The sequence below is a fragment of the Dasypus novemcinctus genome, chromosome 22 (assembly GCF_030445035.2).
Source record: "Dasypus novemcinctus isolate mDasNov1 chromosome 22, mDasNov1.1.hap2, whole genome shotgun sequence".
Lineage (NCBI taxonomy): Eukaryota > Metazoa > Chordata > Mammalia > Cingulata > Dasypodidae > Dasypus > Dasypus novemcinctus.
This window is the reverse complement of record NC_080694.1, coordinates 23,996,298-24,068,386: the sequence shown is the minus strand read 5'-3', so window position 1 is coordinate 24,068,386 and position 72,089 is coordinate 23,996,298. Positions and strand designations below refer to the sequence as shown.

Here is a 72,089-nt window from a genome sequence, read left to right as displayed (position 1 = left end):
TCTCCTAAATAAAACAACTGAGTGCAGCAAAATCCTTCCTGATTGAGCTGTTTTGGGAACCCAAAAAGCAGGAGGCTTAAGGGCATCCATCTGCAGAGAGCATAACAAAAAGAGTGATTGTGCAATGAGTTTCTGATGCTTCAGGCAGGAGCTCTTGGACAGCTGAGCCCCTCCCTCAGGGCAGGAGCCACAGCATTCCCTGACCCTTGCCAGTCAGTCAGATAGAAGAGACAAATTCTGAGAGTGGGAGGGTTCTGGTGAAAGGTGGAGAGGGATCCCCTGAGTGTGTGTTTTATGGTCTGGACCCCCCTTTTTTTAGCTTTGAGAAGCATACCAGCTGGCCTGTGGAGAAACCAGGAAGAAGGGAGAGGTAAATCTGCTGAGGCTGTCTGATTTACCTAGCCTCCCTGGGATAGGGAAAATTGGTCTGGGGGAAGGAGGAGCCATGCAATTAACTAGTCCTGTGCAACTCATCTAAGGGAATGGGACAGTAGGAAGTGCTTAATAAGCTTCCATGAGCATATTTAGGGATCCCAGGAAGGTGTGGGTGCTCTCTTTCAAAGAGACTGAGTCATTTTTCTTTTTGCCTGTGGTGAGATAAGTCAACAGGGTCCCATTTGAATTTCAGAAGTGAACTCTCACACAGGCTTTTGCTTAATGCTGCCCTGGGAGAGAAAGTAGTTAGAAAAAAAAAGGTGGACAAGGACAGATTCCTAATTTGCAATTTATCCAATTCCAAAGAGACAATCCTTCCCCAATATTGAAGAGCTAATCAGCCCAGTAGGAAAGTTTGTCTCCATGTAGGAGTTTCAGTCTTGAATATACAAGGTCTGTATTTCAATTCCTGGCTCCTCTTAGAGTAGCGACTCAATGGGATATGAAACATCTAGCTGATAATTTAGGACAGGGAAAGCAGAGAAAGTACCCTTGTGTTAGCTTCCCTTGGGTCTCTTATTTTTCCTAAAAAAAGGTTACTTTTGTTATATAATTTAATTTAGTACACTCACTAAAACTCACTTCAAAATCTGGAGGGAGAAAACTGCAGAGTAATTGATTGATAAACACCTGTAGCCTGACAAGTTCCACAGAGGCTTAAGAGGGAAGTCTGTTTGTTCTTAGTGTTTGCTTGTGGGTTTGTCTGTTTTTTTTTTTCTTTCTTACCTTTCCTTTTTATCCCTCCCTTTTAAAATTCGATGCTGCCAGCTTGTTTCTTGATTGCTGTGTTTCCACTTCCTTGATTTTCTCATTTCTCTGTTTTGGCAATCTTATTTTGGCAATCTTATTTTGGCAATCAATGCTGTCTCTTTTCCCTCCTGCATCTTTCTAACTTCCCCCTTCTGTTGTTGTTCTTACATTCCAATTACCTTTGTTTAGTCCCCAATTTTACTGACTTTTTATTTCTAACCATTCTGTTTTCTATCCTTTATTAACTTTCTATTTTTTATCCTTTCTTTTCTCTTTCCCTCTCTCTTCATCACACTGACCTGTTAACTCACACTATATTCTTTTTGATATTCAGTTTCCCATTTCCTTGTAGGTGCACCACTTTTTTATTCCTGTATTTCTACACTGTTACATGAATTTAATATTTAATCTCTTAGGTCTTATATGATTCTTCTGCTAACATTTACTATCAATATTACTATTAAATCTTTTTTTTTTTTTTACTTCTTTTGCTTCCCCTAGATGTAAACTTTTTCATTCAAGGGAACTTAGACAACAGCAAGGAAATTGAATAAGAAGAACAAAGTGTAAAATAGAAAACTTAATACATGCACAAAAACAGCAACTAAATAAAACCTGAGACTACATGGAGGAGATAAACAACTGAAGAAACCCATCAAGATAAAATGATGAGCAGAGAGCAACAAAAACTTACAAAACATACCAATAATCAGGAAGACATGGCCCACACCAATGAACAAACTTAAAACAAGGAAGAGAAGCAGAACATTGAACACTAAACAAAGATGTCCAAACTAATATCATGGATCAGTATAAAGAAGTGAAAGAAGAGATTAATGATATTAAGAAAACACTTGCAGAGCATACTGAAGAAATTGTAAATATATGGAAAAAGATAACAGATTTGTGGGTAATGAATGGCACAATCCAAGAAATAAAAAAAATCACAAAACATTCTAAGCAAATATCAGCAGAATTGAATAGGCAGAGGAAAGAATTATTGAGGTGGAAAACAATACATCTGAAATCAAAAAAAGAGTAGAATTATTTGATAAAAAGATGGAAGAAATCCAATAGAGACTTAGGGATCTGAATGACAACACAAAATGCACAAACATCTCAGAAGGAGAAGATAAGGGAAAGGGGACAGAAGGTTTTTTGGAGGAAATAATGGCTGAAAATTTCCCAAACTTACTGAGGGAGATGGATGGTACATGTCCAGGAATCACAGCACAACCCAAACAATATAAATCCCAAAAGGCCTAGTCCAAAACATACTTGTGAAATATCCGATGCTCAAGACAAAGGGAAAATATTGAAAACAGCAAGAGAAAAGAGAACCATTCAACACAAGGGAAGCTCAATTAGATTAAGTGCTGATTTCTCATCTGAAACCATGGAGGCAAGAAGACAGTGGTATGACATAGTCAAGATACTAAAAGAAAAAAGTTTCCAGCCAAAAATACTCTATTGAGTAGAACTGGCATTCAAAATTGATGGAGAGCTGAAAATATTCACAGATAAACAGGAACAAACAGCGTATGCCAATAATAAAAGTGTTCTTCAAGAAATACTAAGGGGAATTCTGTAGCTTGAAAGAAAAAAAACAGAAGTCGGTGTTGGAGAACAGTTTAAGACCAACAAAAAAGACAAAAAAGAAATAAAAACAACATATGACACACACAAATTCAAAGAAAATATGGCTAATGAAGTAATTTCTTGTGGGTAATAACACTGAATGTTAATGGATTAAACTCACCTGTAAAGAGACACAGATTGACAGAATGGATAAGGAAATGTGACCCATCTATATGCTGTCTATATGAAATTCACCGTAGACCCAGTGATTCAAGAAGGTTGAAAGTGAATAGCTAAAAAATAATTTTACAAGTAACTAATAACCAAAAAAGGCAAAAATAGCTATAGTAATATCAGACAAAACAGACTTTAAAAACAAAACTATTGTGAGAGACAAAAATGGGCAGTACATATTAGTAAAAGTGGTAATCTATCAAGAAAGAACAATCATAAATATTTATGCACCTAATCAGAGTGCCTCAAAATACATGAGGCAAACACTGGATAAACCAAATGGAGGAATAGATGACTCCACAATTATTGTGGGAGACTTTAATATACCATTATCATCACTAGACAGAACATCTTGACAGAGAATCAATAAAGAAACAAAGATTTGAATAATATATTAGAGGATCTGAACCTAATAGATATATGCAGAACACTACAACAAAATACAGCATAAATACATTCTTCTCAAGTGCATATGGGTCATTCTCCAAGACAGACCACAGGCTAGGCCACAGAGAAAGTCTCAATTAATTCAGAAAGATTGGAATCATACAAAATAATTTCTCTGACCACAGTGGGATGAAACTGAAAGTCTGCAAGGGCTGGAGAACCAGATTAGGCACAAGGATATGGAAGTTAAGCAACACACCCTTAGACAAACAGTGGGCCCAGGAAGAAATCTCAAAAGAAATAAGCAACTACTTTGAAATAAGTGAAAATGATAACACAACATATTAAAACATGGGATGCAGCAAAAGCTGTACTGAGAGGGAAATTCATAGCCATAAATTCATATATCAAAAGAAAAAAATAGCTAAAATCAAACAAATAGCTGCACATTTAGGGGAATTATTGAAGGAACAAATAACCCCAAAGGAAGAAGAAAGAAAGAAATAACAAAGATTAGAGCAGAACTAAATGAAAAAGAAAATAAGAAAGCACTAGAAAAAATGAACAAAACAGAGCTAGTTCTTTGGGAAAACCAATAAAATTTACAAACCCTTAGCTTTTTCCCGTGTTTTTTTAAGCACAGAAAAAAGAGCAAAGATGTGAATAGACAAAATAAGAAATGAGAAAGGGGCTATCACCACTAAACCCACAGAAATAAAAAGAATCATAGGAGGATATTTTGAAAAACTATATACCAACAAGAACACATAAGCAGTTGACATTCACAAAAGAAGAAATTGATGATCTCAACAAACCAATCACAAGTAAAGAGAAAGAATCTGTCATTAAATCCTCCCAACTATGGAGAGCCCGGGGTCAGACAGCCTTACAGGTGACTTCTACCAAACATCTGGAAGGAACTAACTCCAATTCTGCTTAAACTCTTACAAAAAATTGAAATAAAAGAAACATTGTGTAACTCATTCTATGATGTCAACATTACCATAATAGCAAAGGCAAACAAAAACACCACAAGAAAGGAAATTAACAGACCAAACTCTCAAATGAACCTAGATACTAAAATCCTTAACAAAATACTTGCTAATTATATTCAGCAACACATCAAATGAATTATACACCATGACCAAGTCGGTTTCTTTCCTGGTATGCAAGGAAACCTAAAAATAAGAAAATCAATCAGAGTAATACACCATATAATCAGGTCAAATAAAAATCACATGATCATATCTATAGATGTAGGAAAAGCATTTCACAAAATACCCACCCTTTCCTAATAAAAATACTGCAAAAGATAAGAATAGAAGGAAACTTTCTGAACAGGATAAAGGATATATATGAAAAACACACAACTAACATCATATACATGCTGAAATTGTAAAATCTTTCCCTCTAAGATTAGGAACAAGACAAGAATGCCCGCTATCACCTCTCCCATTTAAAATTGTGTTAGAAGTACCTTGTAGGGCATGAGGCAAGAAAAAGATACAAAAGACATCCAAATTGGGAAAGGAAGAGGTAAAATGTCACTGTTTGCAGATGACATGATTCTCTACATAGAAAGCCATGAGAAATCTAAAACAAAGCTTCTAGAACTTATAAATGTGTTCAGTAAAGTCACAGGGTATAATATCAATGCGTAAAAATCAGTAGGATTTCTTTACAGCAATATTAAACAATCTGAGGAGGAAATCAAGAAAAAAATACCATTTGCAATACCAATTAAAAAATCAAATACCCAGGAATAAATTTAACTAAACATGTAAAGGACTTATATTACAGAAAACTACACAATATTCTTAAAAGAAATCAAAGAACACTTAAATAAATGGAAGAATACTCCACGTTCATGAATAGGAAGAATAAACATCATTAAGATGACTATCCTATCCAAACTCATCTACACAGTTAATACAAACACAATAAAAATCAACACAGCATTTTTTAATGAATTGGAAAGTCTAACTATGAAATTTATTTGGAGGGGAAAGAGGCCCCAAACAGTCAAAGACTTTTGAAAAAGAAAAATGAAATGTGAGGAACCATATTACCTAATGTTAAATCATACAATAAAGCTTCAGTGGTCAAAACAGCTTCGTATTGGCAGGATAGACACACTGACCAATGAGACTGAATTGAGAGTTCAGACATATATCCTCTCATATACTGTCATCTGATATTCAAGAAAGTACAAAGCCCACTAAACTGGGAAGAATGGCCTCTTAAACAAATGGTCCTTGGAGAACTGGATATCCATATGCAAAAGAACGAGAGGATTACCAACTCATGCCTTATACAAACATCAAATCAAATAGATCAGAGATCTAAATATAAGAACCAAGACCATAAAGACCTTGGAAGACAATGTAGGGAAGCATCTACAGGAACTTGTAATAGGAAATCGCTACATGAACTTCACACCCAAAACACAAAAGCAAAAGAAAAAATAGGGACCTCCTCAAAATAAAAACATTTTGCACCTCAAAGGAGATTATCAAGAAAGTAAAAAGACAGCTTACCCAATGGAAGAAAATATTTAGTAACCATTTATCTGATAGGATCCTAATATCCAATGAAGGATATAAATATCAAAATCCAAGAAGGACAATGCAACAGAAGAAGAGTAAATCCAAAATAGACCTACTCTGAGACACCTACTATTCAGAATGACAAACATAAGAGATAAAAAGAATTCTGAAAGCAGCAAAAGAAAAGCATCACATACAATAGAACCTCAGTAAGATTAAGTGCTGACCTCACATCTGAAACCATGGGGAGAGAAGAAAGTGGTATGAAGTACTTAATGTACTTAAAAAGAAAAACCATCAGCCAAGAATTCTGTATCTGGCAAAGCTGAACTTCAAAAATGAGGGTGAGTCCAAAGTTTTCATAGGAAAAAAAACAAACCCTAATAGAATATGTTACCAAAAGACTTACAAGAGATACAAAAGGAACTACTGCATCCTGAAAGGGAAAAAAAGAGAGACTTGGAGAATAGTGTTGAAATGAAGATTATTACAAATGGTAAAATAAATGGTAAAAAGACAGAAAATAGTATGATACTGTTGTAGAATTTGAGAGAGGTTCAATTATTTGTGTATAGAGAGGCCAGGACTCAGGAATGATTTTGAGAAGGAAAAATGGTTTATTGACGGACTACTCAGGAGCTTTCTGTTTCAATCCTGATCCCCAAACAAGATTTTTGAATCCCTTTTATACAGAGAGGAAACGTTAAATGGTCCCTTTGTTTCAGTTCTCAATAGGCTTGAATTAGCATATATCTTCCACATCCTAGGTAAGCTTTTATCATGGATTCATATATTCTAGATAAGCTTTTAGCATATTTTGTTTGCATTTCCCCTAAATGCTTAAAGTTTACAGACCTTGCATTGTTAAACTGTTTCCTGGGACTGGAGTCATTGCCATTGTTACCAAGGGCAGGACTGCAGGCTCTTACCATTTCACACCCACAAGTCAGACAGCTTAGGTTATCTCTAAAGAGACAAAGAGCCTCCCACCCATAGCCCACATCATTTCCCCCTTTTGCTAAAGTTTAACTTGCTAAGCTTTGGCATTATATTGTTGGAGCTATGAGGTGGATGCCTGTTTGTTGTTTTAATTGATTATTTATCAATCTTCAGTGTAGCATCCAGGACTGTTTTTAGGAGTTAGAAGTTTTTATTCTGGAGAGCAGAATCCTGGGGCGTGGGACCCTGTAGTCATCCTGGGGCCACCGGCCCTCACGCAGATTTCCAGTCAGGTTCCAGGTCCATCTATTAATTTTATTTTACCCTTAAAGAGTTTACAACTTTAATCTAAAATGGGTGCTGAAGGGAGATGATCTCTTTTCTGTAACTGCTTCCTGTTGGCCATGGGCTGTAGTCATTGCCTAACAAGGTGCAAAACTCTTATTTTATTTTAACTGGAGAAAGATGGATCTGGCATTCTGTATGAAGTTGGATGAAGTTTTCATATGGTTAATAAGATGTTCATTCTGAAAGAAACAAACTTAATTAAAAATTTGGAATACCCATTTTTAAAAAGGTCATTGGATTACAGAGGTAGACAAGGTTAGGTGTTTATAAAGATGGCACTCCTTTTTAAAAAACTGGTTGGAACAATATATATATATACATTTTAAAGTTATTTATCTTTAGAGAGAAATTGCAACAGACACTTAGCTTTGTCTGAAGACACATTCTAACCTGTTCAATGATTGGCACTCATTCACTCTGTCAGATGCTCCTGGTGAACTGGCACTCCCTGGGCAACTGGCTTCATTCAGGATTACAGCACCAAGTTGGAAATTCCCTTAGTTTTCAGCTGTGGGAGTGATCAGAACTACAGAATAAAGGTTTTCTACACCTTGGTTTTAATTGTACAATTTCTAGTAATTTTGACTTGTGAAATAGGTGACTCACCATCAGCAAGCAAGCCTCACTCTTGCTACACAGTAGAGTACAGTAGAATATAGTAAGTTGACTGAGCCTGGCTGAGACTGCCACCCCATTCTACAGACATGTTTATTAACTGTTTAGAAAATGAATTCACTAGGAGTTTAACATGTCCAATATACTCTCGCACTTGATCCAAAATAGAAAAGATAATGTTATAATTATTAGGCATATATTTAGTACAGGATAAGAGTACAGCACTTGATATTAATTAATGTATTATTACCTAATGCAAAGGATTTAGAGTTGCAATTAATAGTTTTAAGTTTCAGGTTTGTAATACTTTACATGTTATCTCTCCATGAGAGCAGGCCATAATTCCAATTGTGTTTAAGTTTTACTTACAGTATCCTGGTATCATGGCTCCACTTAGCATGTTCTTCATGCAGTGAGCAAGTTGCAGCATCCTTGATCTTAGAGAGATTTTCTAGTATTCTACTAGCCTGGTGCATAGTGCTCTCTGACACTATGGAACAGTGCTAGTCTGGAGGCAATATCCATTGTACACTTGGCTGTACCGAGTCATCATTGACTGCTGCAGGAGCTTGAAACTGCAACGTAGTTTCCATCGACTTCAGGAGCAGAACCAGAGGCTGATATAGCAAATATTTTTAATTGAGTGGTCAGTGACCAGCCTAGCCAATAACTCACATGGAGAGGCAACCTGTCATGTATTCAAGGCCTGGTTTGAATGCACAAAAGAGTTTGACAATGTTAATGTTTATTCCTTGTTTTTATATATATTTTAAACAATTTAATGCAACACATATCAAATGACTGTTTACTTACACAATTTTACTATGAAGATAACAATAGGTACTTTACTTCAGTGATAAAGGAAAAAAAATATTTTTCATTGTTAAAATGAAAACAGAAGATTTCCAATAGAATCAAGATAACTTTTTATTATCATTTACTTAAATATGTACCTTGCGGTGGTCTTCAGACAGATTTTATTATCACGGAGTTATTTTTGCAACCAATACCAATCTAAGTTTTTAGTTAACAATGACTTTTAGAACTAGAACAATTTAAACATTTTCAGTTTGGAAGATGTTTTACAAACTCTTTATAATTGACTATAACCACATTAACTAGCCACCTCATGTTTAAATAAACTTTTTAAATTATAATTACCAACTAAAGAAATTGACTCAATTTATTTAAGAGAGATTATCTACAATCTTTTTCCTTTAGCCTCACCAATGTGAACTTACAATTTTCATTACTCTAAAGATTTCGTTCATATAATGTTAATTTAGTTTATAAATTGACTATGGGAGATTATACTCAAGTTAAATAAAATTGAAACCATTATAGTTTATGCAAGGAATGTTCTCTTTTTCCCTTACAGGAAGCTAAAAACTTCTTTTCTTTGTTTAAGTTATGAAAATAAATAATTTAAAAGCATACTGACTACCAGGTTTTAAAACACATTACACAATTACTTAATTTGTTTAATCATAATCCAGGAAAGATCTTTCCATAGTTTTTATGGACTTTTCATTATTACTGACTGAAATTTGTTAATAGAGCCACTAATTGCCTTTTTTTTGTTGGAAAGAAATCTTCTGGAAGAAAATAAGGCTTACCAGATTGTGGAGAAGAAAAGAATTTATTCTCAATTTTGCAAGAAGGGATGCAGAACCAGATATGGCTGGTGCCCCGAACAAAGAAAAATGACATGATTTATATCCTTAAGCCTAGCACACAAGCTTTTCTTCTGTTTCTCTATAGATTGGATACTTCTAAAGTTACAGTTTATTTGAGAAGATCTAACCTTCCCGCACAAAAGTTTGTGATTTAACTGCTTCCTCTATCACATTCTAACCATTTTAGTTTTTACCTGCTCCCCTTTGTCAGATAAGGAATAGAATTTAGTGCTGAAATGGCACCGACCTAGCTCCTTTTTGGGCATCCTTCCACTGCCCATAGGACTGGCCTAAACTGGTCTCCTCCACTGCTGTCCAACCCGGGAGTGGGAGACTGAGGCAGCAGGCCACCAGGTTACACCAATCAACATTTTTTCCCCTTGTGTGAAAGCTAACCTAATCTTTGTTTTTTTTGTATTTTTTTTTTTTTTTTTTTTTTTTTTACATTTTATGGCTGATAAAAGGTTTAAACTGGAAAATGACAGGGCAAACTGATTCTTAATTCCCTAGCCTAGTAGATAGGTTTAATCTGCCTTTAAAGCTCTTGCAAAAGGAGGCCCTTTCCCAATTGTTTCTATAATCAGATTTCTATACGACTTTTTCATCCTGCTTAGTTTAATTTGGGCTTTAAGAATATTTATTTACATATATAACTGCATATTTAATTTTAACAATTTGAATAGAGCTCTTTTAAGAATTTTCATTTGTTAATTTGATATTATTATCCTGATGTATGAAGATATACACTGAGCAAATGGGCAGACACAGAGGTAGACACAGAAACACAACTCATTGATGTTATAATTTGCATTATTTTATATACTGTTTAGTTTAATTTGGGGTCCAGAAATATATATTACTTATATAACTGCATATTTAACCTCAACAATTTGAGCAAATAGGCAGACATAAATAATTTGACACAAAAACATAACTTTAGTTACCTTAAACTTCTAATCTTTACAAAACAAGTGTGATTGCAAAACATTTCAAAGACTCCTGAAACTTTTCTTAATTTGCACTATGACTGCAGTTTTACATAAGAATTTTCTTTCTTATTTAATGGATTGTAATCAAAATGTTCTCAATGCTTTAGCACCATTTTTTGATTCAGAACTTTATATTTTACTTTGAATTTAGCAGAAATTTGGATAAGCAACAAGATTAATTTTATATATATTTACTGAGGCTATTTGAAGCCTCAGGGAGACAGACTGGTTTCTCTCATGAATTGCCACTCCTAGGAAAACTGACAGTCAGGACAGGAGACTTCTCCACCTCCCCCCTGCCTTTTTTTTTAATTTTGGAGATAATAAAACTCCAGTGGTCATTTAACCTTATGCCATTAGGCAGTAATTTATTCAATTTAGACTTGAATTCATGAGAGAAAGGGTTACTAATACCAGGATAGGAGACAGTGATGTCCCAGCTCTTCTCTGGCTTGTAGGGGCAGAAGCTATTATGAAATAACCATAGGCAAAGGCAAGGGGTGAGGTTAGGCTTGAAGTAACCATAAACAAAGGAAAGGTTAGTTTAGAATTTACACTTAAATAATACTTTCAGACTGAATTCACCCAGCTTTAATTTCAGTTATCCACAGCCAGTGATTGCTAAATTCTCTTAAATATGGTCCCTCCCATGTCCCCCCATGAGATTATCTCAATTTGGGGTTTATGGCAAAAAGAGCACAAAAGGAAGATTTTTCTTTCCTGAGGCTTTATCAGCTGTCTTTCTAACCAATAGGCCTTAAAAGCAATCAGCATTATGATCAGAGTCTACCTGATGAAAATCTGTGCATACAAGGGCCTGGCTGAGTGGGGTTCCCCCAACCCACCTGCCAGCAGTCACAGCATCACCTGGGAATTTGTTAGAAATGCAAATTCTCAGACCCAGATCCAGACCTGCTGAATCAGAAACTCCAGGGATGGGGCAGGCTGTTTTATTTAACAGTTGTCCAGGAGACTCTGATTCAAGGTCATTCTTGAGACCCTGTGGCTGAGAGTCCAGGCACTAGACCAGCCCCTGTATTTTACAAAAACAAAACTGAGTTGCAGAGAGGATAAGGGACTTCTCAAAATTTTCACAGTTGGCCACTGGCTAAGGCAAGAATGGAATGGAAAATTGCCTCTTCCCTGAATTCTAAGACAGAGTAAAACCTACCCAAAGCTTCAGGCAACTGAAAACAACTCTGTGAGCTAAAAATGCAAATCAGAAACCTTGGAGTTCACTTCTGTCAAGCCAATGAACAGTGACATCTATAGGTGAGTAAAAATGCACATACTCAAAGTTCTCCTAAACCCTTAAGCTTTGTAGGAAGTATTCTTTCATTAAAAGTGCTTTAGGGGAAGCAGATGTGGCTCAAGCAGTTGGGCACCACTTGGGAAGTCCTAGCTTTGGTTCCCAGTGTCTCTTTAAGAAAACTAACAAGACAGAGAGCTGATGCAAAGTGTTGGTGCAGCAAGCTGACACAACAAAATGACACAATGAGACAACACAATGAGGAAACACTACAAAAGATGCTGCAAGCAGGGAGCAGATGTAGCTCAAGTGGCTGAACACCTCCCACCCATATGAGAGATCCTGGGTTCTGTTCCAGATGCCTCCTAAAAAAAAAAAACTAGACATAGAGAGCAGGCAGTGAGTACAAATAATGAGAGGGTGAGAAATATATAAATAAATAAAATAAATGAATGAATAAATAAATAATAAAATCTTTAGAAAACACACAAACACTTTAAGCCCACACCCTTTAAATTCCAGTATTTCAAAACATCTGTTTAGAAATTACTAGGCTTTGTCTTGAATCCTCTATATTATTCTTTTTCCAAACGCAATGTGCAATTCTTAAAGGCAGCAACCACTCCACTTCCCCTTGCTCTAGATATGTACAACAATAGAAAAATCATTTTCGAATAGTGGTGGAAATCTGATTAAGTAAAGCACATTATTTTAATCTTAGAATATGTTTCTGCTTGATATGGCTTTAATGGGCATACTTAACACATTTAAGTTGAAAATGTCTCATCTACAGAAATACATTTAATTTCCCTAGCCGTCTAACAAACATGAGAGCTTTTGAAATCTTGCCCATTTCAAACCCTGCTTATTAAAAGTAAGCACTAAAAGGTTAAAGGTCTATTTTAAACTAAATGAAAATAACTTAACTTTGAAATTAATTTATTGCTTTCACTTTCAGATGAAGGCATCTCCTACAGATGCATTGTTTTTCTTGGTAATCTAGACTGAAGAAAGAGTTATTTATAAAAATGTCTATAACCCAAAATTTACATATTTTTTATGTTATTACCAATATGATATAATGGACCCAAAGGCATTCTGAATAAAATATTGTTAATTGTTTGAAAAAAAATAAAAGGCACATATTGTGAAAAAAAGCTGGTTTCTAATTAATAAAGATATATTTAGAAGTCACTCAGCCTTGAAATTACCAGTAATTCAATGTCATGGGTCCTTTGAGAATGACCTGGTCTTCAAAACAATAAAACCAATGATTGAGGAATCAGGGTTGAAATCAACTAAATCACCTACCCATCCACTACTAAACTGGAGAATTTAATCACAAAAGATGAGGGATTATCTCTTCCAAGGGATCACTTCATTAAAAATATAGATGGTATCTTAACACTCAAACAATTTTTCAAATTCTATCCAAAGTAAACATTTCCACGTGAGGTTAAAAGCGACTGCTTAAAAAACACCCAAAGTTGATGATCATCATCACGATTGATGATCAGGCTGGTGTACCACAGGGCCACCTGTTTTATGACCAAATCTGGGAGCTCACCAAGCCCCCCACAGACTTAGTGATGGGGGCTGACTCATATTCCCCAAGACACATTCAAATCCTGGTCCCTGGTGCTGTGGGTGGGAGCTATTTGGAAGAATCTCAAAGATCCTATTAAGATAAAACCAAATTGAGCCAGGAGGGCCTTCATCCTACAGGACTGGAGACCCCACAAGGAGAGGATCTAGACAGATGAACTCCTGTGCAGAAGTGGAGACCACAGGATTCAGATGGCCATGTGATGAGCAGAGGCTGAGCCACCAGCAGGATGCCCCCCTGCAGGACTGTGTGGCTGCTAATCCCTTGATTTGGTGTCTAGCCTCCAAACCCTGAGACACTGAATTCCTGCTGCCTATGGTATATGTTACAGTTGACCAGCCACACTCAGACAGATGAGGTTAGCATCCCCCACTGTAAAGATGGGGGAATGTAGGCTCAAAGAGACCTCAGAGCTAGAAAAAGGAGGAGACAGAATTTTACCCAACCCTGGTGAATGCCAAGCCCCAGGCTTTCTTCATGACCTCAGCTGCTTCTCACTTTCAGGGTGACAACAGAAAACACTGGACACCAGGGCCATCCATCCTGCCTAGGGATTTTTGTCCTCGAGTGAACAAAATTCCATTATTAGCAGTTCAGATCATTGGGGAGAAAGTGCACTGCAGTATATCTAGAGTTCAATTGTGCTAAAAATGTAACTTTCCTGATATTTCCTCTTGAAGAAAGTAAAATGCAAGCATTGTTTTAGGTACACTAGAGATAATGTCAGGTAGTAGTGGCTTCTGTGACTGTTAGGAAAATAACTGCACACCCCTCCCCAAATACAAATGCAGAGAATCCATGAACAAAAATCCCAGTCACTTAAGGTGGGGGGATATTTTTAATGTTGTGAAGGTGCTTGCAGTCAATGAGTCACCAGCATCACGTAATCTGAAAGTCTCATGTAAAAATCCACCTGCTGGATGTACCTACATCCTAAAGGTGTGTGCCAGACTCTTGACGAAGGCCCCTTAGGAAAGCTGCTTGTCTTTCATTGTCCCCACCATAAGGCCAGATGGGGGCATCCCTGCAGTTTCTAGAAGTCAATACAACCAGGATATAAGTCCGCAGGTTCCCCACTCCCTGTGAAAGGAGCCCCTGGGACTTTGGGGCCTGGGGCGAACCTCAGACTGGAGAAAAGTGTCCAGAGCCAGGAGCCTTGATGCTGGGGATGTCGTTCTTCCTGTAGAAGTCAGCCCTCACGTGGTTGCCACAGCTGTGGTCAGGGTTCAGTGGCTTGATGGGCTGGTGGATGTGCTTCCCATAGGTGGAAGACATCAGCACATCAATGGGCCATTCATGCTCCTGTGGGGGATCATCAAGATGCTCCCATTAGCAGGGGTCTGCCACTGTAGCTGCCTGAATCCCACCAAGGGGCAGAAGTTAGGAGCTTGGGTTCATAGAAGTCAAAATGAGATGTCATTGGTTAAGCAAGCATGAGAGCATAATTCTACCAAGTTCATTTCCTAATGTCACTTAAAAATCCATCACACTTTTGGAATGAATGAATTAGTTCTGTATGTTTATGATTTTTTTCATTACATGTACTAAAATTCAAATGTAACTGATTGGGATGCTTTTCATTTCAGGTGAAGAATCATATCTGGACATATTTAGTCTATCACAACTGACACAACTGTACTTATCCTCAGTCCTAGAATATCCTTTCTATATGGTAAAAACAAAAAGTGTATGGCATTATTTCACTGAGGGCAAACAGTTTTCTTGTGCCCCTTCTGAAAACTAAGTCACTTCTCTTTTGACCTGTCTGAATAACTTTATTAAAAGGGAAAACTTTCATTTACTTGGATCTAGGTGCAACAGCTAGCCTTTTCTTTGGTAAATTGACCCCATTTCTGTCTTGTCCTATAGGACCAGTTCCTGCTGTATGAGATTTCTAAATGGTTTTAAGTGTTGAAGTGTATGAGTCTTAGAATTCCTCGATTCACTTCAAGGGTTTTAAAGGGTTTAGCATGCACAATAGCCATTTGATTAAAAAGTCTGAATCTCTGAACTCTACAAATCCTAATTATTTCTGAGTGCATTTTTAAACCAAGCCAGAAAGTTCACTCTTCTCTCGTAGACTTTGGTTTAGGTGGTGTCTGTGCTATAAAGATTCACTCTCATAAACTTCACAGCACACCTTTTTGTGTGATTGGAAATAGTCTCACCAGACTTCATCACCTTCTGCTTTGTCCTTCAAACTTGACTCAGGATCATATTCTTGGTATAAGGTAAAGAAATGGAAAGTCATTACTCTTTTCTTTTAAAAAATTTTTAACAATGCCAAGGCATATAAACACTAAAATTAGTTAACCCCAACCACCTCCCTTCCCTGAAATAGCAAATTTGACTCTGTGCTTTCTAAGCCTAACATACACAAATATATAAACCAATTTCCTTTCTCTTTATGTCCAGTATATCATACAAATTATCATTATGTCCAGTATATATAGAACTTCCTTAAGGCCAATGTGTGTGGATCAAATACGTTCTTTCTCAAAGTGGTGCAGTATTTTATGGGACTTACTAGTTCCCCAGCTTATGGTCTTTCAGGTTCTTTCCACCTTTGGCCTCTATCCGCAGTGCTGTAATAAACACCCTTGCATGTCATTCTACTGGGGCCCATGCTCCTTTAAGCTGCAGACTAGAATGTTAAGAGTGGGATCACTGGTGTAATGTCAGTAGATAGTGACTCTGAATGGTAGATGTCACACCTCCCCAGCATTGAGTGAAGGTGGCTGTGTCACCCCCACCTCCAATGCACAGTTTTTTAGTCCTGTTAGCTTCTGCCACTCAGTTCAGTGGAAAAGGATGTCTTGTCATGTATTTAAATTGAATTTGAGTGAGGAATAATGAAGTTGAGCATTTTGTCAAATGTTTATTGGCCATTTGTATTTCCTAGGAATTGCCTTCCTGCTCCCTAATCATCTTTCTACTGCTTTGTGTTTTTAAGTTTTGTGTGACTGAATCTACCTGTCTTTTAATGGTTCCTGACTCACCCATCATGCATAAGATTATTTCACCAAATATGTGTTAGTGCAAATATTTACTAATTTTTCCCCATTGGATCTTTAATCCACCTGGGATTTATTATATAGGTATACCTCAGAGATTTGGCAGGTTCAGTTCCAGACCACCATAATAAAGTGAGTTACATGCATGTTTTGGTTTCCCAGTGCACATATACTATAGTCTTTTAAGCATGCAAAAGCATTATTTTTATTTGTGAATGTATATACGTCAATTAAAATGTGACACAGATGAAGCGAGCACACGTTGTTGGAAAACTGGAACTGATAGACTTGCTTGACACAGGATTGCCACAAACCCTCAGTTTATTTAAAAAAAACACACCACAATATCTGCAAAGTGCAATAAAGCAAAACACAGTAAAAGGAGATATGCCCATAGTCTGATGTTTGGTAGGAGTTTAACTCTTCTTTACTAGATAGATAAGCAATTTTCCATCACTATTTGTTCCATTGCAATCCTTTATTTATTGAATTGAGATGTCAGTTTTATCATTTCTTCTTGGATTAAAAATTTTAGCTGAGTGTCCTTCAGGTCCTTAAAGCAATTCTGAGTGTTTCAGAGATGTTTCTTGAATTTGACAGCATTGTCATGATGTTTATTGTTCTTTTTTACAGTGACTACTTTTAAAACACATTTTAAAGATATTTTGAGCTATTAGACTTTAACTATAACAAGAATATTTTTCATTGCTGTGTTAAGAATGATATCAGTCCTAAGTCCTAGAAAAATATCATTTTTTAAAGGAATTTTGTATCAAACTTTTATACATAGGTAACTCACTACCTTCATTTTATTCTCTGGTTTTGTAGCTTATTTTTCTCTCTCATGTTTGAATATATGATTTTTAGGAGCCCAAACTCCTTCCTAAATATCAAATGAAATCATTTTTTACTCCATACCATTCCCTGGAGACTCCCGTGGATTTTCACTTTCATAAATCTGTGGTAATGTAATTGATCGACCTTTTAGGAGCAAGATGCTACTTTGCTTCCAAAATGTTAATACCCTATTGGTATATAATAGGTAAGTACCAGGGGATTTATTTACAGAACCTTAGTGGTTGTTATCTCTTTGGGAGACAGGTGGAGCTTAGTAACCACAGAATGCAAAATGGAATCTTCCCTGCCCTGCATGAGGCTCTAGAGTGTAGATGGTAGAATAGAATATACAGCCGTATTTGAATCCAGCTTGTCACAGATTAGCAGAGTGTCTTTGCACAGTGTATTTACCCTTTTTAACCTTTTTCTGTTTGCTTCCTCATCTGTAAAATGTAAGTAAGAAGAATACTGACCTCAAACACCTATGGTAAGAAGGAATAAATGAGGGAATAACACAGTAAGTGCTCATGTCTGTTTAGCTGCTCTTATAGTCTAGGCCTGCATTGTCCAGTATAGTAGCCACTAGTGCAGATGGCTACTTAAATTTAAATTAAACATAAGTAAAGTTTATAATTCATTTCCCTAATCATATATCACATTTCAAGTGCTCCAAAGCCTCTCATAGCTGGTGGGTACCACATTAGCACAGATATAAGCACACAAATCCTTCCAGAAATAGCTGCTGGACTATGCTGACTTAGAGTCCACATCCTTCCTTTCATCAATTAAAAAGTCATCTCAAAGAGAACCATCTTTGATAGGCTTCAAATGGTCACATGTACCACCTCTCCTGCTCTCATGGCCCTTTATACAGAAGGAATGGCATACACCAGAGGGCTGGGAAGGGAATTCTAGCCATGCCCCTTGGCCACATGTTGTAGTCATGGGGTGCCACGGATATGGGGTGCATTAGCTCTTAGGAGGCACTGGAAGAGATGGATGTGTTGAGCTGCTTAGTTGCCTAATTTTTCTGAACTTAGAACATTTTCTTCACTGTCTGAATTGAAAGTGTGCTGCCATTTGTAAGGAGAAGGAGAGAGTGTGTGGTTCCTACTGCTCCCCTGTTAATTTGAGGTCCTACTCCTTGCTTTAGCCCAGGAAGCCTCCCTAATTTCAGGCTGACAGGCTTGTTCCTGAAGCTGAGTGAGTGAACATCCTCACCCTCATTTGGTTGTGTTCATTACTTTGCAGCCTTCTGTCCTATTGACAAATACAGTTTGGAAGAAATAAAAATATTACAAAGAAGTAAAGGAAGATAGTGTTTGTGAGGGTATCACATGAAGATTTTTTTCTTATCTCATCAAATATTGAAATTAAATTAGATAAAGAAGGATTTGTATTACCTTTTACAGTTGATGAAGATGTACACAAATGATAAAGAAATTGTTGTAGTTTTACGTTAAAAGGCCTGTTGAGGTGACTAGGAAAGGATCATTTTCATAAAAAGGTGAGAAAAATAGATGATTCCAGAAATTAACAGTACATTTCCGGATATGTTTTTTGGAAATTCCTTGTAAGATTTTATTAACAGCATCATTAATTAAGCCAAGTACTTTTTCAGTAGACTAAAAAGTAACACATTCATGATTGATGTGAGAGTATTGGCCATTAGGAAAAGCCAAATCTTGAGTATACTTTGGCCAAAAAAATAATAAGAATATTTTGGATTGTTATAAAAAGTAAGTTTATTTCTCTTTGATTTTTTTTCAGAGTAGCACTATGCATTAATGGCCCCAAAAGAGTTGGTTTTAACAGCAAAAATTTACTAGGAAAAGAGGCTATTAAACAATGGCAACTCCATTTACTTAGTTATCAAGTTGTCCAGGTATGGTTCCATTCCCTCCACCCCCCAAAGTAATCCCTAATTCATACTTGCTTTTTCCAGGGTCCTAAGTAGTCTGCTAGCCCAGTGGACTTAGAATCTTATATCTCTAATTGAAGTACCCACTTTGTTCATTAGGCTTTTCAGTGTACTTGATATTTTTTATAAATCTTTGACTTATATTTTGAAATACAGAATTTCCTTTTTTTTTAAGATTTATCTATTTTATTTATTTCTCTTCCCTTCCCACCCCCGACCCCAGTTGTCTGTTCTCTGTGTCTATTTGCTGCCTCTTCTTTGTCCACTTCTGTTGTCAGCAGCACAGGAATCTGTGTTTCTTTTTGTTGCTTCATCTTGTGTGTCAGCTCTCTGTGTGTGCAGCGCCATTCCTGGGCAGGCTGCACTTTCTTTTGCACTGGGCGGCTCTCCTTATGGAGCACACTCCTTTCATGTGGGGCTCTCCTATGTGGGGAACAGCCCTGCGTGACAGGGCACTCCTTCTGTGCATCAGCACCACAAATGGGCCAGATCCACATGGGTCAAGGAGGCCGGAGGGTTCGAATTGCACACCTCCCATGTGGTAGACGGACACCCTAACCACTGGACCAAGTCCGCTTCCCTTGAAATACAGAAATTTCTGACCTTTAGTTTTCCAAAAGCAGAATATGCCTATATTCTTCATTATTTATGCTCAACTCTGATTTATAGTTATTAAATTATTGGAATATCTGTTTTAAGTTCCTCCTGATGTAAGTGTAAGAATAGACAAGATGACTCCCTAAAACCATTATCTTCATCACTCCCTAATACCTAAGACCTTATTGTTTCCTTTGTAAGTTACTTAATAAGGCATTATGATGATGAGTGACTAGAATGTAGATGAGTTTCCCAAGTTCTGTAAGCTTTGGTGCTAGTCTGCTCCCTGGTTTCCTCTCTGGCTTACTCTTGTCCAGTTCATATTGCACACCCCAGACTAATCTTCTGAAAACCCTCAGCATGCCAGCCTGTGATCAGAAACCTTATTTCTTTCCTACTTACAGGATACTGTAGAACCTCCTCTGCTCTGACATTTGGGACCCCTGCAGGCTGCACCTTGTTACCTGGCTCCAAGCTGGTGGTCTCTTCCCTCCCACCTAACCCACTCCATTATCTCTTGCCTTGTTCCCTTTGCCCAGGTGTCTCTTCTCCCTCCAGACAGCATCTCCCTGTGACTAAATTCTGTCTATTCAGCAGCACCCCACCCAGGTCTCTTCTTTCTCCACCACCTAAAACCCTGACCCCCTCTGAGGGCTGGAACACTGATTTTCTTCACACACTCTGCTCTGGCTTGTTGTGTACTTCTAGTATTGATTGTGTCTTTGAGGAAAGGAATCATGTTTGATAATTCTTTAAATATCCCTCTTATTTAACCAACAAATATTTATTGAGCTCTTATTATGTGCTTGGCATTGTTCTGGGCTCTGGGAGCACCTGAGTAAGATAGCTGTGACTTTGCCCTCAAGGAGCTTCGATTCTTATGTGTGTGCGACTGCTGAGAGCCTCGGTGTTGCTTTAAGACCTTCAGCTGCTGGGGTGATGGGACTCCCCTCCTTGCTGAAGGCAGTCACCCTTGTTTGTGGATGTAATCAGCCATAGCTGCAACCAACTGCCTAATGGTCTAAAGCTACCTACAGAATGCCCTCACACTGGCAGGCCAGGGCTTGCATCATTCAATGACTCAGCACCAACTGGACGGTAATTAACCATCACATGACCCTATCATGCTGTAACTTTTTAGATCTCTTTATCTTTACTTTTTAAGGTTTTTTAATCTTTAGCATAGGTTATTGAAACTCTATGAGTTCTAGAGCTCCAAGTTCACTTTTAAATTTTATGCATCTTTGCAGAGAAGGAATGAGATAAATAGAAGCAAATGAAAGATTGACCAGGAGAGAGCTGCAATCGACTCGGATGTGTTCATATACCCAAGTGAATTCCCGCTCACCTGGGGGCCAGGCCAAAAGGATTCTCACATCTCTTGGAAACCTGTGAAGTGGTCTCACAATTCTTAGAGCGGTTCATGACTTTGGGCCTGAGCCCCATTCTGGATCATACTATGTCACAGAAACCCTTCCACAGTCCCTCTTCGCTACTGAGACCAAGCCCAGTGTCACTTCTGCCTTCTGTGAGCTCTCTTGCCCCTCCCTGCCCCACCCTATACCCCCCACCCCCCTCACCCCAGTCCTCTCCCCATAACAACAACCTCCTCCATCATTATGAGACATTCACTGCATTTGGTGAATACATCTCTGTGCACCGCTGCACCTCACGGCCAATGGTCCACACCATAGCCCACACTCTCCTACAGTCCACCCAGTGGGTCATGGGAGGACATACAATATCCAGTAACTGTCCCTGCAGCAACACCCAGGACAACTCCAAGTCTCAAAAATGCCCCCACATTTACATCTGTTCCTCCCACTCCCACCCCCAGCAGCCACCATGGCCACTTTCTCCACACCAATGCCACATTTTCTTTGATTACTAATCACAATAGTTCATGAATAGTGTATCAGTAAGTCCAGTCCAATCCATACTCTATTCCTCCATCCTGTGGGCCTTAGAATGGTTGTGTCCCTGTGTAAGGAGGTGTAGGAGGAGCACAGACTGGCTTGTGGGGTCATACTTCTAGGAATGCCATAATTCTAGGGTTCCCTACTGCTAGGTGTGTGCTGTACTTCTAGGGGTGTCATACTTCTAGGGTGCTCTACTTCTAGGGGTGCCACTGTAAACGTGTGGTTATTGTTTTTGTTAATTAACATCAAGGACATGGTACTGAAAAATCTCTAAAACCTCTGCCTGAATCAAGGACCTGCAGGCAAGAAGCCCCCTGAGAGGGGTGCTCATTGGTCCCGGCCTGAGAGCAACCCCTCCCCTGCCTGCCTGTCCACCTGCACTCCCTGCTGCCTTCCCCTTCTGAAAGTTGCACCACCCTTGTCCTCCCTTTCTGCTGCCTGCACATCAATGGGCTCGGCCTCAGGGTCACCACAGATGCTCTTCCCTCTGCCTGGAATGACCAACTGTTCCCCAGATTTCACCAGTCTGGCTCCTCATTATCATTTATGTTTCAAGCCAGCCTTCCTAGAACCGCCCTGGTTAAAGTATTCCCAAGGCCAGTTTTGTTCCCCTTTTCCTTTTTACTGATACACACACACACATCCCAGGCTTTAGAATTAAGTGGATTTTCGACAAAAGGAACGCACCTCTTGAACCAGCATTTGACTCAAGAAACAGCAGAGCGCTGCGGAACAGCTCAGTTTTCCCAGATACCACTTGGCTGGATTCGATTCGTGCCGCTGCACACCAGCACCTGCCAGTACCCTGAGCGGTGGCCCCTCGTGGTGACCGAGGCGCTGAAAATCGACTCGTTGCACGATGACCCGATGCTGCTGAGGATACACTGAGTTAATTTACGATGGCAACGTATTCCACCCGAGTCAGTCTTCCACTACTGTTCCGCGGCTCCTGGAGGGTTTCAGATGCTGCGCTGGGGTGGCCTGCACTTCTCTCAGACAGCCGGCTTGGATCCCTCCGCGAGCACAAGGGCAAGGGCAAGGGCAAGCAGGCGGAGGCCCCCAGTCCAGCGGACGCGGCTCCTCGCGTCCCAAGTGGGCGCTCCAGGGACCCGCAAGGAGACGGGAGGGCACGGTCCCATCCCCAGCCCGGCTGCGCCCTCCGCCCTGCGCCCCTGGCCCTGCGCCCCTGGCCCTGCGCCCCAGCCCTGTGCCCCCCGCCCAGCTTTGTGACGCGAGGCTGCGGTTTCCCGGCAACTGCCTAACGCGGGCGCCGGGCAGCCAGGCAGGCGGACTCGGGCGGGTTCCCCGGCCGGGTGGGACCGACATGACCTCGGCGGAGAAGGTGGACGCGGGCGGCCTGGGGGACGAGGAGATGGCCTCCGCCACGCTGCGGTGCAAGCCCCGGCCGCCGCCCATCTCGGCGCTGTCCGCCTTCAGCTACGTCCCGCCGCGGCGCCTGGACCCCAAGGAGCGCAGTTACTTCTCCCGCCAGGCCCGGGTGAGGCGGGACGGACGGCACCGCGCGGCGGGGGTGAGGCGGGGCTAGGGGCAGGGGTCCCCTGCCAGGGAGGGGCTGGGGCGGGGCTGTGCCACCCGGAGCGGGGGCTGGAGACCCAGCGGCACCGCGCGGAAGGGGTCTGGGAACCAAGCAGGGCGTGGGGGCGGGCCCGGGTGGGGGATGCTTCTGTGGGGGTGGGAGCAGGACATCATAGTGGGAAAGGGCTACCGCTACCGGGAAGGTCGAGTGGGGGGGGGGGGAGCGGGGGGAGAGGGAGTGCTCACCAGGGAGGAAGACTCCAGGGAGCGCACAGCAGCGCACGGGGCTGGAGGGGGCAGAGGGCAGAGGCTGCTCTCCTGGTTCTGTGGGACGGTCACCTGGACCCCGAAAGAGCAGAGCTTCTAGTACTGAGAGACACAGAAGCACCCGTCCCCGCTGGAACTGGAGGGGCCTCGCGGCCGCGGACAATCTAGAAAGGGTGCCCGGAGGCTATCCAGTGTGCAGGGTGCAGCCCCCTAGCAGTATGTGAGGTGGTTCCCGGGGCCGTGAATAAGCAGACAGGTGGACGTTCCTGGGCCCCGGGAACCTTCAGGCCGCCTTCCTTCTCACCAGGGAGAACCAGGAATAGGTCTGCATCGTCTGGGCCGGCCCCTCTGGGAAGATGTGCTTGGTGGGAAGAGCGCGAGGGTCTGAGCAGCTGAAGCCCCCAAGAGAGGGCGGAAGGAAGGAAGAGAAGGGTGTTCAGAGTTGTCCAGGTCACACATTCCTTTCTTTTCAACATGGTTTCTGTCCGTCCCCAGGGCGTTCCTCAGGGTATCTGATTAGATTAAAGCCTTGGTTGGGGACCCTCAGCCTGGAGGACAGCTGGGCACCTGGGCTATCCCTCAGCCCTCTTGGAGGGATGATAGTGCCAGAAGAGGGACACCTCACTTTTCTCAGGCTGCTGTCACAAGTGCCATGAACTGGGTGGCTAAAAACACCAGGAACCGCTCTCTCAGCCCTGCAGGCTGAAGCCGCAAATGCGTGGGCCCTGCTGGTGGGTCAGTCCTGGCCGCTGGGGCGCCTGTCCCTTGGCCAGCAAGCCTTGGGTTTTCCGTGTCTCCTCAGGCACCCTATGGCCTGCTCTGTCTCTCTTCCCATGGCACCCCCCTCTTCTGTCTGTGCCCACACCCCCCTTTCTAAAGACACAAGCCATCCTGGACGAAGGGTCCACCCACTGCAGTCAGCCTCATTCAATTTAAATGATTCTGCTTGCAATAACGCTTTTGCAAAAAGTTCGTGTTCCCAGGTACCCAGGAATAGGACTTCAAGGTATCTTTTTGGGGTACACAGCTCAACCCATAACGTGGAACACAGATTCCCTTGGAAAGGAAGTTAATGATGTATAAAATAATCCCACAAAATGCCTCCTTCCTCTTTTCCTAGCCACCCACAATTAGTGGTGCCCAGGTAAGTCCCCAGTTCTGGTCAACTCTCACTGGAGTACTAGTGGGAGGCCTCTTGAGTCTCATGAGTTTCACTTCACACACAGAAGCGTAGTTTCCAGTTGAAGCAACCATGGCCCTCAGCCTGCCCCCCGGGATGTCTCTTGAATCTGAGGTACCCCTCTGCCTGGCTTCTAGTGTGTGGAAGGACTGGATGGAGGAAGGGGACTTCCGGGGCCATCTGACAAGGTACCTGTCTCTGCTGGCCATTAAAACAGGAGGGAGGTGGAACGGAAGGGATCCCGACCTTCTCCCAACACACACCTCATCTGTTTTCTTCCTGTGAGCAATAGCTTTTGAACAAATGGAAATAGTTTCACTTATTAAGTGGAGTTTACATTTTGAGTCTACGGTACCTATGATACTGCCAGTGACTTGATGGCCATCTTGAGATAATAGTAAAAAAGCCAGGACTCTTTGTGTGTGAAGTTGTTCAATGCTTCTTTATTGAGAGAATATAAAATTCATCTGGATTTTCAGAATAACAAAGAGAGTTCATGCTACACCATTTTGTTTGTACCTTTGAGGAGTCCCTTTCCACAGCACCCTAAGGTGGACTGTAGACTGCTTCTCGATGGGGTGCCACTGATGGAAGGTACCACTGAGGACTGCACAGTGGGGCTTGTGGCTTCTGAAGCCCAAATGGGGTGGAAAAGCAGAGCAGAACCCCTGCACCCTGTGGGCCATGCCCAAGAGGGAGAAGGGCAGAGTGAGCCTGAAGACTCAGTGTCTCCTTCCTGAATTTGGCAGTCTGATAAGTGGCCCCACCTTCCAGGGCTGACTGAACAAGGGCCGGAGAGGGGACCCGAGGTAGGAAGTGACCTGGGCTCTGCCCCTTGGAGGGAAATCAGGAATGAGACATAAGCATGCCTTTCTATATGACAGGGTTGGCAAACTAAGACCTGGCCCCTGTCTGTTTTGACAAAGTTTTATTAGAACACAGCCACACCCATTCATTTCTCTATTGTCTCTGTCTACGATGTTGGGGTTGAGTGATAGGGACAGAGCCCTCAGGGCCAGGAGAGTTCCCACCTGGCCCTCCACAGACAAAGTCGCTGACTCCTGCTCGAATGCTTTACTGCCCCCTAGAATATGGGAATTGTCTTTAGAATACTTTCATTCAAATGGGATTTTGTATTTAAAGCATTTCAGGGCAGTTTTGATTAGCTGAGGTTACAGGCAAATTCAAGTCCTGGAGCTTTGTACATGCCAAAAGGAAATGATGCAACCGAAATAAATATGAATTAAAATCTAAAGAAAAGAGCCTTAAAAGCAACAAGAACAGCAAAAGGCATTTCAAAGTCTATTTGAACCAATGTTCACACCATAATATTGGGATTATGGTATATGATCAGCTCCAGGGCTCCAGGAGCAGTTCCTCTGACCTTGGGATCATTGGTCATAAAGAGGGTTAATTCTGTACTACAGGTTTGCTGAAGGACCAAACTGCCCCAAAATTCACTGCAAGTTATTTCAGGCCCTACCAAAGCTGATCAAATTACTTCCTAAGTCAATTTCCTTGGAGCACAGTTAACAGTAGTCAGTGTGTTGGTTAGCAGCCCTGGGTGAGGAGCCCCAAGTGGAAGTATCAGCTCTATGGTGACTAGCGGTGGAGCCTTCACAAGTCACAGCCTCTCTGTCTCACTTTGCCATTCTAGGACAGATCAAACAGAACTGACCGCATGGACCACTTTTGAGAATGAATGTAATTATTGTGCATACAGTGGCTCACAGTAAGCCCTGGGTCAGTGGAGCTCTAATTATTGTTTTGTTTTTATTTTTTTATTTTTAATTATCTTTTTTTAAAGTTAATAGATCACACAAAACATTACATTAAAAAACATAAGAGGTTCCCATATACCCCACTCCCCACCACCCACCCCAATCATTTTTTAGTTATATTTTTTGAACATACATAGATCACAAAAAATGTTACATTCAAAAAATATACGAGGTTCCCATATATCCTCACCCCCCTCACTCCACTCCTCCCACATCAACAACCTCTTTCATTAGTGTGGCACATTCATTGTGTTTGGTGAATACATTTTGGAGCACTGCTGCACCCCATAGACTAATTGGTTTTGGCTAGTGATGGTCAGTGCCCTTTGCTAAGGATTGCATCCACAGGGTCAAGCCTTTCCTTCCTGATCTGGTCATTGTCAGAGATGCACATGCTAGAACCTTCAACCTGGGGGCTTAAATGAGTGGTTCTGGGGAATTGTTAGACGAGCCCTGACAAACTGAGACAGTGGCTAAAAGTAAAGATAGACTTCCCATGCCAAGTGGTGTGTGTGTGTCTGTCTGTCTGTCTGTCTGTCTGTGTGTTTATGTGGCAGGTAGGCTCTTCTCAGTCCAGTCTCAGGAGCCCAGCTGGAGGGAGGGCCACCACTCAGGCTGTTGTCTTTTCAGTGTGAAGTCTCTGGAGCTGCTGGCCATGGGTGCTTACATGCTTCTGCCTGAAGAGTCGCACATGGCTCCTTGGTCACATGCAAGCACTTAACAGAGGAGCAGGGATGGTTACTTCTGTGGGTAGCCAGGAGTGGAGGAGAATTGACTATTGGTGCCCTCTACTACTCAGCTGATCCTGAAGAGCTCTCTGGGGTTGGGTCTCTGGCTCCACTTTCCACTGCTGGGAAACCCTTGCTTCTCCTACCAAGTGCCCTTTCTCAGCCAGCAGCTCTACCTGCAGGAGGAAGATCTCCTCTGCTGTCACCTCTCCTTCCTACCCCCAGCCCCACCGACCTCAGCAACCCTCCTTCTGTGTCACCCTCCACTTTGTTCACACCTCAGCTGTTTCCTGAGGGAAAACTGATGGTAGACAGCAAGGGCCAAACCAGTATCAGGAAACACTGAATTTCAACAATACTCAAAACACAAAAGGGCCAAATGAACATCCAGAGAGAAAGGTAAATGGGGTTTGTTTTGCTTTGTGTTTTAAAAGCAACACCCTGTGTGAAACAAGAAATCTCTTGAGAATGGTAATAATGAAATACCAATAAACCCAGAAGCTCCATTGTGTGGTAGCATCTAAATCTGGATCAGTTTTATTAATGACATTCTGCTTCAATCCATAAAGTAGTGAAAGAAAAAAAAAGAAGAAAGAAGAAAAATTGATGAAACAAATCAAGGAAAAGCAGATTATTCAGTTTGATTAGTTGTTGGAAATGGATAGCCATGTTACTAACCTAGGTTGGCTGGTGATGAATAATTATTTTCTTTATTTTTCGGTGATTGAAAAATTCATTTTGTTCTGCAAAAGTTCTGAGTATATGAAATCCCCACAAAGAAAAGCTGTCTAAGATTCTGATAACATCCACCAACATTGCTAAGGAAGATTATTCTGAGCTATGATAGGCTTGGGAGGCAGGCATTGCTGCTTACTCATCCTTACTTTAAAGAGAGTTTTAGGACTGATTAGAAGGAGAAGAAATGGGCATTTTTCTGTCATGTTGCATATCAAACTCTATTATGTTGGTTTTCTCCAACTTAGGGAACAAAATAAAGTGCCATTTGCTCTCACATTCAGTGTAGGGTGATTGCATGTTCTGTTCTTGAGTTCATTCCTCCCTTTTAGGATCTTCCTCTCAGAATAAGATCCTTAGGGACTTACTCAGTTCACAAGGGTCAGAGGAAAGCACAAGTGGGCCTTTTCCATGAGGCTCTTCCCTTTCCCTGTTCCCCTGCTGTTAGCGCTGCCCTCTGCTGGCTGACCTGCTGCCCTATCCACTTTGGCACCAGGCTTTCAGGTGTGAGAGAGGAAGGTGCCTCCCACCTCTCCACCAGGTGTCTGGAGGCCTGGTCTATGTGTTGGACCCTGTGGCTCTTCTCCAGCCACACATGTGTTTCACTGGTGGGCTGGTCAGGAGGAACTTAAGCCACAGAATGACCAGAAGCCCAGCTTCCTTCAAAGTCCTTAATTTACTGGGCATATGGAGGTGGTGTGAGTGATGGGGAGCATGTTATCTTTCTTTCTTGCCAGCTGGCCTCAAGTGGGCTGGGCAGTAACTCTGAACCTCAGAGGGGAGGGTCTGGATTCCAGAACTTTCCCTGACAGGAGACCAAGTTCCTCCTTTGGAGAATTGACCTTCTATCATCCCAGGAGAGTGGGTGGGGTGCTTGGGCTTCCTTGGGTTCCTGAAGGGCCTTCTGGTCTAGGGGCTTACCTACAAAGTTTCCTTCAAGAGGACATAACACTGCCAGCAAGAGGTGACTCTCGGGCAATCAACATCCTATGTTATGTATGTTAAAGATAATGTGATCTCTCCATGGTGTATTATATATTTTAAAGTGTTGGATTTTATTTGATTTAATTCAAATATCTTTAATTTTTATATAGTGTAGCCATTGATATTGTTTATGAATTCCAAACATAGATATTGGATTATGTTTGTTTGTAAACTGGTCTCTTCCTGTGGGCATAATAGATTATATTAACTTCAGAGGTTTTACTTTTACTTTATTAAATTATGATCAGGGGTTCAAATGGCCCATATCAGTAGGACATTGAGTCTTCACTCCCTTGGTGGGCAGGTACTCACTGAGAAAAAGACATGGCAAAGAAGTAGTTAGAGTTTTGATGCTGGAACCTGGGGAAGTAAACACACAGGAGAAGAACACAGAGGAATAGAGATGGCTCCATAGACCTGGCAGAGGCCTGGGGAGAGAACCTGATGGTCTACAGCTGACCTTGTGGAGGCACCAGAGCAGCCAAGCCCATAAAGAAACAAGCCCCAGACAGAGAGACAAGCTTTATGTCAGCCTACAGCTGAGACCAGAAGAAGCTGGGACCATGGAGTCTGAAGAAGGCTGAATCCTCACAGAGACCAGCAGCCTTCTTGCTCCAACATGTGGCAACAGACTTTTGTGAGGAAAGTAACTTACACTTTATGGCCTTGTGACTGTAAGCTTCTACCCAAAATAAACCCCCTTTGTCAATGCCAACATATTTCTGCTACTTTGCGTCAGTACCCCTTTTGTTGACTAATACATATAGTCAAAGTGGTTGTTATTTTCTTTGTGATTTCTCCCCATTGCTTTGATGATTAGAAAGCCCTTAGAGCTGTTTTTTCACTTACCTTTTAAAACCCATCCAGAATTTTCTTTTGTCTACAATGAAGTGGGAAGATACAAGTTTATTTTTAACCCAAAGAGCTATCCAATTTTCACAGTACCAAACCCTGAAAACTTTATCACTGGCCATGGTTTGGGCTTCTTGTTAACCTAGGAGTGTAGGAGCCATACTGGAGGTGATACTTTCCACAGAAGTGAAGGCCACAGTGGACCAGGGCACCCTGTGCCCACACCAGAAGTGGACAAGCTTGAGGGCCACAGTGGGAGGAAGCTCAGGTGTGGTGGGCTTGTTCTGGCCAGTGGTGGTGTGGGAGCAGGAGCCCTGAGCCCATGCTGTGGGTTTTCTGTCCTTCCCATCCTGTAAAGTGACTTGGAGCACAGGCACACCAGGATTTCCAGCAGCTGTTTGACAAGTTCCTTTAGTATGGCACCCCTGGAATTCTCAAGAACTTTAAGACAATATTAAGGATTGCCTTGTTGGACTTAGCAGTGTGGCTGTGGACAACAAGCAGGCTGACTTATCCTCAAACCTCTCCCAGAATAACCAGGTGTCTTGCACAGGATGGAAGGTGTGTGAAAGGTTTGTAGAGGCTCAATTGAAGCTGCTTTCATCCAGTCTGAGTTCCTGGAGTCAGTGAGCTTGGGGGTTCCTGGGATTTCCATCATACTCTGTATATGTGCTGCATTCTCTTCACTGTACTTTCTGTCTTGTGCCTTGCTGTTGGTAGAAATGCTTCCTAGTGTTACCACCCAGAGGAAAAAAGTAATGCAAAAACAAACTTAGGCAACCTGGCATTAGGTTCTAGACCTGATACTCCCCAAATCCAGTAAGACCAAGTGTCTGAGTTCACTGTTGGGAGGATCTAAGCAGTCAGATTGATATACATGGCTAACCAGGGGAGGATTAAAGAACAACTAGCATGTGCATTTCTTCATCTTTTATTAGATAATGAGGCAGATGTACTCTCCCTTTAAGAACAAGCTGGGAGGAACAAATGGAGATATTAAAAGATGATAGGTGATGGGTGGGGCAAGATGGCATCTGAGTGAATGTACTTCATAATTGCTCCTGCAAAAGACCGGCTGAGTAGGGTTGGAATCTTGCTGCAGTGGGTTGTTTTGGGGACTTGCAAGGCAGGAGGTGTTTGGACATCGATTTGGAGAGACTGCAACAGAAATCATGCTTGCTAAAGCATGCTTGCTAAAGAATTGTAGGTTTCTAGCACTGAGGTCAGAAGTGGAGAGGTGGGACTCTTCCCCCTAAGGCATTCCCTGAACTGTCAGTAGTGTGGTGGCATTCCCAAGCCCTGTGTTCCCCAGAAGCATGGTCCCCAGATCCATGACCCCTAAGCCACCACAGCTGACATTCCACAGACCCGCATACCCCAAGTCTGCAATATCCCAGACTTCCCACTCCCAAATCCAGCACTCCCTGTGGTAAGGGAATACACTAGCCCTTCAGTTTTGGACTGACTCTGTGACTTGGAGGGTTTGTTGGAACGTGCAGAGGGGCCAAGTGAGTGCGGGTTCAATTTTCAGGTCCCGTGCCCCCCATTTTTTTTTTTTTTTTGAGCTTGGAGGAGCATACCAGCTGGCTTGGGGAAAGCTGGGGAAGAAAGAAGAGGTGAATCTGCTTAGAAAGCCCAATTTACCTAAAAGTGCTGGGATAGAAAACTTGGTCTGGGAGAAGGTGGAGTCAGAAAATCAACTAGCCCTCCTGTAGCACACCTAAGGGAGATAGACTCTAAGATGTGTTTTGAAAACTTCATTAGGATATTTGGGGTTCCTGGTGAGGTGTGGGCACTCTCTTTGGAAATTAAGAGACATTGTTTTCTCTGGTGATTTGGTTCACCAAGGACCAAGTTGAATCTCCTACTGGACACCTCACACAGCTTCCCTGCTGCCCTGGGAGAGAGGGAAGTGAGAAAGGGAGAAAGGGGAAAGGTCAGACTCCTAAGCATTTTATTTAAATGCAAAGAGGATTCCTTGCTTGAAACTTTGGTCTTCTTTGTTGTTTTATTTTCTGGTTTACCCTTCCTCTTTATCCCCCCATAGCCCTTCCTTCCTCCTCCTCCTCCTCCTCCACCTCCTCCTTCTCCTCCTCCTCTCTTCTTCTTCTTCTTCTTCTTCTTCTTCTTCTTCTTCTTCTTCTTCTTCTTCTTCTTCTTCTTCTTCCCTCTTTTGCTTGCATTTCCACCCCCTTTTTCCCTTTTTTCTTTCTCTTCTTTTTTATATTTTTTATATTAAGTGTGGCAGGGAGTGATTCATATTTGCTGTATTTCCACATCCTCGATTTCCTCTTTCCTGTGTGTACTGATTTTGGCTACCAATGCTAACCCTTTTCCTCTACATCTTTCTATCCTCCATCATTTCGTGTTTCTCTTACATTCCACTGCACTTAATTTAGCCCCCAATTTTTATTTCTAATACCTTTGTACTGTTTTCTGTCTTTTATTCACTCTCTATATTATTGTCCTTTCCTTTCTCTTTCCCATTTTACTGACCACACTGGTCTTTTAATTCATACTATATTCCTCACCATATTCAGTTTACTGTCTGATTATAGATATTCCATTTTTCTTACTGTTATAACTCTACACAGCTTACATGAGTCTAATAGCCATTCTTCTAGATCTCACATGGTTCTTCTGCTAACATTTACTGTCAATACTACTATTATACTTTTTTCTTTTCTTACTTGTTTTGCTTTCCCCTGCCCTAATATTTTCTTTCAAGTGAACTTAGCCAACAACAAGGAAATAGAATAAGAAGAACAAAGTGGCAAAGAGAAAACTTAACACACATGCAAAAACAACTAATTAAACCGTGAGACTAGACAAAGAAGTTAATCAACCCAACCAGATAAAATGATGACCAGACAGCAACAAAAAACTACAAACCAAACCAATAATCAGGAAAACATGACCCAATCCAAAGAACAAACTAAAAACTAGGAAAAAGAGCAGAACATCAAACAAGTAAATAAAGCTCTCAAAACATTTAATAGGGGCCAATTTAATGAGGTGAGGGAAGAGAATATGAAGAAAACACTTGGAGAGCATACAGAAGAAATTGCAATCATGCAAAAAAAGACAACAGATATGATGGAGAGGAACAGCACAATCCAAGAAATCAAAAATACACCCTCAGCAAATAACAGCAGATTTAAAGAGGGAGAGGAACTAGTGATGTGGAAGACAGTACATCTGAAATCAAACAGATAGTAGAATTGATAGATAAAAAGAGAGAAAAAATTCAACAGGGACTTTGGGACCTGAATGACAATGCAAAATGCAAAAACATATGCATTATAGGCATCCCAGAAAAAGAAGAGAAGGAAAAGGGAACAGAAGGGGTGTTGGAGGAAATAATGGATAAAAACTTCCCACACCTAGTGAGGGAGATGAACATCCACATCCAGGAAGCACAATGCACCCTAAATAGCATAAATCCCAACAGGCCTACCCAAAGACATATACTTGTCAAATTATCCAATGCTCAAGACAAAGAGAAAATTTTAAAGGCAGCAAGAGAAAAGAGAACCATCACATACAAAGTAGACTTCATAAGGTTAAGTGCTGATTTCTCATCTGAAACCAAGGAGGCAAGAAGGAAGTGGTATGACAAAGTCAAGATACTAAAAGAAAAAAAAAATTCCTAAGAAGAATATTCTATACAGCTAAACTAACAAAAAATATGGTAGAAAGTTCAAATATTCACAGATAAACAGAAATTAATAGAGTATGCCAACAAGAATCCTGCCCTTCAAGAAATACTAAAGGGAGTTCTATAGGAGGAAAGAAAAACACAGGAAAGACAGAGTTGGAGGAGAGTGTAAGAACAGCTAAAAAGACAAAAAATGTAAAAAACCAAACAAAATATAACAAACACAAATCCAAAGAAAATATGGCTAATATAAATAATTCCTTGAAAGTGATAACACTGAATGTCAATGGATTAAACTCACCTGTCAAGAGACTCAGACTGGAAGATTGGATAAGAAAGTATGATGCATATATATGTTGTCTACATGAAAAACATCTTAGACCCAGAGATTCAAGGAGGTTGAAAGTGAATGGCTGGAAAACAATCTTACAGGCAAATAATAACCAAAAAAAGGGCAGGAGTAACTATGTTAATATCATACAAAATAGACTTTAAATGCAAAACAATTATGAGAGACAAATATGGACACTACATATTAGTGAAAGGGATAATCATTCAAAAAGAAAGAACAGTTATAAACATTTATGCTTCTAACAAGGGTGCCTCCGAATATGTGAGGCAAACACTGGAGAAACTAAGGGAAGGAATAGATGTCTCTACAATTATAGTGGGGGACTAATATGCCACTATCACCTTTGGACAGAACATCTCAAAGAGAATCAATAAAGAAACAAAGACTTTGAACAACATATTAGAGGAACTGAACCTAATAAACATATACAGAACATTATACCCAAATAAAGCAGAATATACATTCTTCCCAAGCACACATGGATCATTCTCCAGGACAGACCACAGGCTAGCTTGCAGAGAAAGTCTCAATGAATTCAGAAAGTTTGAAATCATACAAAATAATTTCTCTGACTGCAGAGGAATGAAGCAGGAAATCTGCAATAGTCAGAGACCCAGATGTGGCAACAAGATATGGAAGTTAAATAACACACTTTTAGAAAAACAGTGGGTCAAGGAGGAAATCTCAAAGAGAAATCAATAACAGCCTTGAAACAAATGAAAATGATAACACATATCAACACTTATGGGATGCAGCAAAAGTAGTACTGAGAAGGCAATTTATAGTCATAAATTAACACATGATAAAAGAAAACTAAAATTGAAGAACTAACTGCACAGTCAGAGGAATTATTAAAAAACAACAACAAACTAAACCCAAAGAAAGAAGAAAGAAATAACAAAGAGCACAACTAAATGAAAAAAAATAAGAAAGCACTTGAAAAAAATAAACAAAACCAAGAGCCAGTTCAATAAGATTGACAATAAAATTGTCAATAAAATTGACAAACCCTTAGCTGGACTAACAAAGAAAAAAAGAGAAAAGAGGCAAATACAGAAAGTAAGAAATGAGAAAGGGGATATCACCACCGACCCACAGAAAAAAAGACTATCGTAAGAGGATACTTTGAAAAACTATATTCCAACAAGAGGGACAATTTAGAGAAAATAGACAAATTCCAAGAAACACATAAGCAACCTACATTGATGAAAGAGGAAATAAAAAATCTCAACAAACCAATCACAAGTAAATTATAGAATCAGTCATTTAAAACCTCCCAACTAAGAATAGCCCTTGGCCAGATGATTTCACAGGTGAATTCTACCAAACTTTCCATAAAGAACTAACACCAATCTTGCTGAAACTTCCAAAAAATTGAAACCAAAGAACATTGCATAACTCATACTATGATGCCAACATTACCCTAATACCAAAGCCAAACAAAGACACCACAGGAAAGGAAAATTACAGACCAATCTCTCTAATGAACATAGATGTGGAAATCCTCAACAAAATACTTACTAATCATATTCAACAGCACATTAAATTAATTATACACCATGACCAGGTGGAATTCATTCCTGGTATGCAAGGATGGTTCAACATAAGAAAATACATTAATGTAAAAACCACATAAACAGATTGAAGGAAAAAATCACATGATCATATCTATAGATGCAGAAAAAGCATTTCACAAAATACTGCACTATTTCTTAATAAAAACACTGCAAAAGATTGGAGTAGAGGGAAGCTTTCTGAACATGATAAAAGATATATATGAAAAACCCCCAGTTAACATGATTTACAATTTTGGAATCTGAAAATCTTTCCTCCATGATGAGGAACAAGACAAGGATGCCCATTATCACCCCTTCTATTTAATATTTTGTTAGAAGTACTTGCCTGAGCATTGAGGCAAGAACCAGACATAAAAGGCATTCAAATTGCAAAGAAGTCAAAATTTCACTATTTGCAGATGATCTGATCCTATACATAGAAAATCCAAAGAAGTCTACAACAAAGCTTCTAGAACATAAAAAAGAGTTCAATAATGTTACAGGTTATAAGATCAATGCGCAAAAATCAGTAGCATGTCTGTACACCAATAATGGAAAATCTGAGGAGGCAATCAAGAAAAAAAATACCATTTACAATTGTAAATTAAAAAATCAAATACCTAGGAATAAATTTAACTAAAGATATAAAAAAATTTATATGTAGAAAACTACACAACACTGTTTAAGGAAATCAAAGAAGACTTAAATAAATGGAAGAATACTCCCTGTTCATGGATAGGAAGGCTAATTATTATGATGTCTATCCTACCAAAACTGATCTACACATTCAATGCAATCCCAATAAACATCAACACAGCATTCTTTAATGACCTAGAAAAACTAGCTATGAAATTTATTTGGAAAGTAAAGAGGCCGCGAATATCAAAAGACATATTGAAAAAGAAAAATGAAATTGGAGGAATCATACTACCTGACTCCAAAACATAACACACTAGTAAAAACATCATGGTATTGGCACAAGGAGAGACACACTGATCAATGAAACCAATTTGAATGTTCTCATATAGAGCCTTATAGATACAGTCATATGATATTCACAAGGCCATCAAACCCACTGAAAGAGGATTACCAACTCACGCCTTATACAAAAATCAACTCAAGATGGATCAAAGACCTAAATATAAGAGCCAAGACCATAAGGACCTTAGAAAGCAATGTAGAGAAACATCTACAGGATCTTGTAATAGGAAATGTATTCATGAACTTCACACCCAAAACACGAGCAGCAAAAGAACAAATAGATAAATGAGACTTCTTCAAAATTAAAGCCTTTTGTACCTCAAAGGACTTTGTCAAGAAAATGAAAAGAGAGCCTACCCAATGGGAAAAAATATTTGGTAACCATATATCTGATAGGAGACTAATATCCTTCAAATATAAAGAACTCCTATATCTCAAAAATAAAAAGACAGCCCACCCATCTTAAAAAGTGGCAAGACTTAAACAGACACTTCTCCAAATAAGAAATACAAATGGCTAAAAACCACATGAAAAATACTCAACATCACTAGATGTTAGGGAAATGCAAATCAAAATTACAGTGAGATACCATCTTACTCCCATGAGACTGGCAGCTATCAAAAACACAGAAGACTACAAGTGTGGGAGAGGATGTGGAGAAATGGAAACACTCAGCCATTGCTGGTGGAAATGCAGAAGGATCCAGCCATTCTGGAGGACAGTTTGGCGGTTTCTCAAAAAACTAGCTATAGTTTTGCCATATGACTCAGAAATTCCACTGCTGGGTATATACCCAGTAGAACTGAAAATGAGGACACAAACTGATATATGCACACCAATGTTCATAGCAGCATTGTTCACTATTGCCAAAAGTTGGAATCAACTCAAATGCCCATCAACAAATGAATGGATAAATAAAATGTGGTATAGACATGCAATGGAATACTACTCAGCTTTAAGAACAAATACACTACAAACACACATGATAACATGGATGAATCTTGAGAATCTTATGTTGAGTGAAGCAACCCAAGCATTGAAGGACAAATACTACATGACCTCAATGATATGAAATAAGTAAACCAAGCTGCCTCAGAGGGCTAGAGACTGGATGATAGGCCTAAAGGAAATTGGGGGGTAGAGGAAGGATGTAAGCTGACACCTACATGGGTGAAATCTATGATAAGGTGGAGGTATTTGTAAAAATAAGAGTTAAAATGGGGCATAGTGTTACCTTTGGGTGGGGCTTTGTGTGCTTGAGGCAGGCTAGGGATGGGAGGATGGGTAATATTGCCCAAGAAATTGGGGGGAGAGTGGGACAACACATGAACATAGGAGATTGTCAGTTATTTTGGTTGAGAGTATAATGCTGAGAAAACTTTTTCAAAATATAATAAGGAAGGTTACCTCTTTAAGATGCTTAAAGGGGAGTATCTGATGCAAGACAGGCTTTGAGGGAGTGTGTGAGTGCTCATTCTGCCATAGTGGGTTATATCATTGGATAGAGACACATATAATGAGAGAGAAGGTATACCCACATCCTGGGGGGACTGATGCCCTCAAATAGAGGGAATTGTATCTCTCAAGAGAAATGGTGGTTCCCAGGGCACTAGGGCAGTTGAGCATGTCAAGACCTCCACACTATTGCAAGTATTTCTGAACATGGTCCTTCAAGCAGTGAAGGTTGACTGTCACTGTGGACCCTAAGGGGAGGGGAAAGAGATATTGAATAGATGGAATCAATGTAACTGTGTGGGCAATAGAAGTGTTCCACTAGATTACACAAGGATGGGTATAAGACATGTTAAATTACACCAAAAATGTATAGGGGCTGATAGGCTAAAATGTAAATTGTAAAGTAAAACATAAGATAACTAAAAATTTAGAAAATTGTATAGTCTAAAATATAAACCACAATGTGAACCGAAATGTTACCTTGTTTGAAAGCTATTGTTTTAGTATCTGTACATCAGTTTCAGTAAATATAGTATGAACATGTAAAAAAAATTATTGCTGTGGAAGGGAAAAGGGTTCTCTGTTGGATAGGTTGGAGTACTGTATATTGTATATATGAATTACTGTACTCTCAAACTTTTGTGAAGACAAGCTTAATAATTAGGGAAAAAAAGAAAAAACATAGACACGAGAAAAAGACAGAAGAAGTTGCCTTGACAATTTGCATACAAGGCAACACTTATTGCAGTGATGGAAGACAAAGCATCAAAAACAAAGCTTTAGCTGGGTTTGGGGAATGGGAGGAAGAGATGAGATGTGGAGGCGTTTTCGGGACGTGGAGTTGTCCTGGATAGTGCTTCACGGACAATTACGGGACATTGTAGATCCCCCCAGGGCCCACTGGATGGAGCGGGGGAGAGTGTGGGCTATGATGTGGACCATTGACTACGGGGTGCAGTGATGTTCAGAGATGTACTTACTGGGTGCAATGGATGTCTCACGATGATGGGAGAGAGTGTTGCTGTGGGGGGAGTGGGGGTGCGGGCGGTGGGGTTGATTGGGACCTCGTATTTTTTTAATGTAATTCGTAAAAATAAATAATTTTAATTAAAAAAAAAAAGCTTTTGCATTTTTAAATTTTTTTATTCCCCAATTTATTTTTACCTTAATTTTTCTAAATTAACATGTATTCTATATCTAACCTTTAAACTCATCACTATATTCCATTTTACTATTAATGGAACCTGGCAATATATTGGGCTTCATTTATGAAGAAGTTTTGGATCACAGAGAGGCTCAACAATGGCAGGGGAGGAATACTGGTGTGGGATGTTATGGACAGGGGACACACGGTTGGAAGGGAGTTCTACAGGGCATATATCCAGGGTACATAAAAATGTTTGAATATTTTCATAGTGGTTACAATTAAAAACAACTGAGGGAGTGCTGAGTTCCTAGCCAGGGGAGCCCTATCACAGTCCCTAAAGGAACAGCAACAATCCCCCAAGTACAACAGCAAAGACCAAAAAAGAAGGAAGGTCCAACAATAAGCCCTTGATACTAATGACTATGCTTGTGAGCCTGTGCACCTGAAATAAGAACAAGGTCTAGAACTCCATGGTGCCTAGGAGTTACCTCCTGAGAGCCTCTGTGTTGCTCAAATGTGGCCAGTCTCAAAGCCAAACTCAGAATGTAAATGTGTTGCCTTCCCCCCAGCGTGAGACATGACTCCTGGGGATGAGCCTCCCTGGCACCGAAGGATTACTACCAAGTACCAGCTAATGATGTAAAAAGAAAATGACCTTAAATAAAAGGGTCAACTCGGATCAACAGAATATCTCAGTCTACATATAATACCAGGTGTTAAAAATGCTTTTGACATGAATAAAAGGGGGAAGTGGAAAGGACAAATGACTTTATATGGCTGTGAGTCTCCAAAAAGAGCCAGGAGGTTATCAGAGGGGTTGCCCTTATGCACTCCTCAGCAGAGTCCCAGAGACAGATAAAGTAGATACAACCCCAGGTACTGGTTCTTCTGAGGGCTACAGAGATCTGTAGGTTCTATGGTAATGGCAGATGGAGTTCAGTGCCATGTCAGTTGGCCCTACTTTGGAATTTGTGTTTCTGTTTGATGGAGCTGGACTCAGATGTGGTCTTTGTCTACAAGCCTCTCCTGTTGCTTTTACTGGATCTGTAGTTGGTGCTAGGTTTTAGTGTATAACCTGGGGACCTGACTCTCTGGACTGACCATCTGATAGCCAGGCCCTGAGCCTCAACAGACTTGCAACCCCTACACTCTGGTTTATTGGACTTACCCCACTCAGGTAACATGGAGGTGAAGAAGGTCAACCACCACACCAGGGAGCCAAGAGTGCCTACAACTGAAAGCAGGAGAACTGCATCCAGCATCCATGTGGAATCTAAGCCCTCTCGATATAGATGTGCAGTGGACACAATCATTCTAAGGTACAAAGGATGGAGGAATAGAGTATGGATTAGAGTGTACTTACTGATATTCTATTCATGAACTATTGTGATTAGTAATCAAAGAAAATGTGGCATTGGTGTGGAGAAAGTGGCCATGATGGCAGCTGGGGGTAGGGAGTGGGAGGAGATGAGATGTGGGGGCATTTTTGGGACTGGGAATTGTCCTGGATGGTGCTGCAGGGACAGTTACCAGACATTGTATGTCCTCCCATGGCCCACTAGGTGGAATGTGGGAGAGTGTGGTCTATGATGTGGACCATTGCCCATGAGGTGCAGCAGTGCTCAGAGATGCATTCACCAAATGCAATGAATGTCTCATGATGATGGAGGATATTGTTGTTATGGGGGGAGGAGTGGGGTGAGGGGAGTGGGGGGTACATGGGGACCTCATTTCCCTAATGTATAATTTTAAAAATTAAGACAAAATAGAAAAAAGAAAAAAATGATAATTTTTATAAATTTTTTTTAAGGTTTTGCCTTTCTTCACTCTAATAGGTGTTGTCCTGTATATATAGTGGCAAGGCAATCTCTTCCATTTCTTCCTCAGTGTCTCACCTTTTTTATTTTTCATTATGTCTTCAAAATTTTAAGGTCACAGTAAAGTCGTACACAGAATATAGGTATCTCCCATGTACCCAACATCCTCCCTTTTCCTCACCAATGATGTTTTTACATGTGAATGTTACATTTGCTACAACTGATGTACAAATATCAAAACATAACTACCAACCATTTTAGACCATACACTTTTATAAATTTTTGTTGAAATTTATCATGGCCTGTATCCATCATTGCAAGATCATACAGAACACTTCCATTGACCACCAATTACCCCCTCTTCCATCTATTCTATCTTTCTCTCTCCCTCTCCTTGGGGCCCACATTGGCAACCAAGCTTCACTGTTTGAAGGACAAGATTCATAGATACTTGCAACAATGCTGAGGGTTTGACACACTGGTCTGTCCTTTCCCATTAGGAGGCACCTTTGCTCTTGAGAGACACCCTCCCCTCTATTCGAGAACACTGATGTGTCCTCTCCATTATCGGTGTACAATTCCTGCTCATTGTATTGGTCTACACCCATGAATATAACACCCTGGGTCAGACGGTCCATGGAATTGTGGGTATGTTGGGGGTGGAAAAGGTGAACATGGGGGATTGGTGGGTACGTGGTTGAAAGAATATTATTGAGAAAACACTTTAGACAATATAATACGGAAGGGTTACTGGTTTAGGATATTGGATGGTGGACATCTGGCACAAGGTGCACCAGGGGCAGGCTTCTAGAGAGTGTGTGAGTGCTCATTTTTTAGCTTTTTAAAACTGTGAACAGTTTGTGAGGAAACACAGTACCTTTGTCTTCTCTTCATTCCCAGAATGTATTTTAGGATTTGCCATATAGTATTGCTGAATAAATATTGTTGAATGACTGAGAAACCGAATGGTTGTGTGTGTTGAACAGATATTGCTAATTATGGGGGAGAAAGGAGAAGCAGTGAGACAAGAGGAAATTCTCTTGTGAGTGGGTGTCTCCATTCATGACAGCCAACTCCAGAGGAGAAAAATTGGAAATAAGATAGTTTAGTGTATTCAGAATCTTTCTCCAAAAATAGCAAGAGGAAAATCACTATGGGAAACCTGACAATACTCGAGCCCACTGCTTGATAGGGGTGACCTCCTCCTGAAAGGTAGGTGTCCACAGGGATAAGAGATGAACATGGAGCTCCAAAGCTGTCACAAGGGACTAAACTGGAACAAACTTGCATTGTGCTTTCCTTTCTTATCTCCAGAGAAATAATTATCTCAGGGAGTATTGAGACAAAAGAATACTTCATTAATGTGTTTCATGGGAATGGAATCCCTAATTGTTCAGATACTCTATGTGCTTCTCCTTCACTATATCAAAGAAATACAATTTATCTTCTACAGATCTCATGACTCATTCCATCTCACTTCTCTTCTTGGGAGCAGAGCCTCCAACTTCTTTCATCATTCAAGGAAGAACCTGCATTGATGAACTTAGACCCTGCCTTGATAACTTCAGAGTGAGTTACAGAATCGTCACAGGTACTGGGGGAATATATTTTTGGCTCCATGGACACCTTTTATTGGTAGAAGCTTTAAGGAAATCAACAGATTACGATTATAGAGAAAGCTTAAAACACAAAGTCTGTCTTATTAAAAAGCCTGAGTGGAAATAGCAGATAAACTAAGATAGATTTTTTTCCAATCTGTCTCCTCTGATCTCTCACTCTTGGGTCTTCCCTTTCTCAGAAGCATTGTTTCCTTGTTTCACTCATTCTTCTTTCTCTACAATTTTAGAAATCATCTGTTTAACTGCATTCATTTATTTTTTTTTCTTTTAGTCATTCAATATATGTGGCTCTGGAATTCTGGTGAAGTGGATCAAAAATTAAAGACTCATCCTGTGGAGGTTAGTGAAGGCATCACAAGGGAGATTTTAATTGTAATAAGACTTGAAGGAGGATTTAGAGTAATTTCAGGAGGAAAAAAGGATAGAATTACACCAAGAAGAAATGACATGAACACAAATATGGAGTCAATATAATCATAAGTTGTGGTGAGGTTTTAAAAATAGTTCTTTTTTAAAAAGAAATAAACTTTATTGGTACATATTAATAAAGCATACAATTCCTCTGATGCATAAAATTCGTTGTATTTGCCATAATGACATAATTGTGCATTCATTACTTCAGTCATTATTAGAGTATGTTCACTGAGAGGTAAAGGTTTTCCTTGTATGTTTTTATAAATGGGCTATAAGATTTTTTAAGCAAAATTTGTTATGGTCTTCTTTTTTAAAGATACATAGATCACACTAAATTTTACATTAAAAAATATGAGGTTCCCATATACCCCACTCCCCAAATACCCAATCCTCACACTTTAACAACCTCTTTCATCAGTTGGCACATTCCTTTTATTTGATGAATACATTTTGGAGCATTGCTACGAAGCTTAGATTATAGTTTACATGGTAGTTTACACTCTCTCCCAGTCCGTCCAGTGTGTTATGGTAGGATATATAATATCCTGCATCTGTTCCTGTGATATCATTCAGGACAACTCCAAGTCCCAAAAAAGCAACCATATCACAGCCTCTTCTTCCCTATCCCTGCACTCAACAACTCCAATGGTCACTGTCTCTTAAACAGGGACACAATTTCTTCCATTGCTAGAGTCACAATAAGTCTATAGTAGAATACCATTGAATCCACTCTAATTCTTATTTTATTCCTCTATCCTGAGGATCTTGGGATGGTGATGACCACTCCACCTGTAAATTGAGAGGGGCCTTAGATCCCTCATATCTGATGAATGGAATTCTGCTTGCAGTTGTGGACTCTCTCTGTTCCCTGGTGTGGTGGTTGACCAACATTTTGTTTGCTTTCAGATTTGGAGATTACAAATATAGCTGCTGTAAACATTCATGTGTGGACTTTTGTGTGGACTCCAATTTTCATATCACATATATGTATACCTAAAAACGAAACTGCTGGATTGTATGGTAAGACAATGTTTAGTTTTACAAGAAACTGCTAAACTGTCTTCTGGCAGAACCATTTTGTATTCTCACTAGCAGAGAATGAAAGATGTATTGCTCCACATACTCAACAGCAATTGGTATTCGCAGTTTAAGTTTTTATCTCTTCTAATAAGCATGTGATCATATATCATTATGGTCATAGTCTTCCAATTCCCTAATGACAAATGATGTTTAATTTTTAAAAGATTTTAATTTATTTATTTATTCATTTATTTATTTAAATTTTTAAAATTTTAAAGTATATTTAGATTACATAAATGTTACATAACATGTAGATTACATAACATATAGAGGGGCCACATATGCCCCACCTCTTCTCCCTCCCACTCTTTCCCATAGTAACAACATCTTTCATTAGTATAGTACATTTGCTACAATTGATGAACACATAAAGAAACAATGCTACTAACCGTGGACTATAGTTTATATTGTAGTTAACAGCCTTTCCTGCACAATTTTAGGTAATGACAAAACACATACGGCCTGTATCCATCATTGCAAGGTCATGCAGAACAATCCCAATGTCCTGAAAATGCCCTGATATTACACCTATTCTGCCTGCTCCCTCCTGTCAGAATCTCTGGTGGCCATGGCCTTTATATCAATGATAAACATTCTTCAATTGCTAGAATAATAAATCTATAATAGAAAAATAATAAGTCTACTTTAGTCCATCGATGATTCCCCAATCTTGAGGATTTTGTGACGGTGATGCCCACTGTTTCTAATTGAGAGCAGGCTTAGATCCCTTGGGGTATTTGGGTGGAACTGTTGTTTAGAGTTGCAGACATTCTTTGCTCCTTGGGATAGGTGTTGTTCATTATCATCTCCTTATTTGTTGTGCTGCATAGGTCCAATGAACTGGAGAGTAAGAGTTGAAACTCTGCTTAGATTAAAGGTTCAACTGGCACATGAACAGACCAAAAATATAAGGCTCTGACTCATGTATTTAACAAGGAGAGTGCTAACACATGGCTTTATGTAAATAACATGTAGAGAAGAGCCACATGTTGGGAATCTACAAATGAGTCTAACTCTTTTATATTGGGGAACATAAATTCAAAAGTAATTCCTACTGACAGGGTGCCAAATTCCTGAGAGTCTCTGCACTATTTGTAGTGTCTAGATATCTCTAGAACCATCAGGATCCCTGCTGTATGAGGCACTGTTTACTATAACAGTTAGTGAGATTCTGCTGAGACCAGCATAAGCATAACCTCTGGAATGACCTCCAAACTCACTTTGAAATCTCTTAGTCATAAAATCTCATCTGCACTGAATATTTCCCCTTTTTAGTCAAGGTCTTTTTCAGATGCATTGCTAGTTGGCAATTCATAGTAATACATAGGTGCCAGTGAAGTTGAATTTCTTTTTATATTTTGTGTTTTGTACTTGTATTTTGAATTTCTTCCTAGGTTAGGATTCTGTTCATACCTTTTGCAGATTTTTAAATTCAGCATTTGCTTTCTTATTTTGTAGTGTTAATATTAATTTCTACATTTGTATACAAATCATTTATCAGATGTTTTGTGTTTTTCCAAATCTGTATGTTTTCTTACAACCCCTTATCAATGTCTTTCACAGAGCAGATATTTTACATTTGAATAAAAACTGACTTATAAATTTTAATCTCTCATGAAACATGCTTCCATTGCTATATCTAAAAACTCATTTCCATCCTATGGGTCCTTTGATTTTCTTCACATGTCACTCTAACACTTTTGCAATGCATTTTACTTTGAAGTGGTATGATTCATTTTGATTTAATTTTTGTGAAATGAATTCAATCAGTGTTAAGTACCTTTTTTGTTTGGCATGAGTGCATCCTGTTGTTACCAGATTCTAAGTTCTTGGCTATGCTGCAGAGGTGAATTTCTAGAGCACACCAGGTGAGTTAGGCCAGTAATTTATTCAGGTAAGGAGGGAAGAGAATTGGGAGAAAATAACAGAGCAGGGTCCCAGGTAGTGAGGAAGGGGCTGAAAAGGGATGAAGAGGGCTAATTTACAAGCTACAATTTCCCATTATAGATTATAAATCCCTAGGGTAACGTGCATGGCCACATGGCAGAGGAAAAATGATGAAAGCGACATGCAGAGGGCAAGACACACCTTAGGCAAAAAGCTAGGCAAGAGCAAGCTCAAACCTCATGGTTTGCTTTTAAACTGCTAATTATTCCACCGCTTTGCTAATGGCAGGGGAGGGGGTTTCAGTTGTTTGCTCTTTGGATTGATTACCCTGCCCATCAATTCTTTAGTGAGGACCCAATGATAAAGTTCCCAGGTAACATCCGAGCTTTTCCATATTCTCAGGAAGGAGTCTTTGTTCTGGGTAGCAGAATCCTAGGGGTGAGATTCCTCCAGCAGCCATCTTAGGGGTTTTTGATGTCCATGTGGCCTCTGTCATGTTCCAGATCCATCTATTCCCTATCTTACTAGCCTGCTTCACTACTGTTCCAACACCACTTCTTGAAAATATCGTACTTTCTACACTGAATTACCCTAGTCCTCTCTGAAACATCAGTGGAACCCATTTGTGTGGGATCATTTGTCCATTTCACCAAAAGGAATTTTTTAAATTATTGTGTTTTTATAATAACTGTTACAACCAAATAACATGGTTCCTACAACTTTGTTCTTCTTTTCTGTTTTGTCACAGGGTACAAAGAAAACTGGTCATAATGTTTGCTGCTTAAAATAAAGTCTGAGAGAATTTATCATAGAAATTATTGCCTTAGCAAACTGTATTCCATTATGGCCAAGAGTTTCTAGGCATCACAACTATCAAAGAGAAGCAGGAACATATGTTTTCCCTGACATTTTCAGAAAAGGGTACTAGATCTCTATAAAATCCATAAAAATATTAACTTAATGTAATTACAATACAAACAGTACCATTTATTATATTTTTCTGATTACGGCTTGAGGCTAAATTGCATTGTTTTGAATATCTCCTCCAGGAAATTTATCATCCACATGGAAACAGAAAACCAAACATATGTTTTAAAATTCATCCTCCTGGGACTCTCAGAAGATACAGAGGTGCAGTCCCTCCTCTTTGGGATGTTCCTGTCCATGTACCTGGTCACCTTCACTGGCAACCTGCTCATCATCCTGGCTGTCATTTGGACTCCCATCTCCACACACCCATGTACTTCTTCCTCTCCAACCTGTCTTTTACTGATATCTGTTTCACCTCCACAACAGTACCAAAGATGCTGCTGAACATCCACACAGGCAACAAGATCATAACTTTTGAAAACTGTCTCACCCAGATGTATTTTTTCATGCTTTTTGGACAATTAGATAACTCCTTCTTGACTGCAATGGCCTATGACCGTTTCGTGGCCATCTGTCACCCCCTGCACTACACAGTCATCATGAACCCCTGGCTCTGTGGCCTCCTACTGCTGGCATTCTGGTTATTGAGTGTTTTGGACTCTCTTTTGCATAACTTAATGGTTTTGCAATTGTCTTTTTGTACAGAGATGGAAATGCCCCACTTTTTCTGTGAACTTAATCAGGTAGTCAGATATGCTTGTTCTGACACCTTCCTCAATGAGCTTGTGATGTATTTTGCAGGTGGACTTCTGGGGGTTATACCACTCACTGGGATCTTTTTCTCTTACTATAAAATTATATCCTCAATTTTGAGAATCTCAACAGCTCGTGGTAAATATAAAGCATTTTCTACTTGTGGGTCTCACCTTTCAGTAGTGACCTTGTTTTATGGTACAGGTCTTGGAGTGTATCTTAGCTCTGCTGCTACCCAAAACTCAAGGGCAAATGCAATAGCCTCAGTGATGTACACGGCAGTCACTCCCATGGTGAACCCCTTTATATATAGTCTTAGAAACAAGGACATAAAGCAGGCCTTTAAAAAGCTGGGAAACATTCTGTCTATAAAAGGATACTTTGTCTCAAGTTTACAAAAGTGCTCATGATTAACAGAGATCAAACACTAGAAGATTCTTTTTTTGAAAATGAAATATTTTGTTGTCTTTTTTTGAAGATACATAGATAATACAAAATGTAACATTAAAAATATGAGGTTCCCATATATACCACTCCCCACCCCACCCCCACTCCTCTTACACGAACAACTTCTGGTTGTGTGGATTATCATTTGCATTGTAGTTTACACTTTCCCACAGTCCATTCAATGGCTTATGGCATGATATGTAATGTCCTTCATCTATCCCTACTATATCATTCAGGGCAACTTCAAGTCCTGAAAATGCCTCCATATCACACATCTTCCCTCTCCCAGCACTCAGCAACTCCCATGGCCACTGTCTCCAGACAGACTAGTGTGTCAAATCCTCAGCATTGTTGCAAGTATCTGTGAATCTTATGCTCCAAGCAGTGAAGCTTGGTTGTCACTGTGGGTCCCAAGGGGTGGGGGAGAGAGGAGTAGAATAGATGGAAGAGGGGACAACTGGGGGCAGTGGGAGTGTTGCACAAGATCATGCAGTGATGGATATAGGCCTTGTTAAATTTCACCAAAAAATTAAATGTAAACCATAATGTAAACCATAATACAACCAAATTTTTATAAAATTGTACAATCTAAATTATAAACCATAATGTAAACCATAGTGAAACCATGGTTTGTATCTATGTTTCAATATCTGTGCATCAGCTATAGCAAATATATGCACATTAAAAAGATAATTGCATGGGAAGAGAGAAAAGTGTTTGATGTTGGCATATCAGATTCCCCTATATTGTATATGTGACTTTATTGTGATCTAAAACTTTTTTGAAGACATAATAATTTTTTAAACAAAGGATGAAGACCCTGAGAAAAGAATGGGAGAGATAGCTTTTCTATTGTACATACATAGCAACACCTATTACAGTGATAAAAGGAAAGCAAAATGTCAAATATATTTTATGATATTTTGCATTTTAATACCCCGATTTATTTTTTACTTTATTTTAGTTTTTCTTAAATATATATAGAATAAAAATATTCTATTTTTAATCTTTAAACCTATCACTACTATTTCATTTTCCTATTAATTGAGTTTAGAAATATACCCGTGTGGAGCTGGCCCACATGCAATGCTGATGCATGCAAGGAGTGCCCTGCCATGCAGGGGTGTCCCCCACATAGGGGAACCCCACATGCAAGGAGTGTGCCTCATAAGGAGAGCCGCCCAGCACAAAAGAAAGTGCAGCCTGCCCAAGAATGGCGCCGCCTACACTTCCCGTGCCACTGATGACAACGGAACTGGACAAAGAAACAAGATGCAGCAAATAGACACAGAGAACAGACAATGGGGGCAGAAGGGTGGAATTAAATAAATAAATAAATCTTTTTAAAAAAAGAAATATATTAGCATACAGTTTTGAAGAAGTTTTGGATCAGAGAGTGGTTCAACAATTGCAGGGCAGGAGCACTGGTGTGGGATGTCATTGATGGGGGATGCATGAGTAGGAGGTATTTCCTCAGGGCATTCATACAGCGTATATAAATATATTTTGGATATTAATTGTCATAGTAGGTAGAGAATGACATGAAAACTGAGGAAGTGCTGAGTTCCTATTCTGGGAAACTGTTGCACTCCCCAATTGAGGAGCAACTATTCCCCAAGTGCAAGAACAAAGACCAGTGAAGAAGGATGGTCCAATGATGGGCCCTTGATACTGATGACTATGCTTATGAGCCTGTATGCTTGAAATTTCAACTAGATCTAGAGCTGCAAGGTGCCTAAGAGTAACCTCCTGAGAGCCTCCATGTTGCTCAAATGTGACCACTCCTTAGGTCAACTCAACATTACCGTCCCTCCAGCATGGGACATATCCCCTGGGTTGAGAATCCCTGATGCTGAGGAATTACTACCAAGCACGAGCTGGTGATACAATTAGAAAAATACCTTGAATAAAAAGGGGAAATGGGAATGACAAATGAGTTCATATGGCTAAGAGACTTCAAAATGAGTCAGGAGGTCATCAGATGAACTGGGATTATGCATCTTTCAGCAGAATCTCAGAGACAGCCTAAGTAGATACTACCCCAGGTAGTGGTTCTCCTGAGGACTACAGAGACACCTCATTCCTATGGTCATGGCAGATGGCTCTGGAGTTCTGTGCCTTGCCAGTAGGCCCTACTTTGGAATTTGTACTCTGAAGTGTGATGGAGTTGGACTCAGATGTGATCTTTCTACACATACCTCTCTGTCACTTTTACTTGACCTGTTGTTGGTGCTGGGGTTGTTGTATGGTCAGGAGACTTGAATGAGCCTCAGCAGAATTGCAACACCTGCTCTCCAATTCATTGTATTTGCCAGTGTCAGCTAACAGAGAGGTGAGGATGGTCAACCACCATACCAGGGAACTGAGAAAGTCTACAAGTGCAAGCAGGAGAATTCCACCCATCAGCCATGTGAGATCTAAGCCAACTCTCAATTTAGAGGTGGAGTGGACATCACCATCCCAGGGTACACAAGGTAGAGGAATAAAATATGGATTAGAGAAGATCTTAATCTAGGTACTTTTAAGTGTATAGAGAGATAATCCAGCATTTGCCTAATAAAAACTTATATTTGTTTCATATTTGTATATCATGGATTCCTATTTCTTTTGTATTATTTTACATCATGTGTTCTCTCATTGTATTCCTGAAATCAGGATTGAAGATAGAAACTGCTGCCTGGATTTTCAGCAGTAAAATATTTCATTCAGTTTATTCTGTATATATAAAATTATAGCAGGTGCTGGAGGGATGAAAGTGTATTGCAGTCACTCCCAGATGAAAGAAACTGCTTGTGTTTTATGGTGTTAGTGAAAAATAATCTCTCCTAGCAAAGGCTCTGTACCAGCTACCAAAGCTTGTTCATTAGTTCCTGAAAGGTCACATCCTGAACTGGCGATGTCATCTGACTGCTTTATAGTAATCCACATTCCATCTCCAATATGTGCCTTTCTCCTGCACCTTCAAAATCATAATTCAAGTGAGGTTGTAATCAACAACACAATCCCTGATTCTTCAAACAATGCTGGTTTCAATAATTTCTATCATTCTTCCAGTGACATAAATTTGCCCTTTAAAAAATATTTCCATATTGAAGGATATTATCTGGAAATTTCTTTCAGCACTCCATATGATAATAGTCCTCATTTATGGGTCATAAAAAGCTAATATGTGTTTTTCTGCATTTCCTACTATATCTTATTCTAATATTAAACCCAGATATTAGGACATAATTTCAGACATTTATGTAGGCTTACTGTTTTCTTCTGGGTAGACTAAGGTGAATGCTTCATTCATCAACTGATTTCCTTGCCATCACTACAAATGGCAAACCAGAGTGGCATTTTGGAGGTAATGATTTCTCTGAGCTAATGGTCATATTTGAAGATGTTAATAATTGCTTACATATTTGTATTCACTTCAAATTCTTTGGCAAAGCTGTGAATTCATTTTCACTTGCAATTTATTGACACACAGGTTCAGTCTCTGATGTGAGTCATACACTTATCAGAACTGAAATTTTCAGGAAAAGATATTTCATTCATGCAGTTTTATAAAATGTCTATGTTTTGATTACACCTTAATCTGAAAATTAAAAATCCTCACCTTGTCACTTTTTTCTGGAATTCTCTCCAGTGCAAGTAAGAGCCCCACCTTATTCCACATTAACTTGAATTAGGATTCTCAGTAAAATCATTTTTCACATAAACCAGTTTGTCAATACCTTTCCTAGGTGCTTTCTTTAAATGTTACTGCAAACAATATATTGTGAATCATTTTTTCCAAGCTATACAGGAGCAATTATGTACATTTACCAAATGGAAATAGTGTCAGTGGTCTTCTCACTCCCAACAATTTGATGTATCAGTTCCCAATTGCTACCCTGCAAGACTGCTATTTTGTAATCAGTTCTGGTACAAAATAGTTTACATGAAAGGCTTATTTTTGAGCAGAAATCTCTTTCCAAATAAAAGCTTTTAAGAATTTTTACTTTAGTCCATTGTACATTATAATAACTAGATATTATTATTCTATTATAGATGTGTTATTATAGTAATTAAAGAATTTTATCATTGAAATAAAGACATTGGCCACCAGAGGTTCTGAGGGGAGGAAAGGGAAGAATAAGGAGTAATATGGAGACATTTTGGAGACATAAGAATTCTCCTACATGACCTTTCAATGATGGAAACAAGGCCATTATACATTTTGTCACAGCCTATAAAATTGTCTGAGACTGAGGGTAAACTATAATCTACAGTGTAGTCCATGGTTAGTAGCAATGCTTCAATATGTGTCCTTCAATGTTAACAAATGTACAACTCTAATGAAACAAGTTGTTAATGTGGTAAAGTGTGGGATCTTGAGCACCTGGAGCATATGGGAATCTACTATATTTTTAATGTAACATTTATGTAATCTAAAGCTTCTTTAAAAATAAAAACATTAAGAAAATTTTGAAAAAGAATCTTGAGAAAAAACGTGGTAGTCATGAACACTCATGTTACTGAAGAAACTAGAGTTATGTCTTTCAATATTTGGAAGTATGGAAAAGAGTGAAAAACAGTCCAGCTAAGAAAGGTGATACTTCTGTTATAATCAGGAACACTGTATAATCAAGAAGACTCCACTGGAATTATTGACCACACAAATATGCCCCCTTTCTGCAGTCAGGGAGAAGGAGGCTCATGTCTTCAGTATTGATTAAATAGGCACCACCACCTGCAGTTTCCCCATCTGGAGGACAGGAATACAAACCAGAAAGAGGGAGAAAAGACTGCTAAGAATCACCTACCCTACTGAAGTCACACCCTAAGAAGACTCAGTTGTGGATGCCAAACTTACTTACACTTTGATTGTATTTATGAAGAGAGGGTGATTGGTATCTTTCAAAATCCCCTAAGAAACTTCCTGTTTCCTTTCTAAATATTTAGCTGGTACACTGATTCATAAGGTAACATTTTTATTAAGCAAATATCATATGTGAGTGATGGAGACCTTTCAACTCTATTATATTCTCCTCGAACTTATGTTATTACAAAGATCTTTTCTTATTTCCCCATTCCTGCATCTTCTCTTTTTCTTTAAAATAAAAAAGTATTCCTGGTTTTGTCAGTAGAATTTTATTCTTCTCCAGGATCCTAAAATATGTGAAAACAATGATTCACTCTAAACTGAGGGTAAAATTTGTTCTCATGTAAAACAAAGTTTATTCCTTAAGAGTCTATAAATGGCTATAAGGGGAAAAAAAGCATCATATTGTCTTTTATCAGTGAAACTTAAGTACAGTTAGGTTTTTTTAAAAAGGGAAACCTTGCAGAGAGTTCCTAAAATATAGATTTCATCGAAAGACACTTCCATAATTTCAGTGAGAGATAAACACCAAGTTACAGAGGGAAAAACTGTTTTTTTTCCTGGATAAGTGGGGGATTTATTTGCTGTCTGAAAACCATGAAATATATGTTACATAGAAGGAGGGCAAGATACATTTTGAGTGATCTGTGTTCTGTTTAATTGAATGTTTTATGAGTAGAATAAATACTTTGGGACCCTAACATGAGAAATTTAGAAAAGATGAATACTGCCAATTGAAGATTTACTGTCCAGAGTGGGGAAGTGAGAATAAACACACCCAGGTCCAAGGAACATCATTTAAACCAAGAGAAAGTAGAAAACTGTAACAGAACGCTTACCTATTATAATGCATTGTAATAAGGTGGCCCATGCCTAAGTGAGTATGTTTCAAACATAGGAGCAATTACTCCTCCCTCCACTGCCAAGAACTGAGTTTGCAAGAGAAGCAAATTCTCGAGTAACAGTATTGAATGAGAAGGTCCTGGATTTCACATTCTAATGTCTTTCTCCAATGTCACACTTCCCATTTCTCCTCATTTCCAGATCATCCCTCTCAGAAGAATTGGAAGCACCTGCATATTAATAGCTCTGAGATACATCATCCTAAGTGTGGTTATATATATATATATTTTTCGTTTCCTGAATGAAAATATTTTGTATTTATTTATTATCCAAGAAGGAAAACATCAGTGGAACAATAAATCACTGAAATCAACCTGTAGATCTGTTTCACTGTGCAAAGAAAATATGAAAGGGAAAGTTTTACTGGCAGTAAATGGAGGGACATGGATAAAATGTCAAGTGTAGTAGGTCCACAGATATAAATTTGGTTTATTTTCCATTTCTGTTTCAGGATCAGTGGGTCTTTGATTCCCATGGTAGATAAATTTCTCCCATTCCTACTTGGAAATTTTACATTTTCATCATTGTACATTTTTGCTTCAGAGGTTCTATTTATTTAATTATTGAAATATACCATTTAATATAATTGCAATATTCTTTTTAATCTTCTAAAACTCATTAAAAAGTGTTGTTTCATATTCTCTGAATATTTTCAAAATCTGAAAAACTTAAAAGCTTTTATTCCTATTGTCTGTCTTTTTTTCTGTCTTTTAGTCATGATAACTTGCTTTCTTAGGGTCTGTATAGATATTTTTAATTTTTGAAAAGATACTTAGATTACACAAATATCATATGAAAAAGGGGATTCTAATATGCCCCACTCCCCACACTTCCCACATTTTCCCACATGAACAACATCTTTCATTAGTGAGGTACATTCATTGCAATTGATGAACAAACTGTGGAGCATTGCCACTAAGCATGGACAAAGGTTTACATTGTAGTTTACACTCTCTTCGACATAATTCCATAGGTTATGGCAAGATATATAATGGTTTGCATCTGTTATTACAATGTCTTTTAGGACAATTCCCAATTCCAAAAAATGCCCCTGTCTTATAACACTTTTTACTGTTTCCTACCCTCAGAACCCCCAGTGACCACTACCTTCAGATTCCCTACATGTGGCTTTTCTGTCCTTTCATTTGTACTTGTAATTAGTACTAGAGTTTGTAGGTTTATGTACAAGTGACTGAAGTTTGGGGGCTGCCCATGTGCCAGCTGGGCCCTGAACTTCAATAGATTTGCAACACTTACTCTCCAGTTCATTGCTTTCACCCAAGACAACAGGCAAGGGGGTGATGATGGACAACTACATACCAAGTAACAGAGAAAGCCTAAAACTACAAGAGAAAGCCTAAAACTACATAGTCCCATCCATCAGCTCTAAAGGATCACAGCCCCTCTCTATTAGATGTGGAGTAGACATCACCATCCCAGAATCCTCTGGTTGGGGGAATGAAATTTGGACTAAAGTAGACTTACTGGTATCTTAGTATGGACTTATTGTGATTCTAGCAATGTAAGAATTTATCCATTGATATACTGAGTTTTAAAATTCTGCTGTTTAATTTGAGGACATATTTGTGTGAATTCTTGGAGGTCTCAGTGGAAAAGAGAGGATTCACGTTTTACATTATTTGGAAATTTGCAAGCTAAAACAATTTAATGTTAAGTTGTGCACCTTGAGCCTTTAAGGTCACAAAGCTTCTGTGATTTCAGACTGCGTGCTGGATCCTCATTCAGAGAGCTTTGGCACTTGTAGCACCATGGTCAGGAGAAGTGTGTCTCTTCATACACATACTTGATTAATGTATTTATACTTTGTTAACCTTTATAATGCAACTATAATTCTAAGGATCCATCTTTTATACAGGAATCTCTTACTAGAGTTCCCACTTAGGATAATTTTCTAATTCATTTTCATATAGAACTTATTTAGTAATATGGAATCTCAAATTTCTTAATGTGGACAGTCTCTCAAAACTGCAGCTGGCATTTGAAATCCACTACACATCACAGTCCATTTTATTATTTATTTTGTGGCTAAACTAATTCATTCTGTTAGGCCAGATTTGGGATGAATTTGAAATATTCAGGGAAATTTGTAGGTGTGAATCCTCATATTTTAAAAAATAACACATCAAAAACCTATCTACAGGGAAGCAGACTTGGCCCAGTGGATAGGGCATCTGTCTACCACATGGGAGGTCCCCATGGGAGGTCTGCGGTTCAAATCAGGGCCTCCTTGACCTGTGTCCAGTTGGCCACGCACAGTGCTATTGCATGCAAGGAGTACCATTCCACGCAGGGGTGTCCCTGCATAGGGGAGCCCCATGGGCAAGGAGTGCACCCCATAAAGAGAGTCACCCAGTGTGAAAGAAAGTTCACTCCGCCCAGGAATGGCACCCCACACACGGAGAGCTCACGCAGCAAGATGACACAACAAAAAAGAAACACAGATTCCCATGCTGCTGACAACAACAGAAGCGGACAAAAAACATGCTGCAAATAGACACAGAGAACAGACAACTGGGGGGTGGGGGCAGGGAGGAAGGGGAGAGAAAATTTTTTTTAAAAAGCCTAACTACAGATTTGTGGGAAATAGAAAAAGAAGGGCAAACTGTACCTAAATCTAGAAGAAGGAGAAAAACAATATAGATTTCAGTGAAGAGAAATGAACTAGAGTATAGAAAAAACAATTGTGTGAACCAATGAAATTGTTTCTTGGAAAAGATCAATAAAATAGAAAAGGTTTATTTAGATTGAAAAAGAAACAAGAAAGAGGATGTAAATTACCAAAATAAAAATTGTAATCAGGGATGTTGCTAAATATTGCTGACATTAAAGGGATTATGAATTAAATCTATGAATAATTGTCTACCGAAATCTAGAAAATAGAAGAAATGGACCAATTCCTAAAAACATGCAATTTATCTAAATTGACTGAAAAGAAATAGATCTCAACAAAAACATAATGAGTAAAGAAATTCAATTAGTTATCAAAAACTTCTCAAAACTAGAAGTCTAGGATCAGACATCTTCCAAAATGAAATCTATGAAATATTCAAAGAAGAATTAATGACAATATTTTTCATAACCTTCCAATTTGAAGTCAAGATACATATAGCTTCCAAACTCATTCTATGAGACTAAAGTTATTTTGATGCCAAAACTGCATAAAGCATATCAAAGAAAGTAAAGCAAGGAGCAATTTCTCTCATAAATATAGATGCAAAGCACTTAACAAATACTAGCATGTCAAATCCAAGGGAATATTACAAGAATTACCTACTAAGACAAAATGGGATTCAAAATGAATGTTCAACTTAAGAAAATCGATGTAATATACCCATTAACCTAATGAAAAGGAAATCACATGAAAATCTAAATTGATGCAGGAAATGTGAATGATAAATTCCAACACCTTTTCATGATAAAAATACTTAGAAAAAGAAGAATATAAATAACTCCCTAAACAGAATAAACAAAATATATAAGAAAACACAGGTAATCTTATCCTCAATCCTGAAAGAGTGGAAGTTATCTCTTTGAGATCTGGAACAAAACAAGGATGACTGCTTTCAATATTGCTATTCAGTATTATACTGGAAGTTAAGAAATTAGGCCATAAAACTAAATAAAGTCTACCCAATTTAGAAAGAAAAAGTAAAATCATCTGTTTTAAGAAATGTGGTGATCCTTATCTATATCATGACAAGCTGCCCCAAGAAAACCCTAGAGATCATAAATGAATTCAACCAAATGAAACCTATCAGGTTTACATGGAAAAAAAAGTTTTATATTATACAACAGAAAGAACATTCTTAAATGGACAATAAAAAATCCACTCACCATACCATCTAAAAGAAGAAAATGCATAGGAATAACTTTAACTAAAAAGGATGCACAATGAAAACTTCAAAAAAAAAGTTGAATGAAATAATAAAAGAACTAAGTAAATGGCAAGGTATTCTGTGTTCATGAATAGGGAGAATTAATATTGTTAAGATGTCAGTACTACCCAAAGTTATCTACAGCTTCGATGTAATTCCCATCTAAGTCCTAAGAGTCTTTTTAGCAGAAATGGAAAAGCTGATCCTGATATATGGAAATATACTCCAGGAGGATTCCAGTACCATCTTATTATGTTGCATTTACTTATTTGCTTATCTCATGCCTTCTAAAGTCTGTGAGCTGTTTGAGCAGAAGCAAAATATCTCACTCTTCTATTCATTCCCAGAATATAACTTACTATTTACCATACAGTATTGTTGAATAAATATTTGTCAAATGATTAAGAAATAAATGATTGTGTGATTTGCACATATATTGCTAAGTTTTGGGGAGAATGGAGAAGAAGTGAGAGAAAAGGAAATCTTGTTGAGAGAGGGAAGTCCCATGACTCCAAAGGAGACAGATTGGAAACAAGATATTTTAGTGTACCCAGAGTCTTTTTTACTATCAGTGATAGAGAAACCATTTTGGGAAACCTTGTAATATTAGAGTTCACATCTAAAGAAAGGTGACTTCCTATAGGGAAGGAAGGTGTTCAGTGGGATAAGAGATGGACATGATTCTCCTTATCTGTCTTCTGAGGTTCAAAACTGGCACGAGTTTGCTTTGTGGTTTTCTTTCTTACCTCCAGAGAAGTATGTATCTTATCAAGAAGAGAGAGAAAAGAATAATTCATTCCTGAGTTTCATGGGAATGAAATCCCTAAAGGTCTCTGTGGCAGGTTGATACTATTTATGAATTCCAAGAGGAGATTTCAATTATGTTTGTAAACTGGTCTGTTCCTCTGTATATGATACCCTTTGATTGATTTAAATTCATTTTTTTTACATTTACTTAATTAAATCAAGATTAGAGCTTTGATTTGATCATATCACTGGCGGTACTCATGGTTGAGTCCCTGCCCCCTTGGTGTCCTATATAAATGAACACTCACTCATGAAGATACACTGGAGAAGACACACAGTGGAACATAATTTCATAGATAGAGATTTTTGTTTCACTGCTTTTTCTTTTTCTAAAATTTTGGGAAGAATCCGGTTCAACACATGACATTTAGTCATCAAACAATATGAAGAACTAAATATGAATTTGGGAATGAAGAATTGAGCGACACATTGTTTCTTTTATAAAAGATTATATCTAAACAATTTAAGAGACATAGAAATGAGTACATGCAATATCCTGAGCTGGCTCTGAATTCCTAGTGAAGAGGGTCTAGAACTTTGGACTCATCCTGTGTTGTGCGAGTTAATGAAGGCATCATATGGGACCTCATGATTGAACTGAGCCTTGAAGGAGGAATTGGAATAATTCCATGAGGATGTGGAGGTAGAAGCACAACAAAAAGAAATAAGAGGGACACAAATGTGAGTTCTGTATAACCATAGGATGTGGTGCAGTTTTAGAAATAATTCTGAATATCTGATGAACAATGATGGACATTCATGAAAAGTTGAAAATGAGCCTTGTAAAAGAGAGCCTTGTATTCTGTCCACAAATTGGATCTTTATGTTTGAGGTTACTGGAGTCTGTGTAGGGTTTAGAGACAGTGATGTTCATGAAAACCCTTGCCAAGTAGAAAGATTTCTCTGGGTTAATATGACTCTATCTGTTGTAAAAACTTTGGAAAGATGATGAGGGATGAAAATAGAAGAGTGGATGCATGGAAGGAGGTGTGATGAGTTAGCATATGTGGGGTTGAATCATAAAGTTTTCACTATTAATGCTTGGCATAATGTCAGTCATTTCATGTTTATCATTTTATTTAGTTATTCCAATTACTCTGTGAAATCGGAGTAATTTTCCAATGCATATAATTGTGTCGGTATTGAATCTTGGAGTTTTATGATCCCAGGAATTTGCATTTCACTAAAAATTTTACTTCTTAATAAACTTAATATTTAGAACAGTTTTAGAGTTGCAGAAATCCTGTAAGGATGTTATAGATAGTTTCCAAGAACCTCTTACCCCCTTTCCCCTGTTTGTACCATCTGCCATCCAAAATAACACCTTTTATTTATTTGTCATAACTTCTTAGTCACTTTGTGATTGTGGCAGCTTCTCAGACTCTTCTTGGCTTGATAACCTGGATACTTTCGAGGAGTGTAGGTAAGATATATTGTAAAGTTTCCCTCAGTTTGAATTTTCTGATGTTCTTCTCATGATTAGACTGAGCTTATGGGTTTTTGGAAGAATGCACCAGAAATAAAGTATCATTTTCATACCATCATAACCAGGGTGCATCCTATCAACATGACTTATCATTGTTGATATTGACTTCTTTCAGCAGTGTTTTGTGGTTCCCCAGCATAAGGTTCCTCATTTCTCTAACCTTCCTTATATCACCTTTGGGAAGAAGTCACTAAGTGAAACCCATACTTCAAGAGTGGGATTTTTCTCCATGGCCTTGAAAAAGTAATATCTACATAAATTATTGATTTTTTTCCTGCAAGAGAGATTTGTCTCTTCTTATTTATTTAATCAATTATTTATTAATATCAGGATGAACTCATGAAATTTATATGATACTTTTAGTAGTGACACAATATTACTTTTCTTGTTTAATTTGTTCCACTTTTGGCCATGGGGGTAAAATGTCAGCTGTACTCTTTATCTGTAGTACAACCCCATCATTGAGAGTTTTATTTTAGCACATATTTACTCTATGGTACTATAAATTGTGCCAGTCATTTCTTGCATGTTTCTCTCTTAGAGTCAACAATTTCTCCAAGAAGACACTTATTGGATAATGGTGATAAATTCCATGTTCTGAGTTCCACGGTACTGTGCCTTCTAAGGCCTCTCTGAAGAGAGTGTGAGGAAACATATGTGTGTATATACATGTTTATAAATATGCCTACATACAACACTCTATATTTACTGATACATGAGTTAATAAATCTAAACTATTAACATATAGAACATTCTAGTCTCCTCCCTTGCTTATCTATAATCACCTATTTCACAGTGTGAAAAATATTCCCTCATCTGTCCACTATCTATGAAACTTGATTCCAGTGCAAATGCATAGAAGTATTAGAATTGTTAATCCATACATGGTGGGTTGGTACATTGTTAATTATATAACTGTACTTTCATAGTTTTTTTTGGTTATTTTACAGAGTCAATTCATATCCAATATTACTTCTTTTTTTAAAGTTTAAAACATATCATTGAAAATGTCTTTAAAGATAATTAATTATGAAAATAATACACATTTATAGGGAATGAGTAGATTTTTTTCCAAAATGTTACACTGAAAAAATATAAGAAGTTCCTTTACACCCCACTCCCCACCCCAATTACATCATTTTTAATTGTATTGATACATAGATCACAAATTACATCAAAAAAATAAGAGGTGCCCCTAAACCCCCTACCCCACTCTTTCCACATCAAAAACCTTATTCATCATTGTGGTTCATTTGTTGCATTTGGTGAATACATTTTGGAGCGCTGCTGTACCACGTGGATTATAGTTTACATTTTAGTTTACACTCTCCCCCAGTCCATTCAGTAGGTTATGGCAGGATATATAATGTCCAGCATCTGTCCTTGCAATATCATTTAGGACAACTCCAAGTCCCAAAATTGTCCCCACATCACCTCTTTTCTTCCCTCTCCCTGCCCTCAGCAACTACTGTGGTCACTTACTGCACATCAATGCTCAATTTCTTCCATTGCCAGTCACAGCAATGTGTGTGTAAGTGGCTCTCTGAATCTTGAAGTTTCAGAATCAGCAAGGCCAACACTTTCTTCATCATCTCTGAACACTCTATTCTTAAAAAACTTTTTATATTTTATGGAAGTATATCATTCATACATTAACATGCACACTAAAGATTTTGATCTTACAAAATATACATACATAACATCACACAGGTGTCTCATACATCACCCTTTCACCAACTCTTTGCATTGTGAAACATTTGTTACAAACTGTGCATGAACATCATCACAATATTACTACCAACTAGAGTTCCTATCTTCCATTTGGTGTATTTTTTCCCCAACCCATATTATTTTTTAAATATATTTTTATTACAAATATTGTGAACTTGCAAAACAATCATACAGATGTGTAAATTTCCCATACAATTCCACATCCTTGTTGAACATTTGTTACAGATTATGAGACAATATGACCAGACTATTACTACCAATCATGGTCCGTTAGCATCCTTTTTATTAGAGTCATGCAAACCTTTATCTTTCTTTTTTTTTAAGATTTATTTATTTATTTCTCTACCCTTCCCCAGCCCGACCCCAGTTGTCTGTTCTCTGTGTCTATTTGCTGTGTCTTCTTTGTCCGCTTCTGTTATTGTCAGCAGCACAGGAATCTGTGTTTCTTTTTGTTGTGTCATCTTATTGTGTCAGCTCTCTGTGTGTGTGGCACTATTCCTGGGCAGGCTGCACTTTCTTTCACGCTGGGCAGCTCTCCTTCTGGGGTGCTCTCCTTGTGCATGGGGCTCCCCTACGTAGGAGACACCCCTGCATGGCAGGGCACTCCGTGTGTGCATCAGGACTGCACATGGGCCAGCTGCACATGGGTCAACGAGGCCCAGGGTTTGAACTGTGGACCTCCCATGTGGTAGATGGATGCCCTAACCACTGGGCCACGTCCTCTGCCCATAGCATACATTTAGCACACTTTTTCCATACACCTCCTTTATCAACACAGTACAGCTTGACATTTATGCAAGAATATTATAGTATTGCTGTTAACCACAGTCTACAGGTCACACTAATTGTAGTTTTCCATGTATATACAATAGTGATATACATCTGCTCTAGTTCACAGAAGAACTTGCTTGTATTTGCACCCTTAACCACAATTCTCAACTGCCTCTGGGTTTACTGTGTATTTCAGTCCTTCAGGTATTCTTTTATTTTTTTTAAAGATTTATTTATTTATTTCTCCCTCCCCCCCACCCTGCCCCAGTTGTCTGTTCTCTGTGTCTATCTCCTGTGTGCTCTTCTTTGTCCGCTTCTGTTGTTGTTAGTGGCACGGGAATCTGTGTTTCTTTTTGTTGCGTCATCTTGCTGTGTGCTGCCTGCCATTCCTGGGCAGGCTGAAATTTCTTTTGCACTGGAAGGCTCTCCTTATGGGGCTCACTCCTTGCGCATGGAGCTCCCTTATGCGGGGACACCCCTGCGTGGCAGGGCACTCCTTGTGTGCATCAGCACTGCACATGGGCCAGCTCCACATGGGTCAAGGAGGCCTGGGGTTTGAACTGCGGACCTCCTATGTGGTAGATGGATGCCCTATCCACTGGGCCAAGTCTGCTTCCCTCTCAGTTATTCTTTAGCTTTCTTTCTATTGACATTTACTTCCCCAGACTAACTTTTTCAGCCACAATCCCATTTATAATCCAGTTACTACTCACTATAATGTGTTATTATCAACTCTATCCATCACTACACTTTTAAGTCCAGTTAATTAAAACTTCTACAGGAGGAGGCAGGGCAAGGTGGTGTCTGAGTGAGTGCAACTGCAAAGAAGCAGCAAAGTGGTGTTGGAGTCTTGCCGGAGCAGGCTGTTTCAGGACCTTGCAAGGCAGGTGGTGTATGGACGTCTGTTTTTTAGAGACAGTGACAGAAGTAGTGCTTGCTAAAGGTAGAATTGCAGGTTACAAGCACAGAGGTTGAAAGCTGTGGGGAGGCGGGACCCTTCCACTTATGGCTGGTGGCCACAATGTTCCCTGAGAACTGTCAGTTGTGTGGTGGTGTCCCTGGGCACCATGATCCCCAGATACGTGGTCCCCAGGTCTGTGTCCCCTAAGCTCCATAGCCCGCATTCCACACACCTACATACTCTGAGTCTGCAGTGTCCTGGGCTTCCGTTTCCCAAGTCCAGCACTTCTGGAGGTCCGGGATTGCCCAAGCCCTCCAGTTCTGGACTGACTTCATGAGTGGGAGGGATTCGGTAGAAGGTGCAGCAAAGGGGCCAAGTGAGTGAAGGTTCAATTTTCTGGTTCTCCCTCCCTCCTTTTTCTGTGTATCTGTGCTTCGAGGAGCATACCAGCTGGCTTGGGGAGAGCCTGGGAAGAAAGGAGTAGTGAATCTGCTGACAAAACCCAATTCACCTAAATACCCTGTGATATGAAACTTGGTCTGGGAGAAGGTGGAGTCGGAAAATCAACTAGCCCTCTCATAGCACACCTAAAGGAGAGGGACTGTAGGAGGTGCTTTCCAAGCTTCCAATAGCATACTTGGGGTTCCTGGTGAGCTGTGGGTGCTCTCTCTCTGGAAACAAAAGTCACTGTTTTCTGTGCAGAGCTGGTTCAACAAGGACCCACTTGAATCTCCTACTGGACCTCTCAGGCAGCTTTCCTGCTGCCCTGGGTGACAGGGAAGTAAGGAGGGGAAAAGGGGAGAATGTCAAATCCCTAAGCATTTTATTTGACTGCAAGGAGATACCTTGCTTGAAACTTTGTCTGGCATTTTATTGGGTTGTCTTCTTGTTTTCTTTCTCTTAATCCCCCAAGGTCCTTTTTCTCTTTCTTTTTCTGTTTTCTCTTTTTCTTTTTCTTGCTTACTTACCCCCTCCTTTTTGTCCCTTTTTTCCTTTTCTTTCTTTCATCTCCTTTTTTTAAATATTTTAAAATATTAGGTGCTGCAGGGAGTGCTTCACATTTGCTGTATTTCCTCATTCTCCATTCCACTTTTGTGTGTATATTGATTTTGGTCACCAACACTATCCCCTTTCCTCTACATCTTTCTATCCTCCATCATTTATTGTTTCTCTTACATTACACATCTCTTTGTTTGCCCCCCTATTTTTCTGAATTTATTTCTAATACCTTTGCTCTGTTTTCTGTCTTATACTTACTCTTTATATTACTGTCCTTTTTTTACTCTTTCCCTCTTTCCTGAACACACTGGCCTTTTAATTCACACTATATTCCTCCCCATATTTAGTTTACTGTCTCATTATACATACACTACTTTTCATACTGTTATAAGTATACATACCTTACATGAGCCAAATATCCATTCTCCTAGATCACACATGGTTCCTCTTAATATTTGTTATCAATGCTAATATTGTTCATTTTTCTTCTCTTACTCTTTTGGCTTTCCCTGACCTTAATATTTTCCTTCAAGTGAACTTAGCCAACAACAAGGAAATAGAATAAGAACAAAGTGACAAAGAGAAGAATTAACACACATGCAAAAACAACTAATTAAACACCAAACTAGACAAAGAAGATAAGCAACTGATTAAAACCATCAATATAAAATGATGACAAGACAGCAACAAAAAGTTACAAACCAAAATAATAATTAGGAAAACATGCTCCAATCCAATGAACAAACTAAAATCAGGAAGAGTAACAGAACATCAAACAAGTAATTAAAGCTCTCAAAACATATATTAGGGACAAATTTGATGAGGTGGAGGAAGAGATTAAGAATATGAAGAAAACACTTAGAGAGAATACAGAAGAAATTGCAATCATACACAAAAAGATAAAAGATGTGATGGTGATGAACAGCACAATTCTAGAAATCAAAAATACACTCTCAGCAAATAACAGCAGACTCAAAGAGGCACAGAAAAGAATTAGTGGTGTGGAAGACAGTATATCTGAAATCAAACAGATAGTAGAAGTGATCGATAAAAAGAAAGAAAAATTCCAGCATGGATTTAGGGATCTGAATGACAATGGAAAACACACAAACATATACATTATAGGCATCCCAGAAGGAGAAGAGAAGGGAAAAGGGACAGAAGGGGTGTTGGAGGAAATAATGGCTGAAAACTTCCCAAATCTACTGAGGGAGATGGATGTACATGTCCAGGAAGCACAATGCACTCCAAACAGCATAAATTCCAACAGGCCTACCCAAGACATATACTTGTACAATTACATGCTAGGCCACAGAAAAAGTCTCAATGAATTCAGAAAGACTGAAATCATACAAAATAATTTCTCTGACCACAGTAGAATGAAGCTGGAAATCTTCAAGGGACAGAGACCAAGATTTGGCACCAAGATTTGGAAGTTAAACAGCACTCTTAGAAAAACAGTTGGTCAAGGAGGAAATGACAAAAGAAATTAATAACTACCTTAAAACTAATGAAAATTATAACACAACATATCCAAACTTATGGGATGCAGCAAAAGCAATACCGATAGGGAAATTTATAGCCATAAATTCATACATCAAAAAAGAAGAAAGAGCTAAAATTGAATAACTAATTGTACAATTGGAGGAATTAGTGAAAAAGCAACAAACTAAATACAAAGGAAGAAGAAAGAAAGAAATAACAAAGATCAGCACAGAACTAAATGAAATAGAAAAAAAGAAAGCACTTGAAAAAATGAGCAAAACCAAGAGCTGGTTTTTTGAGATCAATAAAATTGACAAACTGTTACCTAGACTAACAGAGAAAAAAAGAAGGAAGATGATGCAAATATGCAAAATAAGAAATGAGAAAGGAGATATCAACATTGACCCCACAGAAATAAAGACTATTATAAAAGGATACTTTGAAAAACTATATTCCAAGAAAAAGGACAATTTAGAGGAAATGGACAAATTCCTAGAAACACATAAGCAGCTTACATTGATGAAAGAAGAAACTGATGATCTCAACAAACCATTCACAAGTAAAGAGATAGAATCAGTCATTAAAACCTCTCAACTAAGAAGAGCCCTGGGCCAGACAGCTTCACAGGTGAATTCTACCAAGCATTCCAGAAAAAACTAACACCAATCATGCTTAAACTCTTCCAAAAAATAAAAATACAAGGAACATTGCCTAACTCATTCTATGATGCCAACATTACTCTAATACCAAAGCCAAAGACACCACAAGAAGGGAAAATTACAGACCAATCCCTCTAATGAACTTAGACATGAAAATCCTCAAAGAAATACTTGCTAATCATATTCAACAATACACTAAATAAATTATACACCATGCCCAAGTGAGATTCATTCCAGGTATGCAAGGATGGGTCAACATAGGAAAATCAATTAATGTAATACACCATATAAACGGACTGAAGATAAAAGAATCACATGATCGTATCTATAAATGCAGAAAAAGCATTTGACAAAATACAGCACACTTTCCTAATAAAAACAAGGCAAAAGATCAGAATAGAGGGAAATTTTCTCAACATGATAAAGAGCATATATGAAAAACCCACAGCTAACATCATTTACAATCTTGAAAATCTAAAATCTTTCTCTCTAAGATCAAGAAAAAAAGAAGGATGCCCACTATCAGCCCTTCTATTTGTCTTAGAACTACTTGCTCAAGCGCTGAGGGAAGAACCAGACATAAGAGCCATCCAAATTGGAAAGGAAGAAGTGAAAATTTCACTATTTGCAGATGATATGATCCTATTCATAGAAAACCCTGGGAAGTCTACAAGAAATCTTCTAGAACTCATAAATGAGTTCAGTAAAGTCACAGGTTACAAAATCAATATGCAATAATCAATACCATTTCTGTATACCAATAATGATCAATCTGAGGATGAAATCAGAAATCAAATACCATTTCCAATAGTAAATAAAAAAAATAAAATACCTAGGAATAAATTTAAATAAAGATGTAAAGGACTTATACACAGAAAACTACAAACACTGCTCAAGGAAATCAAAGAAGACCTAAATAAATGGAAGAATATTCCCTGCCCATGGATAGGAAGACTAACTATCATTAAAATGTCTATCCTACCAAAACTGATCTATGGATTCAATACAATCCCAATAAAAATCCACGCAGCATTCTTTAATGAACTAGATAAACTTACTATGATATTTATTTGGAAAGGAAAGTGGTCCCAAATAGCCAAAGACATATTGAAAAAGAAAAATGAAATTGGAGGAATCACACTACCTGACTCCAAAATGTACTACAAAGCTACAGTTGTGAAAATGGCATCGTATTGACAGAAGGATAGACATACTGACCAATGGACTTGAAATGAGAGTTCTGATATAGATCCTCAAATAAACAGCCGTATGGTATTCAACAAGGCCACCAAACCTCTCAACTGTGAGAGAATGGCCTCTTCAACAAATGGTGCCTGGAGAACTGGATATCCATATTTAAAAGAATGAAAGAGGATTACCAATTCACACCTTTTACAAAAATCAACTCAAGATGGATGAAAGACCTAAATATAAGAGCCAAGACCATAAAGACTTTGGAAAGCAATGTAGGGAAGCATCTACAGGACCTTGTAATAGGAAACGGCTTCATGAACTTCACACCCAAAGCATGAGCAGCCAAAGAACAAATAGATAAATGGGCTTCCTCAAAATTAAAGCCTTCTGCACCTCAAAGGAATTTGCCAAGAAAGTGAAAAGAGAGTCTACGCATTGGGAGAAAATATTTGGTAACCATATATCTTATGGGAGAAATATCCTGCATTTATAAAGAATTCCTATATCTTGAAAATAAAAAGACAAGCAACCCATTTAAAAAATGGGAAAAAGATTTGAACAGATGCTTCTCAAAAGAAGTTTTACAAATAGCTAAAAGGCACATGAAAAAATGCTCAAAATCACTAGCTACTAGGGAAATGCAAGTCAAAACACAATGAGATACCATATTACTCCCATAATTCTGGCAACTATCAAAAAATCAGAGATCTACAGGAGCTGGAGAGAATGTGGAGGAATGAGAACTCTCATCCACTGCTGGTTGGAATGCAGAAGGACCCAGCCATTCTGGAGGACAGTATGGTAGTTTCTCAAAAAACTAGGTGCAGATTTACCCTATGAACCAGCAATTCCACTGCTGGGTATATACCCAGAAGATCTGAAAACAAGGACACAAGCTGATATACACACACCAATGTTCATAGCAGCACTATCCACTGTTGGCAAAAGTTGGAATCAATCCAAATGCCATCAAGAATGAATGGATAAATAAAATGTGTATACATACAATGGAATACTACTCAGCTATAAGAACAAATACACTACAAACACATCTGATAACATGGATGAATCTTGAGAACTTTATATTGAGTGAAGTAACCCAGGCATTGAAGGACAAATACTACATGACCTCTCTGATAAGAAATAAGTAAACCAAGCTGTTTCAGAGAGATAGAAACAGCTTCAGAGTGACTGGATGATATGCTTAAAGGAAGTTGGGGAGTAGAGAAAGGGTGCAAGCTGACACCTGCATGGGTGAAAGCTATGATAAGCTGAATATAAGTATTTGTACAGAGGAGGGATAAAATGGGGGCATAAAGATACCTCGAGGCAGGGCTTTGTGAGCATGAGGGGGGCTGGAGATGAAAGGATGGATCAGATGGCCCAATTTTTGGGGGGGACGGTGGGCAGAACATTTGAATATAGGAAACTGTCAGGTATGTGGTTGAAATTATAAATTAGAGAAAACTCTAGAAAATATAGTATGAAAGGTTACCTGTTTTAAGATGCTTAAGGGGGGGGTCTGAAACATGGAAAGCTTCTAGGGAGAGTGTCATAATGGGTTATACTATTGGGTGGAGACCCATAAAATGAGGGTGAAAGTATACTCACATCCTGGGGAGAACTGATGTTCTCAAATAGAGGGAATTTTACCTCTTGAGAGAATTGGTGGCTCCCAGTGGGTTAGGGCAGTCGAGTACGTCAAGCTCTCAACATTGTTGCAAGTATCTCTGAATATGGTCCTTCATGTAATGAAGATTGAATGTCACAGTGGGCCCTGAGAGGATGGGGAAAAAGGTGTTGAATAGATGGAATCAGTGTAACTGTGGGTCAATGGAAGTATTCCATAAGATCATGCAATGATGGATATAGGACATGTTAAATTACACCAAAAATGTATTAAAGTCTATAGGCTAAAATATAAATGATAATGTAAAACATAAGATAACTAAAAATTTAGAAAATTGTATAGTCTAAAATATAAACCATAATGGAAACTCAAATGGAATCATGTTTGAAAGCTATTGTTTCAATATCTGTACATGAACTGCAGCAAATAGAATATGAACATGTAGAAAGATCAATGTTTGTGAACGGACAAAGGGTTTGATGTTGGATATGTGGGAGTACCATATATTGTATATGTGAATTATTGTGATCTAAAACTTATGTGAAGATAAACTTAATAGTTGGAAGATGAAAAAAAAAGAAAGTATGTAGACACTGAGGAAGAAATGGAAGAAATTGCCTTGCCACGGTATATGCAGGGCAACACCTACAGCAGTGATGAAAGGCAAAATGTTAAAACAAAACTTTCAGTTTTTCATTTTTTGATACTCCAATTTATTTTTCCTTTTTTAAATTTTTCTAAATTAGTATATATTCTGTATCTAACCTTTAAACCCATCATTATACACCATTTTGCTATTTATGGAATCTGGCAATATATTAGGCTTCCTTTCTAAAGAAGTTTTGGAGTACAGAAGGGTTCAACTATGGCAGGGGAGGAATACTGGTGTGGTGTGTTATTGAAAGGGGGCACGTGATTGGGAGGGAGTTCTCCACGGTGTGTACACAGGGTACATGAAAATGTTTGGGTATTTTCATAGTGGTTTCAGTTAAAAATGACAACTGAGGGAGTGCTGAGTTCCAATCCAGGGGAGCTCTATCACATTCCCAAATGAACAGCAACAATACCCCAAGTGCAATGTCAAAAACCAATAAAGATGGGCAGCCCAGCAATGAGCCCTTGATACTGATGGCTACGATTATGAGCTTGTGTGCCTGAAATATGAACTAGGCGTAGAGCTGCAAGGTGCTGAAGAGTTACCTCCTGAGGACCTCCATGTTGCTCAAATGTGGTCACTAAGCCAAACTTAGCATGTAAATGCATTACCTTCCCCCCAGCATGGAACATGACTTCTGGGGATGAACCTCCCTGGTGCCAAGGCATTACTACCAAGCCCCATTTGATGATGTAATTAGAAAAAGACCTTGAATAAAAGGGCCAACTCAGACCAGCAGAATATCTCAGCCTACATGTAATATCAAGTGTTTAAAACTGCTTTTTGTCTTGGACAAAAGGGGGAAATGGAAAGGACAAATGAGTTTGTCTGGCTATGATTCTCCAAAAACAGTTGGGAGGTCATCAATGGAGTAACGTTTATGCACATCTCAGCAGGGTCCCAGAGACAGCCAAAGTAGATAGAAACCCAGGTACTGGTTCTCCTGAGGGCTGCAGAGACCCTATGTTCATGGCAGATGGCTCTGCAGTTCAGTGCCATGTCAGTTGGCCCTGCTTTGAGTTTGCATTCCTGAGTGAGATGGAGTTAGACTCAGATGTGATCTTTCTACACATGCCTCTTCTGTTACTTTTACCAGACCTGTATTTGGCTTTGGGTTTCAGGTATACTCAGGAGGCCTGAACCTCTGGACTGTCCATGTGACAGCCAGGCCCTGAGCCTCAGCAGGCTTGCAACTCCTACCCTCTGGTTTATTGCTTTTATCCTGGCCAGCTAACAGGGATGTGAAGAAGGTCAACCACCACACCAGGGAGCCAAGAGTGCCTACAACTGCAAGCAGGAGAATTGCATCCATCATTTATGTGGAATGTTAGTCCCTTCTTGATGTAGAGGTGGACTGGACAGAACCATCCCAGGGTCTACAGGATGGAGGAGTAGGATATAGATTAGAGTTGACTTACTGGTGTTCTGCTGGGGAACTATTGTGATTAGTAAGGGAAGAAATTGTAGTAGTGATGTGAAGAAAGTGGTCACGGTAGCTGCTGATGTTAGGGAGAAGGAAGAAAAGATATGATGTGGGTGCATTTTCAGGATTTGGAGTTGTCCTGGGTGATGATGCAGGACAGCTGCCGGACATTGTGTTTCCTGCCATGACCCACTGGGTGGACTGGAGAAGAGTGTAGATTACTATGTAGACCACTGTACATGCGGGACTGCAGTGCTCCAAAATGTATTCCCCAGGTGCAGTGAATGTGCCATGATGATGCAAGAGGTTGTTGTTGTGGGAGGAGTGGGGTGAGGGTGGTGGGAGGTATAAAGGGGCCTGTTATTTTTTTAATGTAACATTTAAAAGAAAATAAAGAAAAAAACTTCTACATACATTAAGCATCTTTATTCTCAAAAATCCTCTTATCTCCTAATAACATATACAATTCCATTTGTTTATTATTTGTATTTAGTTTATATTAATGAGACCATGCAATATTTGTCCTTTTGTGTCTGGCTTACTTCACTTAGTATAATGTCTTCAAGACTCATCCATGTTATCACATATGTCCCAATTTCATTTCTTCTTACTGCAGCATAATATTCCTTTGTATAGACCACATTTGTTTATACATTCAATCATGAAGGGACACTTGAGTTGTTTCCATCTTTGGCAATTGTGAACAACTTCGTTATGAACATTGGTGTGCAGATGTCTGTTTATGGCCTAGTTTTTAGTTCATCTGGATATATTCCTTGTAGAGGAATTGCTGGATCATGTGACAGTTCTATATTTAGCTTCCTCAGGAACCTCCAAACTGTATTCCATGAAGGCTGCACCATTTTACACTCCCACCAACAGTGAAGGAGTGTTCCTGTTTCTCCACATCCTCTCCAGCACATATTGTTGTCTGTTTATTTTTTTTTAATAATGGCCG

The 72,089-nt window shown here is 39.1% G+C and overlaps 2 long non-coding RNA genes across 4 annotated transcripts; one reads left to right on the top strand and one right to left on the bottom strand.

Moving 5' to 3' along the window:
* Window positions 1-14,147: 14,147 nt before the first annotated feature.
* Window positions 14,148-22,789, bottom strand: LOC131275207 (uncharacterized). The gene is made up of 2 exons (XR_009182612.2): window positions 22,328-22,789; window positions 14,148-14,654 (listed from the first exon to the last, which is right to left on the bottom strand). It is a non-coding gene; the product is annotated as an uncharacterized lncRNA (long non-coding RNA).
* A 282-nt stretch (window positions 22,790-23,071) lies between these two features.
* On the top strand, window positions 23,072-47,025 carry LOC131275206 (uncharacterized). Of its 3 annotated transcripts, none has more exons than XR_011647126.1 (6): window positions 23,072-23,138; window positions 40,030-40,171; window positions 42,123-42,260; window positions 42,560-42,627; window positions 43,609-43,722; window positions 46,719-47,025. It is a non-coding gene; the product is annotated as an uncharacterized lncRNA (long non-coding RNA). The 3 variants fall into 3 exon arrangements; XR_011647127.1 differs by lacking the exon at window positions 23,072-23,138 and adding an exon at window positions 24,705-24,811 and having other exon boundaries at window positions 42,123-42,238; XR_011647125.1 differs by lacking the exon at window positions 23,072-23,138 and adding an exon at window positions 24,705-24,811.
* The last annotated feature ends 25,064 nt before the right edge of the window (window positions 47,026-72,089 follow it).